Source organism: Colobus angolensis, unplaced genomic scaffold (genome assembly GCF_000951035.1).
Source record: "Colobus angolensis palliatus isolate OR3802 unplaced genomic scaffold, Cang.pa_1.0 Scaffold15, whole genome shotgun sequence".
In the NCBI taxonomy this organism is placed as follows: Eukaryota; Metazoa; Chordata; class Mammalia; order Primates; family Cercopithecidae; genus Colobus; species Colobus angolensis.
The window spans coordinates 9635446-9707534 of NW_012114599.1; the positions used below are offsets into that span (position 1 = coordinate 9635446).

At 39.2% G+C, this 72089-nt stretch overlaps 2 protein-coding genes across 3 annotated transcripts in view; one reads left to right on the forward strand and one right to left on the reverse strand.

The window, feature by feature from the left end:
* The first annotated feature begins 11538 nt into the window (after window positions 1–11538).
* On the forward strand, window positions 11539–52838 carry THUMPD2 (THUMP domain containing 2). Its single transcript, XM_011935928.1, has 10 exons — window positions 11539–11695; window positions 19425–19557; window positions 20942–21351; window positions 22556–22633; window positions 24613–24665; window positions 29342–29429; window positions 35829–35900; window positions 36383–36497; window positions 47450–47558; window positions 52083–52838. Exons 1-10 carry the CDS (start codon window positions 11570–11572, stop codon window positions 52405–52407), a joined length of 1509 nt encoding a protein of 502 aa, XP_011791318.1. The 5' UTR covers window positions 11539–11569; the 3' UTR covers window positions 52408–52838.
* Window positions 52839–71552: 18714 nt separating this feature from the next.
* Window positions 71553–72089, reverse strand: part of TMEM178A (transmembrane protein 178A) — a 30048-nt gene continuing 29511 nt past the window's right edge. For both annotated transcript variants that reach the window (XM_011935932.1, XM_011935933.1), the window contains exon 4: window positions 71553–72089. This exon is cut by the window's right edge and continues 430 nt beyond it. The gene's annotated coding sequence lies outside the window, so the exon portion shown is untranslated.

The following is a 72089-nucleotide window of genomic DNA, read 5'->3' on the forward strand; positions in this document are numbered from 1 at the left end:
TTTTCAGGGAACAAGAGAGATGACTATGAGGTCTGACTGCTTGCGGGGCTGGGCAGAATAGAGCCATATTTCTCTACTTGCAGAAAGCGAATAGGAGAAATATCACTGAATTCTTTTCCCAGCAAGGAATAACCATGGGAAAGGAATGCATTCCCAGGTGGAGTTCTCTAAAATGGCCGCTATGGGAGTGTCTGTCTTATGTGGTTGAAGATAAGGGATGAAATACTCCCTGATCTCCTGCAGGGCCCTCAGGCTTGCTAAGATTAGGAAATTCCAGCCTGGCGAATTCTAGTCAGACCAGTTGTCTGCTCTCAAAACCTGTTTCCTGTTAAGATGTTTACCAATGAAAATGCATGCCCAGCGGGACATGGAACCTCATCAGCAATTCTAATTTCGCCCTGGCCTTGTGATCTTGCTCTGCCTCTCTGCCCTTGTGATCTTTTATTACCCTTTCAAGCATATGATCTTTGTGACTTACTCCCTGTTCGTATCCCCCTCCCCTTTTGAAATCCCTAATAAAAACTTGCTGGTTTTGCAGCTCAAGGGGCATCACAGAACCTGCCAACATGTGATGTCACCCCCGGAGGCCCAGCTGTAAAATTTCTTTGTACTCTTTCTCTTTATTTCTCAGACCAGCCAACACTACAGAACTGTACACTTAAAAATGGTGAAGACAGGCCAGGCATGGTGGCTCATGCCTGTAATCCCAGCACTTTGGGAGGCCAAGGCAGGTGGATTACCTGAGGTCAGGAGTTTGAAACCAGTCTAGCCAGCATGGTGAAACCCTGCCTCTACTAAAAAAATTCAAAAATTAGCCTGGCGTGGTGGTGGGCGCCTGTAATCCCAGCTACTCAGGAGGCTGAGGCAGGAGAATCACTTGAACCCAGGAGGGAGAGGTTGCACAAGCCAATATCACACCACTGTGCCACTGCGCTCCAGCCTGGGCAAAAGAGCAAGACTTTGTCTCAAAAAAAAAAAAAAAAAAAAAAAGATTAAGATAACTTTCATGTAATGTATTTTTTTACCTAATTTATAAAACAAAACAAAAAACTAATATGCTAGGTCCTAATCAAGGACTAAGACTAAAGAGCCTATGGGAGAACAGAGGATAGTTTTCATTTATTGAAATCTTTGGAAGCAGATAATTGCCCAGCTTATCAGTAACTAACTGTCTTTGTTCTTTAGTTTAACCCTTTATGACCTAATCTGGGGACACTTACCTTGCTTAGACTGTGATAAACAAATAGTAAACAAGCAGTTACTTCACTCTGGAACACCCAGATGACACCTTCATGGGAATGAAATCAGCAGACCAGACAGCCAGAAAGAGACCTTGGAACTTAGAAGGTTTAAAAAAGCTTTGAGGGATTGAGCCTGAACCTTTCTTCCCATCCTCTTTGTAAACAGGCTAACAAATCTATTCTTAAAATTGAATACATTTAAGGCTTTTCTTAGCCTTCATTTCAGCAAGCTAAACAATCTCACCTCCTTTAATCTTTCATGTAAGATTTATTTTCTTGAGTTATTTTTTTTCCTTGAACTTCTCTAATTTCATATTCATGTTAAAAATGAAATTATTGGCTCGGTGCGGTGGCTCATGCCTGTAATCCCAGCACTTTGGGAGGCCAAGTCAGGCGGATCACCTGAGGTCGGGAGTTCAAGACTAGCCTGACCAACATGGAGAAACCCCGTCTCTACTAAAAATATAAAATTAGCTGGATATGGTGGTGCATGACTGTAATCCCAGCTACTCAGGAGGCTGAGGCAGGAGAATCACTTGAACCCAGGAGGCAGAGATTGCATGAGCTGAGATTGTGCCATTGCACTCCAGCCTGGGCAACAAGAGCAAAACTCCATCTTAAACAATAAGTAAGTAAATAAATAAATAAATAAATAAATAAAATGATTATAATAAATGCCAGAAAAAATATTATGTTAAATAACAGCTAACAAATGTGCAATTTGTGATCAGTTCGTGGCCCACTCTTAGTGTTTAGGGTTATAACAGCTAAATTGGGATTAATCTTGCGCCTAACCAGTCTTTCCCTTGCATTCGCCCCTATCAGATTTATCTTATTATTGATAATTTTTTTCTCAAGTTTTTGAATATCACTTTGACGGTGTTTGGGTAGAAGGCCAACTATAACTTGAAGAAGAAGAGCAAGAGATTTCCAAATCAAGTTATCATCTAGCACAGTTTTCAATAATGTACATAACATTTTAAAATAAGATGTTTTCCCAGCTTGAAAAAGCAAATACATTCATGCATCACTTAATGAAGAGAATACACTCTGATAAATGTGTCATTAGGCTATTTCATAGTTTTGCAAACATCATAGAGTATACTAACACAAATCTAAATAGTATAACCTACTACAGACCTAGGCTATATGGTATAGCCTATTGCTTCTAGGCTACAAACCTGTGTAGCATGTTATTATACTGAATCCTTTAAGCAGTTGTAACACAATAGTGACTATTTATGTATCTGAACATGAAAAAAGTATAGTAAAAGTACTGTATTAAAAATGAAAAATGGTACCTGTATAGGGCACTTATCATGAATGGTGCTTGCAAAACTGGAAGTTGTTCTGGGTGAGTCAGTGAGTGAGTGGTGAGTAAGTGTGAAGGCCTAGGATATTACTGTACACTGCTATAGATTTTATAAACATTGTACACTTAGGATACCCTAAATTTATATAGAAAATTTTTCAGTAATAAAGTAATCTTAGCATAACTTTTTTACTTTATCAACTTTTTAAATTTGTCTTACTTTTCAACCCTTTCGTGATAACACTGAGCTTGAACACAAACACATTATACAGCTATACAAAAATATTTTATTTATATCATTGTATCCTTATAATCTATAAGTTTTTTCCATTTTTTAAATTATTTATTTTAGTTTTTAAACTTTTTTGTTAAAATCTAAGACACAATCACACACATCAGCCTAGACCTACACAGAGTCAGGATTATCAACATCACTGTCTTTCATCTCCTTTCCTCATCCTACTGGGAGGTCTTCAGGGGCAATAACACACATGGAGCAGTCATCTTCTATGATAATCTCTTCTTCTAGAACACCTGCTAAAGGACCCATCTGAGGCTATTTTACAGTTAACTTTTTCTTTATAAGTAGAAGCAGTATAGTCTAAAATAATGATTTAAAAATACAGCATAATAAATACATAAACCAGTAACATAGTCATTTATTATCATTATCAAATATTATGCACTCTACATAATTGTATGGGCTATACTTCTTTATGACTGACAATGCAGTCTGTGTAGATTTGTTTATACCTGCATCATAATATCATAGCACAACACGTTACTCATGTTTGCAACATGTTGTAACAAACATATGAGCAACATGTTGTGCTATGAAGTTATGACAGCTATGATGTCATTAGGCAATAGGGATTTTTCAGCTCCATAATGATCTCACAGTACCACCATCATATATGCAGTTGATCGTTGACCAAAATGTCTTTATGCAGTACATGACTCTGCTTGACATAACTGGGCTATACATTTAAAACATACGGATGTCAAATATATCTGAGATTGTTTGGATTAACAATAATTTCCAATATTTGTTATAGACTTCTGTGTCTTAGAACTCTATTTACTAGATAATGCTCAGTACCAAAGTCGTCTTCCAGGAAATCCATCTTTCCAAAACTGTAGCGGGTGTGCTCAGCCCACAGACAAGAAGCTTTGGGGTTTTGTAACAGCACTTCTCTCCTCCCCATCCACACACTCTTTCACAACTTTAGGAAGTCGTTATTTAAAGAAGCTCACCACCACTGTTAAAAAGAAAGCTGCCAACTTAGAGTATGTGTGCCCAGCCCAAAAACTCTGGAAAATCTACACTATCATCAGCATCTAATATAGACAGCCAATACATCATTCGATGCAATCTACGTACAGTGTCCAGGTAACAGATTCAATCAATTCTGATTAACATGATGAATCAATGTGCTGGTACAAAGTTAGTACTTTTTTTTTTTTTTTTTAGATGAAGTCTCGGTCTGTTGCCCAGGCTGGAGTGCAATGGAGAGCTCTCGGCTCACTGTAACCTCCACCTCCCGGGTTCAAGCAATTCTCCTGTTTCAGCCTCACTAGTAGCTGGGATTACAGGCATGCACTACCACGCCCCACTAATTTTTATATTTTTAGTAGAGATGAGGTTTCACCATGTTGGCCAGGCTAGTCTCAAACTCCTGACCTCACGTGATCCACCTGCCTTGGCCTCCCAAAGTGCTAGAAAACCTATAGGAAATTATAAAATATAAAATTGAGAATATAAGGCCCAATCCCTGATTATAATTAATCTGCCCCGAGTTGGCCCAAGATTGCATTGTCCACACCTATCAACAATAAGTAGTAAGCACTTAAGCATTAGATTTATCTAATAAATGAATAAATAATTTAAAAAATGGAAAAAACTTATAGATTATAAGGATACAATGATATAAATAAAATATTTTTGTATAGCTGTATAATGTGTTTGTGTTCAAGCTCAGTGTTATCGCGAAAGGGTTGAAAAGTAAGACAAATTTAAAAAGTTGATAAAGTAAAAAAGTTATGCTAAGATAAATAGATTTATTAGAAAATAGATTTATAGAAAATCTATTGTCCGTGAGGAATAAATTCAGCCAAACTCGGATTCAGCTGGATTATCTTGATTTGAAATTGGCTTGCACCCCCATCCTATGGCAATGATGACCCAGCACCCCTCTCTGTGCATTCCCTGATGACAGACCACGTGCCTAAGTGCCCCTTACCAGCCTGTACACTGACTTCCTGCTTCTGCTGAATGTACTGCATTGAAAGACCTCCACAACCCATGTGGAGGATGCAACTCCTTTTCCTCATCACAGCACCTTACTTCGAGTGCATCACCCTGGTACTTTCACTCCTACTATTTGAGGCAAATGGCTGTGTTTTGTTTGTTTATTTTACTGAAAGTCTGGATCACTAAAGATGGTTTAACCTGGCAGTGCCAGAAACAAATTTGAGCACTGAACATCCTTCTTAGAAGTTCTCAGCCAACACCCCACAGGGAATCTCCTACTGCCAGCTCATCCTCACTGGTATCAGCTTTGCACAATGCTGTTCCGCATGTTCCCCATTATCTGATCTTTCTCCCAGGTAGGGTATTTCCTACCTCTTTTTGACTTCTTATGCAGAACAGTTTAATTATCTCTACATTTCTCTGTTTATGACTTCAGAGCCTCACTAAACTCCATCAAAAAAATTTCTTAAACAGACTATTTTGTACCTAAGATGAATTCCAGGACCAGATATTAAAATTATTTTTCTGAACCTGGCTACGTTTCGATTTCGAAGTTTATGAGACAGAAGTTCCATATCATCTAAATTTATCAGAGAGACAGAGCAGCACCAAAGCCATACATAGTGATTGAAGGTGCAAATATTATTACCTGTCTGTGATCTGAAAGCTCAACTGGCATCAAATAATTTCAGGCATTATGTCTTATTTCAAAGATGTTTTATGAGAGAACGAAATGATTGCCTAAGTCAGTGCTTCAGGTTGTATGCTTTTTTTGTATCTATATTATTTTTCTGTTTAGCCAAGTAGTTCATATTCATCACAAAAATTGTAACATTAAATATGAATATAAATAGTAATTTTTAATTATTAGATTTCAGACTTTTTAAAAGAAAATCATTAGAGGATAAGCCTGATTATGTGTGGATATGAAAGAGAACACTTTTTCAATGGTGCTAAAATCCATTTTTCAAAATAGTGCAAGATATCCATGGGCAGCAAGTAATTATCACTCTTCAACAAAAAGAAAAAATAACAAACAAATATGTAATAAGTAAGTCTGCTTGTTCCATAGTCTACTTTCCCTTCATGTCAATGACATTAGCAATGTTGACTGAATAAAACCAATGTTCTAATAAACTCTTCAGATTCTATTCTGCCAAATAACGTTCATAATAAAGTAAGGTGCTCTATTTGTGTTTTTGAGAAAATAAAAGCTAACCCTTGGTTGTTTTTATTTGCAGATCACATCTGTTTGAGTTTTGAGGTAATTACTTTTTTCAATTACTACTAACAAAACACACAAAATAAATGACCATCTACTAAAATGGAATAAGACACAGAGGAAAATGAAAAGGATAAATATCAAAACATAGGTATCCTAGCTAGTGTTGGACATTTCTGGGGCATTCTTTGCACTAAGAAATAGAAAAAGTTAGGTAATAGCAAACCTCTAAGGAAAATAATTCATAGTCAATATTATCATAAATGCAGCAAGAGAAAAGGAATATTAAAACAATAGTCTGAGGGAGGTGAACATAACTGCAAAAAGAAAATGGCTTTATTTAGTCACTATAGCTGATTCAAGTAAATTGAAGAAAATTGCAGATTTAGTCATTCATTCATTCAACATATATATCCAAGAAATAATGTCCACACTGTCTTCCAACTGGGGCATCATAAGGTCTATATTTTGAGTTTTATGAGCTCAAAATATATTTAAACAAAATCACATCAAACAGCCTCATGTCTTGAAATATGCATTAAATACATGCCACACTTTTCAGAAAAGACATTGGAAATAGTCAACTGTATTTGTATATCAAAGTAATTTCATGCACTATAGATCTGAACCAAAGATAACATATAAAAAAAGAATTATCTCTCTAGATCAGAGCGTAAAGATTGTATCTTTTGAATTTTGATTCTACATTAAAACTAGTGCTGTAAACACTAATTAGCAAATACTGTTTTAAGGACAGTATTTACACATACCATGCAATGTTCTGCTGAATTTTCTCCTTTTTGATTGTATGTTCAAAGAAGCACCATTCAAGATGATTATTTTGTGTACGTAAGTGGTTTAAAGGATCAGTATGTGACCAATAGTTTTTTCCTAAATGGTTTGCATTTGCCATGAAAATATGTAGATTCTCTTTTTCACAATCGATACTGATTTGGTTGGAATGTGTCTGTCTGACAGATTCGTGTGTCTGTATCTGTGGTTTTACCACAATGCCATAATACAATGGAATTCCATAAAATATATAAAATCCTACTCTTTCCAAGTTACTCCGTGGGGCTGCGTGGCAGGAGTTCATCATACCGCCACAGTGCAATGCTCACAAATGAATGGCGGAAGAGACTAGGCTAATACAAATCACAGGGAGAGAAGCAAACCAAGTTAGCTGCTCCTGCCTAGGAAGAGAGGGTGCCTGTATCAATCAAGATTCCTTGTTGCAAGAAATGGATGCTAACTTTAACTGATTAAGCAAAGTAAAGCATGTGTGTGTGCGTGCGTGCATGCGTGTGTGTCTGTGACTCATTTGTTGGGCAGTCTGGAAAACCAATCTGGAAGCTAAGCTTTCAGAAACTGGCCTGACCAGAAAACTAACTGCTGCCCCTACTAACACCACCCCAGCAGTTCCTCTTCTGCCTCGGGAACTCAATGCTATTCATGAGGCTGTTCCTGAAGGTCAGACACCCCAACAGTATCCCCAGGGAAGTAAAATGAATTGTGGAAAGAGCATTTTCCCCTACATGGCTCATTTCTGAGTCATAGGAGGTTGATTGGTAATGTCTAGATCACATGACTATGCCCTGGTTAGCAAAGAGGCTCCACCAGCAGGAATTGGGTGGGGCTCATCAGAAGGATGATGCCCCAGACTTGGCAGAGACATGGTTTGGATTTGTGTCCCCACCCAAATCTCATGTCGAATTATAATCCCTAATGTTGGAGGAGGGGCCTGGTGGGAGGTGATTGGATCATGGGGGCGGAGTTCCCCCTTGCTGTTCTCATGACAGTGAGTGAGATCTCACGAGATCTGGTTATTTAAAAGTGTGGAGCACTTCCCTATCCTGTCTCTTCCTCCTGCTCCAGCCATCTAAGAGAAGCCTGCTTCCTCTGTCCCCATGAATGTAAGTTTCCTGAGGCCTCCCCAGCCATACTTCCTGTTGAGCCTGCAGAACATTGGGCCAATTAAACTTCTTTTCTTTATAAAGTACCCAGTCTCAGGCATTTCTTTATAGCAGTACAAGAATAGACTAATATGGTGTTCAAAGGAAGATAAGAAACCAAAAATATGACAAAGGCTTACTCAGCTTCAGAATAAGCTGGTTTATTCAACTTCACTAAGTGGCTACCATTGCTGGGCCCAGTTGCTTTCCTTTTATTCCCATATACGACACTGTATTGTCATCCTTTATGTGCCCCCTCAGCAATTCAGCCCTGTCACCATTACCTCCCATTGATTTGAAAGTTTCTCAAAGGCTGGAACATTTAACTGGCACATTTGCCACAAACTCAACAAGCATTTATGAATGAATAAACAAATGATAAAAGTATAAAATATTGCATAAGCAAAAGCGTACAAGAAAGGCAGGAAAGCGCACCATAGAAAATGTGGCATTCTAGCCTATCCTCAAAGAAAAATAAAGGAAGAGAAGAGCGCTCTAGCCAAAGGGAACCGTGTAAGCAATGGCCTGGGAGAAGGGAAGTAGTGGGCATTTTGAAGAAGTCAGCACTTGAATTGCTTGGCATCTAGCAACAGTTCTTTATCTCATGGAGAGAAGACGCCAAGGCTTGTCACCAACCCTACTCAACTGTACCAGAATACAGGAGAGTGAGGTGGCAAGCTTGACACTGATGACTTCTCAGGTAATTCTGAGGAGTATTTCTGGATAAGAAACATTATTTATAAAGTGTAGAGGGAGGAAGAGAAGATAATGAGGAAGAGAGGAAGTAGCAAGCAAAGTTTTGAAGAAGTTTATTTTGGGGGTCCTCCTATCCCCTTCATGCCCTCACTTCTCTACTTCATTGGCCTCACTACCTTGCCTTTATTCTGGTATCCTGCTTGCAAAGGCCCCTGCTGATAGGGCAGTTACAGCAATTCTCCTGAGAGGGACCTCCTTAGTTGCCCTTCCATTTAGTTACTTTTTATTGGCATACATTTGAGAGGCCACCACTGGCAAGCCAGTGTTCTCGCTACAGATGCCCAGATGAAGTCATCTCACCCTCAAGGATTTCACAATCTATAGCACTTTCATTTTAATATATAAGAATATACATCATACACCTTTAAGAACTAAGAATTGTCAATGGCACCAAAATAGGGAGCTATCTCAAAGCAAATAGTCTTGTCCTAAATTCTTAAAACACCTCCACTTAAAAGTCTGTCCATTCTAAAACTGTTCCTGCCAACTTCCAGTTTCCTACATGTTGAAATATGTAATATTCAAACAGCAAATTGCAGCTGGATATGCTAAATTTGTCTACAGGGATCCATAGTTTTCAGAAGATACTTTTTTAAATGATAAGAGATAATGGAGAAAAGAGTATCTGAGTAATGGGGGAGAGAATTCCAGGCAACTCTCTTAGCAGAAAGTGAATTAATTTCTTCCTAAAGAGGCAGAACTCCCCCTATTCCATCACATTGCAAGCATTTTGTGAAGCGCATTGGTACAGCTGACGTGCTGCAGCACAGTTCAAAAGGAACAAATGCATATGACCCTCACATCTGAAACAAGAGTAGCCCCTGACCTTGCTAACCAAAGGCTCCTGGAGGGGAAAAGTCATCAGAAGAAAGAGCAGAATGTAAGGGGGAAGATTGATTGGCTCTGCAAGACTGCAGCCTCAGCTCAGCTGTGGTTTCACCCAGGTGAGCACACTGCTGGTCGGTGCTGGGCTGAATAGGTCATTTTATTTTTTCAGCTGCCTTTGCTTGTACTGACATAACTGGGCCCCCACTCACGGCTCTACCACATCTCTATCAACTCCACTCATACTTTATGCTCTAATAACACCTAACCTCTATCATGGCCTTCCTGTTCGCCACCTCCCACACACTGTCTCAGACATTTTCATCTGCCGCTTCTCCCTCTTACACATCCTTCAATGCTGGACTCAAGAGCGATTTTGTCCAGGAAGCCCTCTCTGCCTCCTCTTTGTCGGTGCCGTGATATCTTCCTGGGTATGTCCTCAGTAAGTCATTCAACTTCACCATCCTCTAAGCCCTTGAAGTCCAAACCCTTGCTTACCCATCTTTGAATCCTCAAGACAGGGTGGTAACCGGCAGAGAGTAGGTGTTCGGTATTTGTTGAACTGAATGGAATGCATCCTATCTGCATACTTAACATCTTGGGCACAGAATGTAGAGAGAACTAAACAGGGTTCCTGTCCTCCCCAGATAGACTTGACAGAACCCCAAAGTATACAGAAGTTGGAATGAGCTATGGCAGTAGCCCAGAAAAGGAGAACATACGTCTGAAGGCAAGAAAAGAATTCATCAAAATGGTAGTGTATGAGGGCCAGGTGCTTGTAATCCCAGCACTTTGGGAGGCCCAGGCAGGCGGATCGCTTAAGCTCAGGAGTTCGAGACCAGCCTGGCCAACATGGTGAAACCCCGTCTCTACAAAAAATACAAAAATTAGCCTGGTGTGGTGGGGCTCGCCTGTGGTCCCACCTACTGGTGAGGCTGAGGTGGGAGGATCGCTTGAGTTCAGGAGGTGGAGGTTGCAGTGAGCCAAGATCACGTCACTGCACTACAGCTTCGGCGACAGAGGGAGACCTGTCTCAAAAAATGAAAACTAAAAAGAAGCGTCTGAGAAGTCTTAGGATTGAAACTTGGAAAAGCTCATGTGATGTGACTCCATGAAGAATTTTTACTGTAGGGCCCAGTAGAGCATGAGCTGGGGGTGGGTGCGGGGGGCTGGGAGTGTCCCGGGAGGTGAGGGAGTATCAGTTCTTCACCTTAGCATCCCATTCTGAAGCACAAGAGAGCCCCTTGTCACAGACAGACATGCATTTATCATTTCTGTATAACTGACTCAATGCACAGCTACGGAGCTAATTTCACGCTGTTTATCTTGTAACATGGATTCTGTCTATGCTTCCCAAGTAATATTTTCATTTTCATTTTAAAATTCAGAGTTTAGAAAAAGGCCCTCAAATACTGTTAGGATGGCACATTCATTCATCTATGGTCGGATGGTTAATAAGCAGTGCAAGAAATGAGCTGTTTCAGAACGCAGACATTTGTTAGAGAACAGGAACTTCTGCTCTCCGTCCTGGAGATTCATAGGTTTGGTCCAATTCTTTGTGAAAACAGACCAGGGCTCCTTCTATGAGAAGAGTAGAAGAAAGGAATGAAGGACAGGAAGAGGACGGAGTTGGGAGGAACGGAGAAAAAGGCATTATGTTACATAGGGAGAAATCTAGGCTCCAGCCTCAGCTGTGCTGCTAACTTGCTGTCTCTTGACCTCTCTGGGCATTAATTTCCTCAATCTACAAAATAAGGCAACAGGACTGAATTATCAATTCTAGCCCTTCTACCTGTGATTCTAACCCATTCCGGTGCGCCTAATGAAGGAGGGGACATATGGTCAACCAGGAAGACCCATAGGGGCCACGGCGGGCTGATACGACCCTCCCGGGCTCTCCCTCCCCGCCTCGCCTTTGGCACCACCCGCCCCTGCGCGCCGCCTCCGGGAGCGAGCCGCGCGCGCCCGAGGCCACGTGACCTGAAGCCGCGGGGGCGCGCCCCAGCCGCCATGTTGGAGGCGCATGGAGAGCCGGGGTCGGGAACTGGGGCCGGCGCCAGATTCTTCTGCACCGCGGGTCGCGGCCTGGAGCCGTTCCTGATGCGTGAGGTGCGGGCGCGGCTGGCGGCCACGGAGGTGAGTCGGCCTAGCTGCGCGCCTGGGAAGGTGGGCGGACCTGTCCCTGCCCCGTTGCCCACCCGAGGCCAGTCGTGGACGCGGGAAAGCGACGCCGGCGCCCTTCTCTGTTCCACGCGACGGTCGCCGCCCCCCGAGGTTGACTGGCAGGCGCTTCCGCTACGGCCGAGGGAAGCCACCATTCCTTTCTTTCCTTGCATAGCAAATCCAGTTCCTCATTTCTCAGGGCTCAAATTTTTAAGAGATGTTGAGGCAAGTTATTTCCTGCGTTCTTTAAAGTACTTAGTAGTGCCTGTAATTAGAATCTGGCCTGTCAGAGTTAGAACCCTTCGTTCTTGAAATGCGAAGATGATCTCCAAGTTCAGTTACCTGACTTTTTGTTAGTTTCTTGACTGATCGTATTCTACTTCATAGGATTGTTGTGAGGATTAAATGATATAGCGTATGCAAAGTACACTTTAAACAGGCAGTAAATAGCAGCCAGAAAAATAATATACTCTTGCGGACCTCATGGTTATCTGTTGTTGATTTCCATGAAATGAACACATTTGTTAATGTGTAGTAATTTAGGTTTTAGAACGTTGAAAACTGGTTTCTTGAAAGTAGAGGATGAAGGTATAATAGAAAAGGTATCTTGATGGGCTCTGTGGGGCAGTGTGAGTGATGTGCTCTTGAAAAAGGAGAGCTTGCTAAATGAAATGAACCCCTCCACCCTGGCAGCTCCTACAGTGGGGGAAGCCCACAAAAGGAGTTTCTGCAGTGAAGAGTTGGAGTCATGAAGAATTATGTCAGTTTTATTAGACTGCCTGCCACCTGTGTTTTGGGTCACAGAATTTAATAGAGTATCGAATGTAGCTAATCTAAAAAAGCAACAATATATAGTAACTACTGACATTTACTGAACATTTAATATGTGTCAGGCATGTGTTCTTAGATCTTTACCCTACATTTATTTATTTGCGTACTTTTCACAACAGCCCTATAAGGTAGGTGTTCCACATTTAACAGCTGAGAAAAATGAAGCACAGGTAAGTCCAATAATTTATTCAAATCACGCAACTAGAAAATCGCAAAGATGGGATTCAAACCTGAGCTGGGAAATCAAGAATGAGTATATATAATCATGTTCAAACCAGGCCCATGACATAGGGCTGCACTGGCTTGTTTTTTCAAATGCTAACTTAGAGTGCTTGGTGTGAAAGAGAGATGGCTTGGCCCAATTGAATATGTAGGTTTATTAGAAAAAGGAAAGACTCTCTGCTTGTTCTCCATCTTCTCTAAAGACAAATGAAATTGGGAAAACTTTATTACCAGGAAGAAAATTCAATTAAATATAGGGAAAACTTTTTGACAGTGAGAGTAATTGAATGACAGTAGACTTGGGAATTTCCATATTCTGCTCTTGTATGTTTGAAGGATAGATAGGTCTGGAAATGGGATCTGAACAAATAATCTCTGAAATTCCACCTCAGTTGCTCTGATACAAAGTGAACTCTCAAAGTTAAGGCAATCCTGAAATAACAGTAATGAAAACTAACATTTATTAAGCACTTAAAATGTTAGACAAGTTATGTGCATGTTATGATTTAATCCTCAAAAGACTCCTATGTGATAGACTTTTACCTCCATATTTTACAAAAAAAGAGAACATTGGGACTTGCATCTGAGCCTTTCTAGTTTTAAAGCCTGTGTGCTTTACCACTAGGCTAAATTACCGTGGGAATCTGCCCTGGAACATTGGATGTAGTTTATTTCTGTAACACCATGGTAGAGTATGTATGGGCTTTAGAATCAAAAGACCTGTGTGCAGATCTTATATATTTCTGTAGTAGATATGTAACTTTGGGCAAATTACTCAAATTTCTGAGCCTCAATTGTCTTGGATGTAAAATAGAGATGATAGCTACTTTAAAGGATTAATGCAATCACTGAAACACAAATAGCACAGGTAGCATGGTGCCTAGCAAATAGTTGGTGCTCAATAAATTTTAGTTCCCATACAATGAGTTGTATAGTAATACTTAAAACATTCTTTTAGTGACAAGAGAGTGTTAGAAACTTTGGATCACGTCAAGGAAATGAATATTCTAAAATCTAAATTTACAAAACAGATTAATTCAAGAATGATTGTTTAAGAAAGTAATCACTTCATTTTAATCAGTGTTTTTCCAATTTTGGTGAACATAAGAATCACTGGGGAAGCTAGTTGAAAATGAGTATTTCTGGGTGCCAGCCCCAAAAGGTTTTCTTTTAGCAGGACCGCTGGTAAGCCCAGGTGCTACCATTTTAACATGAAAACATGCTGCCCTCCCAGGTAACTCCAACACACAACTTGCAGTGGAAAATTTGCTGTGTATTCTTTTTAGCTTTCTATCATGGAGAATTTCAGAAATATACAAAAGTAAACAAAATAGTATGCTAAATCTAGCCTGGTGCGGTGACGCATGCCTGTAATCCCAGCACTTTGGGAGGCCAAAGTGGGCGGATTACCTGAGGTCAGGAGTTCAAGACCAGCCTGGCCAACATGGTGAAACCCTGTCTCTTCTAAAAATACAAAAAGTTAGCCAGATGTGGTGGTGCACACCTGTAGTCCAGGCTATTCAAGAGGCTGAGGCAGGAGAATTGCTTGAACCTTGGAGGCGGAGGTTGCAGTGAGCCAAGATCACGCCACTGCACTCCAGCCTGGGTGACAGAGCAAGACTCCATCTCAAAAAAAAAAGAAAAAAAATAGTATGCTGAGTCTCCATGGTGTAGTTGAACATGTTCCTCTATCCTCTGTATTTCCTACAAGTTGAAATCGTGTAAGTTGTATCTAGAACTTGGTCAGATTCAGGTTTGATGTTTTTTTCTCCCCTCTGATTGTATGGCAAATTTCTTCCTAAGTCCCTGGATGATGTTGAATATTTAATTTACGTATCTACAAACACGTATCACTTAGACTACTTTGAAGAAATTAATATATTGAGAAAAATTAAGCTTTACTTTATAATGATGTTTAATGTATTAAGTACTGCTATTTATTGTAAGACTAATAGTAGGAACAGTTATTTTAAGATAAAATTGAATGTTGTAGAGATGTCTCTAATGTCAGTTCACCAGAAAAGTCCTGTCAGTTGATTCATTGGTCTTTGTAAACTCACATATCAAACGCTATTAGCACAGGTCCTGATTAGGCCACGTAAATTTTTGTTTTTTAATGGTGTCATCACAGTCGAGGGTAGTGGGGTCGAGTTAAGCAGAAAGTCAAGTTATTTCATAGTTATTTTCATTTAATGGAATAATTGCATAAGATTGCCTTAAAGATTCTCTGCATTCGCTTTAAATTGAATGCCTTTTTTTTTTTTTTTTTTTGACGGAGTCTTACTCTGTCGCCCAGGCTGGAGTACAGTGGCGTGATCTTGGCTCACTGCAACCTCCACCTCCCAGATTCAAGCAGTTCTCCTGCCTCAGCCTCCCAAGTAGCTGGGATTACAGGTGCCTAGCTAATTTTTGTATCTTTAGTAGAGACAGGGTTTCTCCTAAACATATTGTCCAGGCTGGTCTTGAACTCCTGACTTCAAGTGATCCGCCCACCTTGGCCTCCCAAAGTGCTGGGATTACAGGCATTAGCCACCATGCCCAGCTGAATGTCCTTTTTACAAATTAAGTGAAACATATTTTTGAATTCCTTCTTCTAAAATAAACCGAAACAAACTCAACACCACATTAACTCATCACTTAGCACTTTCAAATTAGTTCTGAAACTGGCCTCTGTAGAATTAGGAGACCTTTGGTACCTCCCTGTATCATGATATGTTTTTGCATAGATTTAAACTTTTTAAAAAAAATTGTCACAGGATCAGGCTCTGTCACTCAGGCTAGAGAACAGTGGCATGATCACAGATCACTGCAACCTTGATTTCCCCGGCTCAGGCAATCCTCCCACCTTACCCTTCCAAGTAGCCTCTTGGACTACAAGCACGTGCCACCATGCCCAACTCATTTACTTTTTGTACAGACAGGGTCTCACTGTATTGTCCAGACTGGTCTCAAACTCCTGGGCTCAAGCAGTCCTCCCACTTGGGCCTCCCAAAGCACTGGAATTATAGGCGTGAGCTACCACATTCACCCTAGATTTAAACTTTTAATCTTGGTGTTAAATTTGAATCCATGAATTTTAAAAGACAGGAAAAATAATGCTTAGATAATCTAGTAGAAAATAGAGCTGTTATTACTTAATAAAGGCTGTTATTTCATCTTCAGAAGTGTTATACATAAAACCAGGTGTTTTTAGACACTTGGTTATGATTTAATTCTAGATAGAAAAAAACAGATCGTATATATAAATAAATTTTCAGGTGAGAAACATGAGAACGAAATATTCCAAATGCCTTATTTCTCCCTGAGTGTTGTAATTAAATATGAATAGTTACAAGAAAGAAACTAAAGAAAAAGAGAATTAGTAGCTTCAGCAGTTCTTGAAACCATAAGCACCAAAATTAATTCTCCCTACTGTTTTAAGATATAATACCTATCTTCACAAAGAGTGAACTGTTTAAGTGCATTCACAGATAGGATTATTTGATTCTCACAGTTACTACTATTTTACAATTTATTAAACTACAGTAAGTCTTCTTTTAATGTCATCAGTAGGTTCCTGGAAACTGTGACTTCAAGCAAAAGGATGTGTAATTAAATCATTTTTTACCATAGGCTAATTGAAATAAACAAGAGTTCCTACAGTATATTTCTGGTCACAAAAATTTCACAAACTTCTAAGTAAAGGGGTTATTTAGAACACTTCTAATAGTAAATGCTGAAATAACTCTTCTAATATTAAACATTGAAATAAGTTATACATACATTTAAGAAAGATTGATAAAAAGAAGTAGGATAATTATTTATCCATCTATTCCAGTTCAGTTATTCCATGGTTGTCACTGGCCAGAGCCTATCCTGGCAGCTCAGGGCACAAGGTGGGAACCAGCCCTGCATAGGATGCCATCCCATTGCCCGGTGCATTCACACGCACCCACATTTACTTGCACTGGGACCATGTAAACATACCAGTGACCTAATAGGCGCACTCTGGGATGTCAGAGGAAACTGGGGTACTCAGGGAAAACCCATGCAGACATGGTTCACCTGTACAGTAGCCCTGGCTGGGAGTTGGTATTTTTTCTTATCAATATCATGATGAAACAATGTTGAACAAAACAGTGTTACTCAAGGACCTGCTGTACTTCTGATAACATGCTTATTCTAAAAGAAATGTAGGCCTTATGATAATTCGTAGAATAATGTTGCTGCTTTTGGTTTTGAGAATGTATAATTCTTAGAATAATGTTGCAGTTTTGGGTTTCAAGAATGTATTTGGCATTTTACTGCACTAACATATACTATTCTTATGATCTGATGTTCTAAATAAACTTTTTGGGTCCTCTTAATTAACTTAATAGTCATGTTCTTTTTGGAAACCACTGGCCTCGGGGGGAAATATATATATATTTAAATGTAAATATACATTTTTAAAATATAAATATATTATATATATATACATATGTTAGAGAAAGCTCATCAGATAAAATGCTTCCCTTGATATTTGAATAAGAAAAGAAGATCTTCGTACAATTAAGTAACTATAACACCTAGATCACTGGCTACCTAGGTTAAAGTCACTGGTCTAGATCTTTGCATCATTTTACTTGTTTACAGAATTTGAAACTTAAAACCGTACATTTTCTGTAAAATATTTAGTTCTGTTCCCCCAGAATCTTGGCAAAGTATTTCATCAGTTAAATTGTTCTGTGATGGCTTTAGTATCAACTGTATTCTTATGTCAGCTAACTTATGAATTTTTGATAATTTACTTTTTAAAACTTTGTTTTCAAGTTTCTAAGCATTTTGAAGTATATACTTTAGTTTTGGGGAAATGTCACCTATGTAATAAGAAAGAAGTAAATTCTAGAAACCAGAAGTTCTGGTTTTGGTTACTTCACTATCCCGTTATATATTGATTCCTAAATGTTCTTTTCATTCCCTGCTTCCTCCCATAGTGTCATTGTCTGTTCCTCCATCTATTTTGGTCAGCTGCATTGCTGTAAGCTATTTGAGTTTTAATTGGTGCCAATCTAGGGCTTCTTCGGGAGAGATTCTCTTTCATCAGCCTGGAGTAGCGACCCCAGAAATTACCATTCCAAGAGTTTAATTAGGTCTTGTCAGATCCAAAACAAGCAAAAACCCTTGGAGTTCAAGTACCCATGGATGGTAGCTGCCTTAACACACAAGAAACCCAGCAGTCCCTGGTGTCCGAGTTCTAGGAGATTACTTAGAACCGTGCTATTCAATTGTTGGCCGCTGCTAAAAAGAGAGCTCCAAGAGAGCCCACATCCGTCCTGGACTTAAGAGGGTTGGGTTGACCCTAAAAGAGTTAAGATTCCATTGGTATTGAGCACCATTTTTTTTTTTTTTTTTTTGAGACGGAGTCTCGCTCTGTCGCCCAGGCTGGAGTGCAGTGGCCGGATCTCAGCTCACTGCAAGCTCCGCCTCCCGGGTTTACGCCAGTCTCCTGCCTCAGCCTCCCAAGTAGCTGGGACCACAGGCGCCCGCCACCTCGCCCGGCTAGATTTTTATATTTTTTAGTAGAGGCGGGGTTTCACCGTGTTAGCCAGGATGGTCTCGATCTCCTGACCTCGTGATCCGCCCGTCTCGGCCTCCCAAAGTGCTGGGATTACAGGCTTGAGCCACTGCGCCCGGCCTTTGAGCACCATTTGTCACAGCATATTAGGCTTCCTGTGAGTCAGTGCTCTTTTCATTTTCCTTCTCTTGCCACGTATCCATCCTTTCTCCAAAACCTGTTTCTGTTTGATGCATATATCTTGCTTCTATTCATTATCCAGTTTCTGCAGCCAAGTATCTTGTCATTTCTACCTCAGTAACTTCCTTCTCCCTCTAGCATCACATTCTACACTCAGTCCTTTATGCCTCTTGTAAAGTAATTTTTTCTGTCAGCTAATTCAGTGCTGTCACAGTTTTCATCAAAAGTCTGTAATGGTTGACCATTACCATTCGTGGTACTCAAAATTTCATGACCATTTGTCAAGCTGGCCTAAACTACATCATCCATCCACCTGACACTATCAATCAGCATAATACAGCAAATGCTGCTTACAGTTTACTTCAGCCAGGTTTTCATTCCCACTTCTGCATCTGCCCCTTGTTCTTTTATTAGAATCCTTCTTCCCAAACCTTACAGGATTCTTTCCGAGGACTCTTCGTAATGTCAGCTTTCATATTCATTTCTACTTAGTGTACTTACAACTTGTCAATGCATTATAATGTTAAAACTTTTTAGTTTTCTTCTGGGTTTAATTCAAGTTATTGTCTTATAAATCTTATGTTTTAATGTGTATGTCAGTGTGTGTCTATTATTCAAAATATGTTTTATGCTTCCTGGTAGCCTACAGGTAAGTTTTCAATAAATGTCCACCTTGGGCTAGACACCTAATTTGTCTAGTACATTATACCTTTGTCTACTTTTGGTGGTGATAGGATCTACCTTAGAGGGTTGTTACAAGGGTGAGGAGGAAAATACTTATTCAGAGTTCCTAGTACAGAGCCTGACAAATAGTAGATAGTTCAGAAATGGTTATTTTTATTTTTAATTTAAATGCTGTACCTTAAGAGGGGAAAAAAATATCATTTTTACACTGATACTGGACTACATTGAAAGCTGTTTTTTTATTTCTAGGTTGAATATATTTCAGGAAAGGTTTTTTTCACCACCTGTTCTGATTTGAATATGTTGAAGAAATTAAAATCTGCGGAAAGATTATTTTTGCTGATTAAAAAGCAGTTTCCACTTATTTCTTCTGTAAGTAAAGGTATGGTATATCCATATGTGTGTTGCTTTTACCCACATGACACATTGTACCCCAACATTTTCTGCTTGATAATTAATATGTAGCCATTTTACACTTTAATGTTCATTGACATGTGTGGGATCATTAGTTGTGTATTTTTCTGTATTTCCTAAATATTATCACCTGATTGTAGTAGAACATTTCTTCTCTTTGCAACCTGCGTGCTGCCTTTTTTATGAGATTTTAATGTCCTAAGCCACATTTCTTTGAGAATTATGATCAGGTACCTTCTCTAGGGATATATATGGTCACTTGCATTTATTTGGATTTAGAAACATGCAATAATCCAAAATGCATTATTTTAATAGTAAATCAGTGAAAATCATCATATTGTAAATTTTAACTGTGTGATATAATTGGAAAAATACTGCATAGTAAAAATTTCTATTTCTGGGACCTTAAATGTTTTTGATAAACTTATGCACACTTATCAAGCATTAGAGGTAAAGGGGGCATAAGAGATTTCTTGTCCACTCTCTAAATTTTATAAATATGCTACTAAAACAACATATGGATCTTGATAAAAACAACAAAACATGGTCAGACACTGCAGGTTTAAACGCTGCCTTAAACTTCAATTTGAATTACATAAGAGATCATGTATTTATAGCCTATAATAAACTATTTTAAGAAAGATGCAAATGGCAAGAAATCAAGACCAAGCAGAAAAAATTGTTTTAAAGCAAATCCCAAAGTATTATACTGTGGGGTAAATATAATTCCTCCCAGTACTCTACACACATTCATCTTTAAGGAACTGCAGTAATTTTTGGATCATCTTGATGACCCTGGTTCATCAAGAGAAGATTAAACTTTGCTGAGCATACTGGCAGTATGCTAAGCTGTGAATGGATTGTGAGTTATTTTATGGAAACACACTATAATATACTTATTAATATGGTGTGGACTAAAATGTAACAGGCCCAAGATTCAGCTCCTCTGTTTCTGAGCTGAGTTTTTCAATTTATTCTTTTCTTATAAAAACTTAATTTTTATAGGCAAGATCACCATTATTTCAAAGATTGATATACACTCTAGGTCTATGTATATGTGGGAGAGATACATATATTACCATAGCACAAATAATCTTTCTAGGTTATTATATGGTAATTCTATAGGAATTTTAACACAATGTGGATGCTATATATGCAATATAAGAATGAACTTTATTCTGCACAATATTCTTATGGTAAATGGAATATAAACTCCAAATGAAAGTGAAGTTATTCATGTAGCAATTTAATAAAAATTCAAAGAAATAAAGGTAATGGAATTTGGGGGTGATGATTGTAATAGATGGTCTTTAAAGCTTCAATATAGGATCAACAAGATTTTTCTTATTTAGGAAAACTATTTAACGAAATGCAAAGACTTATAAATGAAGATCCAGGAAGTTGGTTGAATGCCATTTCAATCTGGAAAAATCTTCTTGAACTTGATGCAAAAAAGGAAAAACTTTCTCAGAGAGATGATAACCAACTAAAAAGAAAAGTGGGAGAAAATGAAATCATCATTGCAAAGAAATTAAAAATAGAACAAATGCAAAAGATAGAAGAGAATAGGGACTGCCAGCTGGAAAAACAAATAGAAGAAGAAACTCTGGAGCAAAGAGATGTTACCACTAAAAGCAAAAACTTTCAAGAAGAATTTCAGAATGACATAGAGAAAGCAGTTGATACTCATAATCAGAAGGACTTGACTTTCAGAGTATCTTGTCGCTGCAGTGGAACTATTAGAAAGGCCTTCACTGCACAGGTATGCTTGCATCCCAAAGTGGAGTCTGTCGCCCAGGCTGGAATACAGTGGCATGATCTGGCTCACTGCAACCTCCGCCTCCCAGGTTCAGGTGATTCCCTTGCCTCAGCCTCCTGAGTAGCTGGGATCACAGGTGTGCGCCACTACACCCAGCTAATTTTTGTATTTTTAGTAGAGAGAGGGTTTCACATTGGTCAGGCTGGTCTTGAACTCCTGACCTCAAGTGATCCACCCACCTCAGCCTCCCAAAGTGCTGGGATTACAGGCAGGAGCCACCGCACCTGGCCTGCGGGTCCCATTTTTTTTAAAGAATTACTTACTCTTTAGATTGAAAATGAGATGCAAACCTCCCACAGAACGAATAACTAGGCCCAGACAATTAGTTCTTATGGAATTAAGTATCTTTAAAACTACATTTTCCTTTTAATTTTCCCTCAGATGTTTAAGAGGAATGGTATGCCATTCCAAGTAATTACTTCCTTATCCTTTGTGCCTAAAAATTTCCTTAAATCTACAGATGTCCTTTGTATTTGGAAGTCCTGATACCATAGTCCTCAGCTTTTGGGGTTTCTCTTCAGTTCAGCTTTGTGCTTATTCAGTGGCTACTCTGCACAGGTCCTGTACATGGGATTGTCACCAGGACCTAGACTGCAAATGCACGTGAGGTCTCAGCAATATAGAGAAGAGCGAACACCACAAACTGGCCATCACCAAACCTCATCAGTTGGCCCTTACAAAGTTCAGTGATGTTAAAGGCCATTGGTCTGAATACTTTATCAACCTTAAAATCAGTCAGACCCTAAAGGGTGAGTCTAATGATACTAATCTGGTAATTTTTAAACACATAGGCTTATAGTAGCTGAAATAGTTATCTTTCAGCTTGCATCTGTTTCCTGAAACCCAGAATGATCATATTTATCAGGTTATAATCTAGTTATTTCATATGCCTAAAATTACAAGAATAGAGATTATGCATGAGTAGATGTTAATACCATGGAGTGTACTGGGGGCTAGGGCAGGTAAAATACAGCCTTACTGCCTGGAATAGAAAATGCTTTCATGTACGATTTTAATATCAGAACTCTAAATTAATGTCAGATAGCCTGACTTGATTTTCTTATAGGCTACTCTGTTAGTTTTGCTTACATTTAAACTTAAAATTTTCATTTTTAGTATTCTTTTCTTTAACTTGCTACTTTTCCAGGAGTTAGGAAAAGTAATTGGAATTGCTATTATGAAACACTTCGGATGGAAAGCAGATTTGAAGAATCCAAAATTAGAGGTAATGAGTATTTGTTTTATTTTATATACTTGTAACCTAATTCTTTAAAGACAGTGTCCTGTATTCTTATCATACCTTTCCATTTTATTTTGCAGTTGTAAAAAGTATATCCACAGGGATCCAGCAGTCCATTTTATCTTTAGTAGTAGAATAGTACAGATAGTTTTGCTAGCAGTTTTCACTGTGAAAATGTCTTATCCAAACTCCAAGAAAAGATTTTTTGGAATGAAGTTATCTGGTCACAGTTGAAGAAAAAACGTTTATTAATATGAGGTTACAGCGATGTTCTCTATAGCCCCTATAATACACACAATCTATGATTTAAAAAACTTTAGCTAATGTTAAAAAATGGATAACAACAAAAGTCCTGCACAAAATTCAATAGTATGTTAATAGTGGCTTTGTTATGGATATGGGATTATGTTTTTATTTTCCAAAATTAATTTAATAAGGTTACACTATTTTTAATTGGAACAACTATTTGTATGGGGAAACAAAAAATATTTGCTGTTTTTTGAAAGCCATCTTATAAAGTTGACATGTAACCAATAATTTTCATGATTAATTCATAAATTTATTTATCACTTGTTATGTAGGTTTAAATGGAGTAATAACTGGACAAATCAGAACATTGTTGTTTTATTTTTAGATTTGCTTTTGTCTGACATTTTTCACTTTAAAAAAAATACCTGGTATATATTTTTTATTGTTTGTCATACTAAATATTTTGATCCCAAGAATGTTTTGACATACAAGTATCTTTCTCTTACCTGCCCCTTTCCAATTCTTAATCATCTCCTCTCTGTGGCTTTCTTGTCCCCATCTCCCTGAGTCTATCTTATTGTCTCAGAATCGTTTTCTCATAGATTATCTCATGAATAAATATAGCAAATTCAATTTCTATCAGCCATTTAATGCAATTAATAGCTATTATGGATAGAAATAATTAACACAAAATTGGAAACACAAAAATCACATGTAGTAAAGTTTATGACTAAAAAATTGACAGAAGAATCAAATCTCAACAAATTTCCTTCTACAAAATTGATAGGAAAACATTTATAGTGGGGGAGGCTATTCTTAATAACATTCAATATGTAAACATGTCATATCTTTAGAATAAATTGTCAATAGAAAATAATTCTAATTTGCTAAAATGCATAATGTATAAAATTGGGAAGTTTAGCTGTATCAGTTAATCAAGTAATTAAATTGACCAAATGGAATCACTCCAGGTAAGCCTTTTCTAGATGAAAGTAATCAATTTTGGAATAATTCTGATTAAGCTGCTAATATTTAAAGTTATCTTGGAATGAGACTATCAAGGACCAGATATTCTTGAGATTCAAAACAGCATTTAAAATATTCTGTAAACCTTATCAGACTACAAAAGAAAGATTCTAGCTTTTAAAATTTGTGTTGACTACTAATTATAATGTGGGGCACTTAAACACTCTTCTGGACCTAACAGAAGAAAGAAAATAAAGAGAGACAGAAACTTACCTATAGAGAAAAGAGCACCCTTGCTGCCATATATTTGTCCTAAACAAAGTTTTCTGTTACCCTGAAAGTATTTGCAGCCTCTGATAGCCCTGTGTGGCCTCACATCCTATTTGAGGTTAGAATTAGGGTGGATTTAGAAAATCTTCTCTAACGCAAAATACTGAAGTCTGGTCCAGTTATGATAATTCCGAGAATCTCTAGGAAGAAAGTTGGTTTTGAGTTGTTTGTAACGTGACTCTCCTGTATAACAAATTGACCTCTGAATTTTTCTATGAAATGTACTTAAAATTTAGTTTCCTTCTGCTTAAGAAAAAAAAAAGATTATAGAACATTTTTTTTCTAGATAGGATGAATAAGGCCTTGGAGTTTCTTTTTAAAACATAGGTCATGTAAGTTTAAAATGGAAATTTCAAATTGTCAATACTTTGGTAATGGTGTTTCTTATTCCATTCTAACTTCTGTGTTTATTCTTTCAGATCTTTATACATCTAAATGACGTTTACTCTGTGGTGGGAATTCCTGTGTTCAGGTAGATATTCTAAGCTTCAAGTTTGTCCCATAGGACAGATTGTTAAATTGAGGACTTATGTTTTTTATTTATAGCATGAATGAAGCATTGATAAAACAGAGAAGGCTAAAGGCAAAGCATTTGAATTCTTTGCTTAAGACAATAAAATATTTTCATGGAACTTAGTGGATGTGATTTGAACTGACCAGTTAGAGCTGGGAAATATTTGATCATGATAATCTACTGATTACATGATTAATACTGAAAATTATATCTAGTTCTATTATTAAATGATTTTCACAGCCCCATAACTATACCTAAAAGGCTTCTAGGCTACCCTACTCCAGCGCCTTTAATTTAACAATTTTGCCTATCTGGCTTTTTAAAATTCTATGACAATTTTAAAGACAGGGTGGGGAAAACTAAAAGATGGACATATTTCAGCAATTATAATAATAAGTATAATTATTGATGGTCACCAAGATGAAAGTAGGAAACACTAGCAAAACCAGCAAAATATAAAATATGTGCATTTTTAAATTTATAAAGTAGTTAATTTTTTAAAATATTTTGACTCCCAAAAAGTGAGCCTAAGTGTCTAAAAAATTTACTTAGATACCAGGCGCAGTGGCTCACGCCTGTAATCCCAGCTCTTTGGGAGGCTGAGGCAGGTAGATCACGAGGTCAGAAGTTTGAGACCAGCCTGACCAATGTGGTGAAATGCTGTCTCTACTAAAAATACAAAAATTAGCTGGGTGTGGTGGTGGGTGCCTGTAATCCCAGCTACTCAGGAGGCTGAGGCAGGAGAATCACTTGAACCCGGGAGGCAGAGGTGGCTGTGAGCCAAAATTGCGCCACTGTACTCCAGCCTAGGTGACAGCGAGACTCCGTCTCAAAAAAACAAAAAAATTTAGGAAGACTATCTCACCCCTAGCAGTGCTGAGTGTGGTATTAATTAGATTCTTACCACCAAATAAAATAGCTCATTTTAAAATTATTATATATAAAAGTGCTAAATTTTGTGCTCTTTATTTAACTAGTATAACCTTAATGTTTTTAAAAGGTATTTGATTATTTAAAATTATTTTAATGCTTGCTAGAAACATTCAAGACGTCATGCCATGGCATTTCAAATAATAATTGATAATGTACCTTAAAGTTTACAAATAAAAGATGATGTATCTGAAAATTCAGACTCAGACCTTGAGTGAGCACTGGTTGAAAATGAGGTTACAATAGATGCTCTGTGTTTAGTCAGTTTGACTACCTCAGTGTAGGAAGGAAGCAGTCTCAGTGATGAGTGTTGGCTAAAAAGAACAATTTGCTGGGACATGGAAAGGGAGACATGAAGACTTGCACAACAGATAGCACTGGACAAGAGAAGTGACAGTGGATATCAGAAACTGCAACCTGGTGACCCTAACAACAGAAGAAAGTCAGAAATGATGAAACAAAGTAAAGAGCAGCCATGAAGTTAGAGGATCACATAAAAATTTGTCCCGAGTTCCTAAAGACGTTGTTCATATTTTGAGCTTTACTTTCTTTAAAGAAAAAAACCATTTGGATGTCAATAGCCCCATGAAGCATTAACAGTTATATAGCTGGTGCCACGCTATACGCATCACCTACTACAGTATAGCATAGCAGATAAGAACTGTGGACTTGAATTCTGTCTTCACAAATTATTATAACTCTGCAAATTTAGACAAATTATCATATTTCTCTGCTATAGAATCAGGAAAATAATAGTACCTACTTTATAGCTTCATCCTTGGAATTAGATAACCCACATGAAAATCTTTGCTACTGTTTCTAGGATACAGTAAGCATTGAATAAATTTCAACTTTTTTATTTTTGAAACAGTTCAGCAAGTAGGAGGGGAGGGGAGAGGCATTTACTGGAGTAAGATGAGTTCAATTAATTTTAGTTGAAGCGTCAGTTGTACACTTACTGTATGCAAAAAATTGTGCTAGATGCCCAAAGACGAAAAAGGATGAGTATTAATTTCAAGGAATTCAATCCAGTGGTAGCACAGATCTGTGATAAATGCTTGACTAGAGTTAGGAAAGAGAACCTAACTCTAATTGAGGACCTGTGAGCAAAAAGATAAAATTTTGATTGTCCCTAAGAGGAGACTTGCCAGCAATAAGAAAGGGTATATCATGTGGGCAAGAGAAGGAAAGGATATTACAGGCAAGGAATCTCTGTGCAAAGGCACAAGGTGTAAGGAAGCTGGATTTACCTGGGGGATGGCAGGTAGTTTCAGTGTAAATGGGACATAGAGAAAGTGGTAGAAAATTAGAAACAAGCCATGAAGTGCCTTGTAAGTGTGTTAAACAGCTTGGATGTTATCCTAAAAGCAATAAGAATTTGAGGCAGAAGAGTGAAGTGATCATATTTCTGATTTCAAAAATATTACCAAGAAAACTATATTTTTGAATGAAAGAGAAATAAAAAGAGAGAATGAGAGGATTTAAACTCTTGGAGGTAGCAAAAAGGCCATGAAATCAAAAAATAGTTAAGGGGTCTAGAATAATTTCAGATTTCTGATTTGAACAATTAGTAAATACTGGTATTAGTCGCTGAGATACAAAATGTAACAAAAGAAAACAGTGTATTCATTGAAAAATGTTCCAGTAGATATTTGAAGTTACAGATCTAGAGTTCAGGTGACAAGTCTAGACTGAAGAGGTAGATTATGGTACCCAATATATGGATAGTAAGTGGCACAAGAAAATGAAGAAACATATCAATATATGAAATCCAGGAGAGTGTATTCAGTTTATACCTGTTGACTTTGTACTACTTATCTTCCACATAAAAATGTTCAAGTACATATTTGAAGATAAAGATCTGGGGGGTTCAGGTAACAAGTCTAGGCTAGAGATATAGATTAGAACGTCTTTGTCTTGGTGGTACAAGGTGTACAAGAAAATAAAAAAGAAATGCACACATGCAGAGAAGATCAAAAACCACATTTATTTTTGAACCGTGTACATTAGCTAGATTCTGTGAAAGTAGAGCATTATTTTTATTTTTAAGGAGTTTATTTCTGAACATGCCTTCTTCTGAATAATTGTATTATGCTGATATAATGGGGCCCTTTTGTTGAAGTAATGAGATAATTTTGCCCAGGTTTAAGCAAAATGTGAACATTCACTTTAGTCAAATATTGACAGAATTCTGTCCCATAAAAACTTCTATTAGCAAAAATATATACATAGTTGTTGAAACTTTGAAAGGTTCCATATAAATTCCTGCTGCTTATAAGAGCATTTTTTTTTCATATATATGGACAAAGCTGGTTTTCCATACTGCATCTCCCTTTTTGGTATCTAGAATGCAAACTCTGTTTTATAGTTTTGGCATCTAGAATGTAAACTGTGTATTATAGCATTGGTATCTAGCATGCAAACTGTGTTTTATAGCAAGATAATTGCTAAGTTCACCCTGCAGAAGCAAAATTCACTGGCCAAAATATTTTATAGTGTTTCTACCTGCCAGTTTACATCCCTGATTCCAAATGTATATATACAATACTGTTTACAGTGTGAATTATTTCTTGAGAAAACCTTATTAAAAAGCCAAACTCCCATGGGTTTGCCACATAGAACTTCCTCATTATAATAGTAAGTATACAATTATACTTCTATTTTAAAGGGATATGTCATTTAGTTCTAAGATTTTAAGAGGCTTGCAACAAATACAAAAACAGAATAAGTTAAAGTCAAAGAAAAATGAGAAACAAAATTATGAAAGAAATAAATGTTTAACATTCACATGCCTAGAATTCTGTTGAACAACTTTAAGGAGGGTTTGAAGAACATCGTGGCTTTCCGTAAAGTTCGTAGAAGACCTCTCTTGGTGGCTTTGGAACAAGCCTACCCCAAAACAAACCAGCACACATTCTTGACATCATGTCTTCATACCTTACCAACAAATTGTAGAAGTGAACTAGAAAAGCCTGGAAAGTTGAAATTTCCAAGGAGATTCTGCTTGTTCATTACATTGGAAAGATAGAAATGATAGATGACATTTTGAAAATTTCTGTCAAATCTGGAAACATGGATGTGATGGTGGCATTGATGAGGTGGAGGATAAAGCGTGAAGCGATGCTTGTTGGAGACCAGTGAACTGATTTGGGAGATGTCTGGTTTGGCCCATCATCCAGTAAATTATTTTAGACAGTGCAATGTCATGTTTCATTTCATCTTTTGGGGAAGATGCAAATAACCAAAAAACAGACCTACAAAAGGGACTTTTTATAGAAAACAGATTTTAAGGATTAGCATCCCTTCAGTTCTACTTCCCATACTACATTTATATCACAAAACAGTACATTCCCATTCATGACTTCAGACAGCAAAAAAAGGTCTACTCTGTATGGGAAGACAGGGAAGTATAAGAAAGATTTTCCTCATGTGTAATTACATTTTTATACATGAAATACATGAGAGTGTAAATTTCAGTTGTCTAAAAATTTAACTTTCTGGGATTCCACACTAGCTGGGTAGACAAGGTGCCCATTAGAGAAGGAGTTTTTGTAATAAGATTGAAACATTCTCTAACTTAGGGAATACTTTAGTGTATGTTGGATGAATATATTTAAATGATTCTCAGATTTGGACAAGTAAATCGTTTTTATATCTTGTTGTTCAGTGTGTAATAATATATAATCAGATTCTTTTCTTTGTAGGGTTCCTCTAGCCAGCAGAGCTTACATCAAGACAGCTGGACTGCGATCTACCATAGCGTGGGCAATGGCATCTCTCGCTGACATTAAGGTAAGAAAAATGTTTTCCTTCCTGTTAATAGCAGAGTTATTTTCATAATTAACTTATACAGTGTCTTACTGATGAATATTTGTATTACTTGCTTTCTCTTTTCTTAACGCTTTTTATTTAACTTCTTTTCTTTTTGCCATTATACTTACAAACTGCTGCAGTAATGCTTTTATATGTTGTTGAACTTCTGAGAGTATTTTGGCTCTGAAAAGTCTGAGTCAGAAGTTAGCTACATTTCATTATTTCTAATGTTTTGTGTCACAGTTAGAAAATGGGGCCTGAAGCCGGGCGCGGTGGCTCAAGCCTGTAATCCCAGCACTTTGGGAGGCCGAGACGGGCGGATCACGAGGTCAGGAGTTCGAGACCATGCTGGCTAACACGGTGAAACCCCGTCTCTACTAAAAAATACAAAAAGCTAGCCGGGCGAGGTGGCTGGCGCCTGTAGTCCCAGCTCGGGAGGCTGAGGCAGGAGAATGGCGTAAACCCGGGAGGCGGAGCTTGCAGTGAGCTGTGATCCAGCCACTGCACTCCAGCCTGGGTGACAGAGCAAGACTCCGTCTCAAAAAAAAAAAAAAAAAAAAAAGAAAATGGGGCCTGTGAAACCTCTGATTCTTAAATTTTAAGTTTTTTTCTGTGACCAAGATCTTGGTCAATTTTTGTAAATGTTCTATGGACATAAGATGATTTTATCTTCTAGTGAAGAAATGTTCTCCATTATTTGTACTTACCGTGTGTTTCTCTGCTCCATTTTGAAAGAAGTTTTTGAAATCTCATTATATTGTATTTTTTTAAGTTTTTGCATTTTTACGAGTCGTTGAATTATTCATCTGCTGTGTGACTTGGTATATGCATGTTTGTGACTGTCAGTATATCATTGTGAAGTGTGCCTTGTTACTTAAGTCCTGTTTATCTTGTTTAAGTTTAAATTTAAGTCTCACTGTCTTACTAATATTTTCACTCCTTTTTGTTTGCATCAGCCTAATATTTCTTTGCCACTGCTTTTTTTTTCAGCTTTACGTATTTTCTTACAAACACACAGCTATTTTTACCCCACTCTGATGGTGTTTCAGTGAGAGAATTCAGTAAATGTTGTGGCAGATAGACTTGATTATATTCTTCCTATTTTTATTCTATTCCTAACTTCTCACACTTTGTTTCCTTCTCTTATTTTTGCTAGTTTGATCAAGTTACTTGCTAATCATTTGTCTTGCCCTGTTTGAGGCTTCTGCTCTGGTTTACTTGTTGCTTGGGTAAAGTCTTATCTTAGGTATTTTTCTCAAATGTGGTATTTAGTGATATACTGTCAGAATTTCTTTGTATCTTCAAATTTCTTCCTGTTTTCTGGGTATATCTATCTTGGCTGGGTATAGGATTCCTGAATTGCAGTTCTTTTCTCTCAAAGGTCTATAGATGCTATTTCATTGTCATTTAGCTTCCGGTGGCACAGGTGAGCAGACCATGCCAGTGGGATTTTTCTCTTCTTTTCGTTTGTAACTACGTGGTTCCTTGTTTTTGGAAACTTGTAAGGTGTTTGTCTTTAACCTTAAAGCCCAGGAATGTCACCAGAACATGCTTATGTGTATGTGTTTTCTATTTAGCCCAGACCTTGGTGAGTCTTAGATTCTGGCCACCACTTACTGGCTGGGAAGCTTTGGGCAGGATACTTAACATCTTTGTGCCTCAGTTTCTCATTTGCAAAATGAAAAGAGGAGTAATATCTCATGGGATCATGACAAGATTAAATGAATTAGCATTAATAAAGTGATCAGAACAGTGCCTAACATTTGGAAAGTGTCTAAGTATTAGCTGCCATTTTGGTAATAATAAATATAACTATAATTATTAATACTAAAATTATAGTTAATAACTAGAACTATAATTACTATTTGGAATATATAATAATTATAAAAATTATTTATTTTTACTTCTCCGGCCTGAGCACTTTTTCTTCCATTAATTAATTATTGCCTCGACTATTTAGTGAATTTAACTTTAAACTAGTCTCTTTTTCCTACTTCTGAAATTCCTATTATGAACGTGTTAAGCTTCCCGGTTCTATCCTCCAAGTCTCCTATCCTTTTGACATGATTTCCATCTCTTTATATTTGCATTTTGAGTTATTCTTGAGCATTATCTTCCAAATTACAACAAGAGTCACAGAGACATGCTGTATTTTATTTATATTTTTAGATTAAAAATATCATGGCTTTTTAGCTTCATAAAGGTATGTGTGTCACATTTGAATATCTCTGAAAGCTCTTCTTTTATTCAAATATTGATCTGTGTCCTCCAGTAATTAGTAATTCTATTTTACTAGGTGTGTGTTCTGATTATTCTGCGTATTTACTCTAAAACTACTGAGGGACCTCTTCCTTTTTTTTCAGATGTACCGTTGGTTTTTGTTTGTTTGTGTGTTTTGTTTTAGCTTGCTGGGGCTAAAATGTGACTGTTAAGTATTTTAAATGGCCAGAATCCTATAAATGGTAAAAGGTAAATGGATCTCTGGCACCCCAGGCTCAGCAGTGTAAGGAGAATCTGTCAGTCCTGCTGAGATACCTGGAAGAAACTTCTCTAGTCACTGACCTCTCTTTGGGTCCATAGATCTCTGAAGACCACGCTCTTCCCTAGTTCCACTGATTCTCCCCTCGGGATTCCACTGCTGTTCTCTAATCACTACACAACCACATTCCTTTTTCTGGGACTGTGATGGAACCTCAGGCTTCTCTTAGCACTAGTTGCCTCTAGGTCTGAGCATCACTTGGCTCAGCAGAAGTAGAAAGCTTAAAGTTGAGAGTGGAAGAGGGAGCCTCTTTCAGATTACCAGGTACCCAGAACCCATGATTTTCTTTGTTTGTTTGGTTTAAATCTTTAGTTCAGATTTTTTTAGTATAAAGAAAGAGGTATGGTTAATTTTTTCCCAAACTGCCAGTGGTTTCACCAGTTGGTATTTAAATATAAATTTACATAATCACCTACACATTTGAAATGCTACCTTTGTTTTAATATAAACATGTTTTTCAGAAAAGTCAAAAGTAAATGATCAAAAATATCCAAAGATAATGCTTGATAAAACTTTTCCTTACTGTGAATTTTCCCTGGGACTACAAAAAGTAAGAAATGTGTCTCTCAGTGTGACCACAGGCCAAGGAGGTCTGTTAAAGAACCTGGGAAATGGCATAGTAGAGTTCTTTTGGAGGGAATGTGGTAGTGACCCACAGTCTGAGTGACCCCAGTATCCAACCTGATCCATTTCCCTCCTTGGAGCTTAGTACCCAGAGCAGTACACAGACAGCTCAGTCTTGGGTAGGCCAGTGCCACTAAAAATGAAATTTAAAAATAGGATGTTCGTGATTTATCATGTGTACTATAAACTGTTCTCCTTCCTACATATCATAACAAAGGAAATCAAGTTCTATAAATCTTAATTGTTGTTATAAGTATGCAGAAATACTTCTCTACCTCAGCCTGTGTCTACAAGTGTCATGGCAAGAAAAAGTCCTAAGGTAAAATAAAGCCGTTTAAAGATACTTTAGGTCAGATTATATCATTGAACACAAACCATGGGAGAGAAGGAGCATAGTGTATGGCACATTTGAGATCCTAATAAGGATGGGTTCTCATACTATTAACAATTTAACAACAAAATTTACATTTAAATTTTTCCTTCTGCTCCTTACTGCCCCTTCATGGGGGATTTGTATGATACCCTCTTTAAAATTTAGTACCAGGGAAGGCTTCTGTCTCCTGAAGAACATTTTGTTTCTTTCCATTAGGTACCATATGGCTGTGGCTGAAACCTGGCTGTCCACTCAGGACTCTGCTTCCTCTGTAGACATATCAAGTGGTGAATGTTTTTTCTGCCCTATCTCGAGCACCACTGGGCCTGACAGTGGGGTACGTTCCTGCTTGCTCCTTCTTGCCCCTTCTAGACAATTATTTCCTTCCTTCTGCCAAGAACCTCACAGTGCCTTTGAAGCACATGCCATCAGATCACCCCAGTCAGAGCTCTCTCCCTCTTATTCCTGTAAGAGTACAGGCCATTATTGCATCATGATTCTTTGGTCTCTGTAACCATTCAGTAATCTTACTCTTCATTTCTTGGCTTCCCTATTCATCTGTTGTAGTCACATCCTAGACCTTGTCATACCCAGAAGGGTATCTTTTCCAGAAATCTCAGTTTCAGGAATCTTGTTCTTAACCACCTCCTCTTTCCTATTTACTTCCTCTGCTACCCGAACACAAATCTTTTACCCCACAGGGCCCTCTAGTCATTTGACCCAACCCCTGTTCTTACCACCTGTGCTCATCCCTCCTTCACAGCTTGGATTTTAAAAAGTTCGAACATTATAGTCATTAGTCATTTCCTTGCCCATACTTTTAACTCTCTTCTTTCTTTTTATCCCTTTTTTTTTTTTTTTGAGACAGAGTCTCGCTCTATCGCCCAAGCTGGACTGCAGTGGTGCGATCTCTGCTCACTGCAAGCTCCGCCTCCCAGGTTCACGCCATTCTCAAGCTCCCTTCCTTCTTATTTGACTTAAATAATAGAATCAGAACAGAACTTCTACATGTTCTCCTCACCAAATCTACCAACATACCAGAATCTATGCCTAAATACTCTGCCTTATTGTCGTTACAATAAGGGAACTGTCCTTGTTCCATGCTAATACTTGTGTGCCGGATTCCATTCCCTCTTATAGACTTAGAAATTTTTTCTTCTACTGGGTCATCCCCATCAGCATGTACACCTGCTGAAATACCTTTCAACTTAAAAGAATGAAAACCCTCCGCTGAAGCCATACATCCCTTCAGCCACCACCCCCTTTTCTGCTTCCCTTTACAGAAAAAGTCTTTAAAATAATTATCTACATTGGCTGTCTCTACCTCCTTTCTTCCCATTCTCTCATATAGCAGCCTCCATGGGGCTTTCATCACCAACACTCCACTGAAACTGCTCGTCTCACTTACCCACCTGTCACTGCGACACTGATCACTCTCCTTCTTGAAGCAGTTTCTTCACTTTGTTTCAGGACCACTACTCCAGGTTCTGCTCCTATTATCGGAATGAGGTGCTTCTCAGTGTGTGTGGCTGATCTTCCTCTTCCAAACATCTGAACTTGAGAGATCACCAGGGGCCAATTCATAGACTTCTCTTGTTAAACTTCTCTTGCTTTCTAGATGATCACATCCAGTTCTGATGCTTTAAATATCATTTATAAGCTGACTGGCTCTGACTGTTCCCAAATTCCTATCTGTAGCCTGAACCTCTCCCTTGAACTGTAGACTCATGTGCAGTGACTCACTTGACATTCACACTTGGAGGTCTAAGAGGTATCTCAAAATTAACAAGGCCAGAACTATACTCTTGTCTCCCGCAAAGTGTCTTCTCCCCAACTCTTCCCATGTCAGTAACAGGCAACTCTATTCTTCCAGTTGCTCAGCTCAAAAATTTTAGGCATTCCAGACTGTTGTCTTTCATTAACATTCCACATCCCGTCCATTTTTGGCTCCACCTTTTAAAATATGTCTAGAATCCAACCATTTCTTACCACATCCACCAATTCCACTCTTAACTCAAGCCACCATCATCTCTTGACTGGACTCTAGCACTCTTACCCTTCTATGGTCTGTCCTCTGCAGAATAGCCAAAATGATCCCTCTGAAATGTAATGTCATAGGACTCCTGTCCTCAGACCCTCCAATAGTTTCCCATCCTTCAGAATAGAACCAGAATCCTTACACCACCTACGAGATCTGGCATGCTGTGATTTTCAGAGTGAGAGTAAGTCGTTTTTTCTCCCAATTTCCTGTTTTCCTCCCAGGTACAGATAGGATTATACTTTCCTGGCCCCTTGACACTGTGTGCCATGTGACTAACATGCTTTAGCCAGTTAAATGCTGGTGGAAGTGATGTGCATCGCTTTCAGGTGGCACCTTTCTGAGCCAGTGGACAATTTGTCATGCTTTCTTTCCCTCTGCCACAGTGATGGCAGCACTCAAGATGATGATTGCTCGTCAGTTTGGGTTCCAGAGTGAGGAGCAGAGGCCCCAGGTGCCCTAATATGGGCATACAGTGTGAGCTACTTGTTTTAAACCTCTAGGATTTGGGGGTTGTTACAACATGCAGCATAACCCAGCCCATCTTCACAGAATCCCCTTGCTCCCTCTCTGGGGCTTGCACTACCTTTTCCTCCTTACTCACTGGGCTTTGGCCAGAATGGCCTTCTTCCTAATTTATAAACCTGCCAAACACACTCGTGCATTAGGGCTTTAACTACCTGAAATTCTTAAGTGTAAAAAGTAACCTTTCTTCTTGAAATATTGATTCCTCAAGTTTAGGTTTCTTTTATAATACCTCCTATGGTAGTCTTAATAATACCAAATTAATATTTCTGTCTGCAGGCTGGTGCATTTGTTTTAGATCCAATGTGTGGACTTGGAACAATACTTTTGGAAGCTGCTAAAGAATGGCCAGTAAGTTCTGAAGTTTGGTAAAGCAAGTAATTTATCTACTTTAGTCAGTCTATATAGTATAATCACCAATTATTTACAAGTAGAGTGTCTATTTTGGGATTATTCTTTTTAATTATATGAGTTATTCACTATACTCAGATTGTGAAGGATTGATTAAATTGCTCTGTTATTTATTTAAATACTATGAATTTAGGAAAATATGACAGAATTCTAATCATTAGTCATGACCTAGGTTATACTAATCCTCAAATTCTCTACACATTTGTCATTGTAAAATATTCACAATTTTTTAAAATTTTAACAAAAACTTTACATTTTTTGATATTATCATTTTAAAAGAATACCCTAAATGTGTTTTGACCTTAATTTAAAATCTACTAATTTCACTTCCATCATTTGAGAAAATGCAGGTTGATTTTCTGAACTACATAAAATGTGTAATAATTTTATTTATGCTTAAAATTTTCTTTCTTTCCCCACAGGATGTGTATTATGTGGGTGCTGATGTCAGCGCCTCACAGTTACTAGGTACTTGGGACAATCTGAAAGCTGCAGGCCTTGAGGATAAAATCGAATTACTTAAAGGCTCTGTTATAGGTAAGCTACTAAAAATGCAAAACAATTGAGAAAATGAACAATGTAAATATATTTAGAATCATACAAAACAAGACTCACTATGTAAAGGTTGGTTTTACCCTGTAATATATCTGTGGGACTAATACTCAGTTTACTTCTAATAGTGTAACTGTTTTATTTTCTAAGGGTTCATAATTGGGAAGCAAAACAATAAGCATGTAAAGCATGACTTAAAATGTGTTTGTTAAAAAAAAGAAAAAAAAAGTATTTATTGCATCTGAACCATTTCTCATATCAGAACCAGTGATCAATTAAGATAGCCATAAAATAAGCAGTGTAATAATTCTTTGAATTTCTTTTGAATAAACTATATGAAATACTATTGTCTCACATTAGACAGTATCCCTGAGATACATAGGAGTAAGCTAACTACCCATCCCAATTTGCTAAACCAGGACTTTCAGTGCTAAAATGAGCAAAGTCTGGAGTAAACCAAGACAGTTGGTCACCCTGTGAAGTAGAGGGAAAGTATTACCCCCTGTTTAATGAAGAGTCGTCAGCAGTGACACACGTGACTAGGAATCAAGTCTACTGAGGCCAATCAAAATAGTATTTTCAGCCAGGTGCAGTGGCTCACACCTGTAATCCCAGCACTTTGGGAGGCCAAGGTGGGCGAATCACAAGGTCAGGAAATCTAGACCATCCTGGCTAACACGGTGAAACCCCATCTGTACTAAAAATACAAAAAATTAGCTGGGCGTGGTGGCGGGCGCCTGTAGTCCCAGCTACTTGGGAGGCTGAGGCAGGAGAATAGCATGAACCTGGGAGGCAGAGCTTGCAGTGAGCTGAGATCGTGCCACCATATTCCAGCCTGGGCGACAGAGCAAGACTCCATCTCAAAAAATAATAATAATAATAATAATATCTTCCTGAGGTCCATGGTATTTAGACTATTTTTAAAAACTATTCCTTGTTTTATTCCCTGTTCCCCAAGTATATATCTCTCCCTTAAATCATGAGTGCATTTAATCCCCAGTTAAGAACATTGTATTCTGTTGACAGTGATAGGTAGTAGATAGTTCTCAATATCAAACCTATAATCAGGAGGAATATAATATTACTTTAAAAATTTTGTTGTAGTGGAAACGTAGTAAAGATGAGTATCAACAGAAGAAAATACTAGGATAACTTGCATAAAATCACAGTAAAGCATCCCCAAAGAAGAAATTGTCTTGTTGATTGAGATCTCATAGTTGTTTACTGTTCTGCTAAGGTTTTTAATAGGACTCTGTGCGGGAGACACAAGTTTCTAGAGCAAACTAAGGGGTGACTAGACTGCAGGCTTTCATGATCCCTAATTTCTTTAAGAATGCTATTTCTTTGAAACCTTTAAGAAAACTGAAATTGCTTCATAAGTTGTTCCAGAGCAGTGAGTTTTCAATCCCTTTACATTCTCCAAAGCACCTTGTAGGCATGAGGGAGGGAGTACTGAGTTTGCCATCGGACCGCTGTTGCACTCCCAGCTCCACTTTATGTATTTTCACTTTAGGGGGCATTTTCTATAAGATTTCATTTAAAAAATGGAAGTGCTCCACTGTTTGTGTATGTGTTTTAAAGGTTCTCTGTGGCACCAGGTAACTGCATAAATCTTCGTTTTTGAAAGGATTCCTCTTAGACTTTAGTGAGGGAAGGATGGAAACAAAGAGACTAGTTAGGATACTGTTGCAACTCTAGTTATAATCCAGGTAAGAAATGACAGTGGCCTGGTCCAAGGTGGTATTCAAGGAGATGTTGAGAGAAGGTCAGATATATATTTGGCAGACAGAGCCAACAGGATTTGTTGTCGGATTGGATGTGGAGTATGAGAGAACATTCTAGGCTTTCTGGCTTGAGCAGCTAGAGGATGGAGTTGTCATTATGGTGGGGAAGACGGATGGTGGATCAAGTTAGAGTTTAAGACCTGTTAAATTTCACACAATTATTAGACTCTAAATGAAGATGTCAAGTTAGTACCTCAGTATCCAAATCTGGAGTTTAGGGGAGAGGTTGAGCATCACCGGTATAGAGAACATTTAGTTTCATGAGATCTAGGGAGTGAGTTTAAGTAGAGAAGGGAAAGGGGACTGAATCTTGGAGTACTCAGATGCTTGGACTTCGGGAAGGTGAGTGTCTGGTAAAGGAACAGCCAGTGATGTAAGAGTGTAAGAATCCGGGGAAGAAAGATAGATCAGCTGTGTCAGCTGCTTCTCAGTGCTGAAGTACGATGAGGCCTGATGACTGCAGAAGTCAAGGGCAGCTTCCCTGGAGGGGCTCTTGAGAGAATGGGAGGAGAGAACTTGAAGACAACTAGTTGAGAGCCTTCTGTTGAGCAGTTTGGCTAATAAGGAGAGCATAGAAATGGGGCGGTAACTGAAAGAAAGGATATTGAGGATCAAGCAGGGAATTTTTTGAAGATAGAAATTAGAATTTTTTTGTATGTAGAATGTTTGATCTCACTAACAAGAAAAATCAAATGAAAAGGAGAAATTTGGCATGACGGAGGAGAGAGGAGAATCACTTGTCTGCTATATCCAGGCCCTAAGAAAGGATGGGATCCAGTGCCTGAGCGGTTGAGCATGCACTTCTAGGAGCAGGGGAAGGCAGAGGGAGGAGAAGGGACCTTAAAACAGGTCACACATGATAATTTTTATTACAGTTTTTTCAACTCTACACATTTGATAGGTTTGTTTAAATGTACCTTTCTTTACTACTGAGAGAAAGTTTTTCATATTACGTCATTTGTAGATGATTCTTCTGTGAATTGTTTTTAGGATAACTTTCTGAAGGAAAGAATAAAACATCTGTTTCAGGTTATTTCATCATCACCACCTCTTTAAGTTTCAGTCTAGGAGGAACTATATGTCTTGCTAATACAGGAGCCAATTTTAACGAATAATTAGCCCTTTATTGCACCTACTTTAGAGGTAGACATTCAGGCTAGATAAAAGCATTTATTTTCTTCATTAATTTGGTTATTAAGAGCTCTAATTATAAATACAATTTAGAGTGTTGAGATATACGAATCCCTTAAGGGATCTCATGCCTTTTTACTGTAGGAGTTAAGAACACTTACTGACTTTAAGAGTCACACCAAGTATAAATCCTGGCTCCACCATCATTTTTCCACTGTGTGGCCTTCAGCAGAAAAACCGGACCTCTCTTTATTTTCTCATCTGTGATATGAAGATTATAATGCCACTCCATAAAGCTGTGATGAGGATTTATTACGTAAACACACAGAGTACAGTCTCTAACACACAGCATGAATTAGTAAGACATCTGTAAGCATTGATATGTTGGTATATCTAGGAAGTTAGTAATATTCATTCCCATTATGACTTACATTTCTGCAAAATCACAGTCTTCAGCTTCTGTGTGCTTTAATGACTTTATTTTTTCTACCTTTTTAATAAGCATTCACTTTGTTTTATAACCCTCAACTAATATAAAAAGAAATGATCTTAGCCGGGTGCAGGGGCTTTATGCCTGTAATCCCAACACTTTGGAAGACTGAGGCAGGTGGATCAGTTGAGCTCACGAGTTTGAGACCAGCCTGCCCAACATGGTGAAACCCTGTCTCTACTAAAAATACAGAAACAAAAAAAAATTAGCCAGGCTTGGTGGCTGTAGTCCCACCTACTCGGGAGGGTGAGGCAGAAGAATCGCAGAATCGCTTGAACTGACCCTAGATTGTGCCGCTGCACTTCAGCCTAGGTGACATGGTGTGACTTTTTTTTTTTTTTTTGAGACAATCTTTCAACATGAAGAAATCGTATGTATTTATTCCTAAGTTTTAATCATTATGAAAATTTGGAATCAAATGAATATTATAAGTTATCTTAGGAAATAGCAATTAGTCATTAGGCTTTTTTAAATCTGCAGATATGTATACATTCTCAGTATAAGATAGAAACTATAACATAAACATATTTGAGCAAAAGAAACACATTTATGATTAATTAAAATGGCAAAATTATAGCTAACAGGAAATATTTTCTTTCCTTCCCGTTAGGCATTCTGTAGCCTGTCACACATCACTTAAGTGTAGATTTATAACAAGGTTATTGGCAACAGTTGTGCTTTGTTCTCAAGTGTTTCCATTCTTGTAGTAAGATGGCATGCTTTTTTCAGGACACCCATAAGCACCCCATAATGTGGTGTTTGCATTTTCTCTCATACTGGTGTGTTTTCTCCTCTGCTGCCTGTCCTGCCTCTGCTGGCTTGGCCTTGGTGTTCTAGCCAGGTGTCTTATGGCCCATGTTGTATACTGCAAGATTCATGAAGCTGCCAGGCTGCCCATTTGGGAAATCAGAGGGAAATGTGGAAAGTGATGGGGTAGGTGTATATGAAATATGTGTAGAAAATAGGGGATAAGTTCAACATAGAGAGTAGTTCACATGTTCTTGCTGCAAAAGCTTTATCATTTATTATATGGTATAAGTCCTTTCGTTTGGTAACACTTCCATTTTATAACAAACTCAGAAGCAATAAGGTTTTAAAAATGCATTTTTAATGAAAAAGTAAGTGTTGAGTTTCTATTTCTTAAGACAGCTGATGAACATACAATTGAGTCAATATTTGTTGATATTTACAGTCCTACTGTGAAGACCATGGCAATATCACTGACCAAATGAAACAAGTCTGTTTATAGAGGCATCAAGCATTTACCTTAAAACTCAGTAGCTCTTAAACAAATTTTTTGTTGTTGTTTTTTGAGACAGTCTTGCCCTGTCACCCAGGCTGGAGTGCAGTGTGCAATCTCGGCTCACTGTAACCTCCGCCTCCCAGGTTCAAGCAATTCTCCTGCCTCAGCCTCCCAAGTAGCTGGGATTACAGGCACACGCCATCACCCCCAGCTAATTTTTGTATTTTTAGTAAAGACAGGGTTTCACCTTGTTACCCAGGCTGGTCTCAAACTCCTGAGCTCAGGCACTCCACCCACCTTGGCCTAACAAATTTACAAGAAAAAAGCAACCCCATTAAAAAGTGAGCAAAAGACATGAGCAGACACTTCTCAAAAGAAGACATTCATGCGGCCAACTAACATACTAAGAAAAGCTCAGCATCACTGATCATTAGAGAAATACGAATCAAAACCACAATGAGATACCATGTCATGCCAGTCAGAATGGCGGTTATTAAAAAGTCCAGAAACAGATGGTGGTGAGGTTGTGGATAAAAGGGAATGCCTTTACACTGTTGGTGGGAGTATAAATGAGTTCAACCATTGGGAAGACAGTGTGGTGATTCCTCAAAGATCTGGAGGCAGAAATACCATTTGACCCAGCAATTCCATTACAGTGTATATATCCAAAGGAATATAAATCATTCTGTTATAAAGATACGTGCACACGTATGTTCACTTGAGCACTATTCACGATAGCAAAGACATGGAATCAATTCAAATGCCCATCAATGGTAGACTGGATAAAGAAAATGTAGTACATATATACCATGAAATACTATGTAAACATAAAAAGGAACAAAATATTGTCCTTTGCAGGGACATGGATGGCTCTTGAAGCTGTTATTCTCAGCAAACTAACGCAGAAACAGAAAACCAAACACTGCATATTCTCACTTATAAGTGGGAGCTGAACGATGAGAACACATGGACACATGGGTGGGGGACAACACACACAGGGGTCTGTCAGGGGGAGGCCGGAGGGGAGGGAGAGCATTAGGAAGATTAGCTAATGGATGCTGGGCTTATTACCAAGGTGATGGGTTGATCTGTAGCAAACTCATGCACCCTGCACATATACCCTGGTACTTAAAAGTTGAAGGAAAAAAATACAAACTTAGTAATTCTAAGAATGCTAGGCCCAAAGCCAACTATTTATCACATGCAACTGAAGAAAATGCACTTAAAATATCACTCTGTGAAGTATGACTTTCCTTTTAGATCAAATGGCTATTCTTGTAAATTTATTTTGCTCACATTCAATTGTGAGTTTTGTTATGTACCTGAGCAAAATGAAGCTGGTACGGTTAGTGTGCTGGCTTCATTCGCAGAAGATCTTTGCAGACAGTTAAGTGTTGCCAGTTTTGTATCAATATCATCACATGATTTAGAAAGATAATCAGTTAAGTCAATTCCAGTAGTAGCTTTGTTTCCTTTTTACCCTAATTCTTAGAAATTTCATAGGGTTTTTTTCTGTCAGATGTAACTTCTTTGTGAATGCTACTGTAAATTCAGTTTGGCATTGCCCATCCGTGTGTTTATGCATTACTGTGGTGGGCCACAACATCATGCTAAAAATTAATATTCTTACTAAAACCTATGGAGCAGAAAGGCACTTGAAATTTAATGTTACACCTGTATAAATCATAATTATCTCCCAACAGGCTGCAGTGTCCATTGAAATAGACATTTGTCAAAATAATTGAATTTTGTTTTTTTTTTAAGACAGGGACTTGCTCTGTCACCCACTAGAGTGCAGTGGTCTGATTATAGCTTACTACAGCCTTGAACGAACTCTTGGGCTCAGGCAGTCCTCCCATCTCAGCTTCCCAAGTAGCTGGAACTGTAGGAAGCGCTTACCACCATGCCTGGCTAATGATCTTTTTTTAAAAAATAGAGATGGGGTCTCAGTGTATTGCCCAAGTTGGTCTTAATTGATCCTCCCAGCTCAGCCTCCCAGAGTGCTGAGATTACAGGTGTGAGCCACCCCATACCTGGCCACTGAGATGGACTCTCACTCTATCGCCAGACTGGAGTACAGTGGTGCTATCTCAGCTCACTGAAACCTTCACCTCCTGGCTTCAAGCAATTCTCCCACCTCAGCCACCCGAGTAGCTGGGACTACAGGCGCATGCCACCACGCCCAACTAATTTTTGTATTTTTAGTAGAGACAGGGTTTCACCATGTTGGCCAGGATGGTCTTGATCTCTTGACCTCATGATCCACCTGCCTTGGCCTCCCAAAGTGCTGGGATTACAGGCGTGAACCACTGCACCCGGCCTTCTTTTTAAAATATACACAGAATAGCTGAACTGCAAACTATTTGTGATGAAGATGACTGAATGCAAAACAATACTTCTGCATAGCAGTACACTTTTCTTTGCTTGTCCATCAGTTGGATTTTAAAGTGTTCAAAGAATTGCTCTGTAAATCAGCCAAAGTGTCCTAGGATAGTGCTGTAAACTTTACCAAAAAAAAGTTGCCTAATTTTGATGGCATTTTATTCAGAATATACTAGAAATCTATAATCAAAGGATTCAACAAATGAAGTGTCAAAATACATTAGGTTTGAATTTTTTGGTGAATTACAGTTGTTAAAAACAAAGCTGGCAGCAGGAAGACATTGATCATCTTTTCCTAAAAACCCAAAGGAAGAAATGAACAAATTATTGAAAGCTCAACAATGCACAAGACTTAATTATGAAATTCTGTAAATTTACTTTGGATATGATATGGAAAGAATCTCCTGATGACTTTCCTTATTGTAATTGGGTAAATTTGTAGTCTAGAATGGAATGGAATGAAATTGTGAAGGCCTTAACTTTGTATCATCTAAATTTGGTAAAACAATTAAAAGAATAATAGAGGTAATTTGCGTTTTGTATTGTGAAAAAACAATTAAAAGAATAATAGAGGTAATTTGCGTTTTGTATTGTGAACCTATTTGTCAAAGGCACTGTCAGTGGAGGGACTGAACTGGAGGGCTGAAATATTTGCCCTTCCCTTATGAAAAAATTGAACTGAAAGTATACTTCATTTACCAGAACTTGTTCAGATATTAGCACTGTAGGCAAATTATTTTTTCTCAAAAAAAATAGTCTTTTGTTAAACTTAAAAATTTCATTTTGCACAGATGTTTTTAGGGCCACCATAATAAGCCAGTTTATTGGATAGTAAATATTTCAAATATTTCCAGCATAGGATTTTCATATAAAACAGCATAGTTATTTCTAGCATTCGCTTCTCAGAAATGTTCATTTGGTCTGTAAATTGTATGGTGACCCAATCCAGATGCCAGACTACATTTTGCATGTTTAAGACTAATGTTTATGGACTTCTTAAGACAGCGGATCGAAATTTCATTGAAAGCTTTACGCCCTCTTGTACTTACTGAAATGAGAAAAAGAATAGTAATCATCAAAAAAACAAATTCAACAACCAAACAAGAGAAGGTCATGATCTAATGCAATAAACCTCAAAATATATTTTGGCCACAATGGAAAGAAAATGTTACAGAGCATTTGACAATAGAAGAGTGGTTATTTACAAAGTTACCGAAGCAAAGTGTGACCCAAAAATATTATGCCTAACCAAAACATCATCTTAAAGCCAAACATTTTGAAATATGAAAAAGTTCAGACAACATTTCACAACTAAGCCCTTATGGGGAATAGTATTTAAACCAGGGATTAAGAGATTCATCAGCTGAGAAATGGAGAAAATAAAGGCAAAATGATTAGTGATAAGGATGAAATTAACTGTAGAACTAAGTTTAAACAATTATGGGAATTACTGCTAGGAGACAGAATATGAATATATTATAAACCTGGACAATAGAAAGAATAAACAGCAGAAAGAACAAGAAACAAAAATAGGAAGAAGGATATGCTCAATTTTATAAAAGTGCTCAGTGAACCTGGTCTTTAGTTTAAATATATGCATGAAAAGACATCTTGAAGGCCCATAAATCCCTTTGGAAGAAAGTATCTTGGGGCCATAATCTTGAGTTTTAGGGAATTTTTACCCATTTTTCTCCTGGAAGTAGGAAAAATAGGGCAGGTTTTTTTTCTTCAAAACAACTGGTATTTTAAAACTAAATTTTTTTTCATGTTCTTGAATCATCCTGCAGAGATGTAAAAAAGAGATGATTTTCACTTGTTTTGAGCTATGTTTCTATTTCAGAATCTTAGCTCATTAGTTACAAGCAAATTTTTTGTTCACGAGCAGTATTCAGATCATCTAATAATTTAAAAGATTTTACTGTATGTTGAGTCATATGGGTCAGGTGCTCACGGTTCTAGGAGTATCTGCATCTACACCTATGGACATGGGAACAACAATCTGTTTTATAAAGACCTTTCAGTTGATTCTAATACGCACTAAGTTGTACTTTCCAGATGATACTGATGCTGCTGCCGTGGGGACCACATTTTGAGAACCACTGCTAGAGGAGAGGAGAGTAGGAGAGAGGCCCACCTGGAAGTAGTTGCCTTACCTCAACCTTGGATGCCCAAGAATGAGAGAGAAGGGAATACTGTGTTCTGCAAAGCTTTTTTGAAGGATGGTGCACTGGTTTCCACCTGGCTGTCATCTCCCATTGACATCAGAGAGGGACATTATAAATAATGACCACAAAGCAGCTAACAGTTACTGAGTGCTCACTTTGTGCCAGGCCCTGTTACATGTCTTCCATATATTACCTCTTTTATTGACTGCTGAGGTACATATTCTTATTCCATTTTACAGATGAAGAAATTGAAGCAGTAATTTCCCAAAGTCCCAGAGCTCGTGAGCAGCAGAGCCAAATGCAAGCTGTCTGACACCAGAGCTTATGCTCTCAACCACATCAACAAAAGCTTTATTTTATGCTCTATTGGAAGATGACACAACTTAGTTCTGGAGATTTTTTTTTTCAATTATTCTCTTCTATCTATATGAAGTTTATGTATTCAACTTCTAAAATTATTTAAAGCAGTTTAGCGTATTATATAATATAGAGCAGCAAAGTTCCCAATAAAAATGGAGACTCAGAAGAAAAAAATTAGTGTTACTAAACCTGGACATAATGGACAGCTAACTCATATGTAGGTACTGTATTTCTGTGTAGTATAAGGCAAAAGACAGACTTGGGATTAAATTCAAAAGTAAATTACTACATGCTTCCTCATAAATAAAACATTTGAAAACGATGGTTGCCTTCATTGTCCATATATGTCTTTAGTCATTTTGTAAATGGATGTGTACTATATCAACACCCTAAAACCATTGGTTAAAACATAACTTGGAAAAAAGGAATTCCTGTCTCAGCTTAAAAGAATATTATCCTCTTACTTTTTTTTGAACGATCTACTCTTCTTCTGTTAACCCCACATACGGGTTAGAACTAGGTAAGATCTAGCAAGTAGTCATTAGACTTTCCCAGATTACAAAGCATTTTTTATTGAATTTCCTACCAACAGAAACTTTTTATATAAATTTAGTGAAGATTATTTAAATTTCATTACATTTCTGCAAAATTAGGTACTATTCAAAATGAAAACTGGGACATCCGTCTTATGAGTATTTAACTTAATTTAGGAGATGGATGAGAAGTAAAATAAGTAAAAAGTGGAAAGTACATCCAGAAGATGTGGATGTTAGGATAGAGTCTTTGTAACCTTCTGATAATGTAACTTCTGAGAAGAAAACATTAAGATAATAAAACAGAATAATCAGACACTATAATTTTTAGTGATAATCATTGTGTTGATTATTGATTATATAGCCTTTAGTCTTAGGACTTAATAGATATTCTTAACCTTCCAAGTTCTCCTTTAAAAATACAATCATAGCTATGGATCGTCTCTCTCAAAAACAAGTAGATCTAAATGTACAGTTTTAAAACAGGACATGAAAGTTGTAGAATATAATTTTGTAGAAGATTTTTCTAGGCAACTTAGTGGAGCTAGCAGCTTTCTATACAAGCTGTATATTTAGAGAATTGAGTTTTCTGGTGAATTTAAAATTCTGCTTAACTTACATTTTATTGTATCTGAAAAACCAATTTTTGACGAACAGACTACAATAACTGTATCATTTATCATTAGTGATTGTGAAAGCATTTTGGGATCTTGTAATTACTTTAAAACAATATTAGCAACCCTAAATTTTATTATGCAAAAATAATCCTGTGTACTTCAGTTTTCTCATTATTTAGGTTGTAAATATTTGACCTTACTGTAATAGGATTCTCTGATTTCTGTATTTCAGAATTGCCATTGCCTTCAGAAAGTGTTGATATTATTATTTCTGACATTCCATTTGGGAAAAAGTTTAAGTTAGGAAAAGACATCAAAAGCATTCTACAAGAAATGGAAAGGTAAGTTGTTGAATTTATTTTCATAATTTTTTTAGCTACTGGGCATTTAACCGAAATACATCATAGCTCTTCAGTGAAGGTCTGATTGCCTTGTAGTCATTTCCCAGAGTTTCTGTAGCTTAATTTTCTAAGGGTTTTAAGGCAGAAGTTTATAATTGAAATAAATGTTATCCATATCATCTTATAAATTTTATTCAGAAAAAATACTAATTTTCTATTATGTACTGAGATTTGAATGTATGAAATAGTGACCTATATTTCAGTGGTCTGAAGCAAAATTTTATGTATTTGCTTCCATCTCTCACCAAAAAAAAAAAAAAAAAACAAAAAAAAAACCTGCCTTCTGTGTGTTAATCCACCACATGTAACAGATGAGAATCTGGGGCACAGAAAGATTAACTTTCTTATGATCACTCAGCTACTAAACAACAGAACAAAATTCTGTTACATAAGGAACCTTCCATAACATAGAATGGGCAACACCTTTATTATTTATTGTTGTCTTTGTCCATTTTCTGTTGCTATGAAGGAGTACTGGACGCTGGACAGTTTGTAAAGAAAACAGGTTTACTTGGCTCATGATTCTGCAGTCTGTAAAAGAAGCACAATGCCAGCATCTGCTCAGTTTGTGATGAGGGCCTGAGGCTGCTTCCACTCATGTCAGAAGGCAAGCCCAGTGTGCAGAGATCACGTGACGCAAGAGGGAGAAGGGGGAGGTGCCAGGCTCTTTTTAACAACCAGCTTTCCCTAGAACTAATAGAGTAAGAACTCACTCATCGCCCCTCACAGGGAGGGCATTACTCTATTCATGAGATATCTGCCCACGTAACCCAGACACTTCCCATTAGGCCCCATCTCCAACACTGGGGGTCAGATTTCAACATGAGGTAGAGTGGGACAAACGTCCAAACTATAGCAGCTGTGAAATGAAAATGTGAAAGTATTCATCTTATGGTTTCTAATGACGTAAGGGAATGTAATTCAATGGAAGCATTTCTTTGAGAGGTTGAAACAATGAGGCATGGATATGCATTTTTCTGATCGTCTAAATTGGTAAAGAAGAGAACCAAGAATGCATACAGTTATGAATGAACATGAATATAAGAGTTCAGTTGATATTAAATTGTTTAGCTGGGCATTTGATAACATAAATGTCAAGAGCCTGCTGTGTAAATAATGGGTCACCAACTTAAAATATGAGCCATGTGTTTTAGATAGAGAAAATTCTAGGCATCTTGCAATGTATATGTGTACAAAAAGATACATGTTTTCTACTCCACATAAATAAGATTATCCTTAACTTACTATACTGTAACATTGCTGTTTTTCTACTCAGCAGTGTCATGAATCTCCTTTCTGATCCGTTGTTATATACATTATAATTTTCAGTGGTTGCCACATTATATGTATGTACCATTATGCAACCAGTGCTTATGGATTAATATTTAGATAATCCTCAATTTTTTATTTTAATAAAAAACTATTCTTTGAACATCCTTGCATGGTTTTTCAAACTTAACTGTATGACCAAGCACCACAGTACCACAGTTTCATCTGCAAAATGACAATGCTATAGAACATACTTAGAAAGATAATTCTGAAGGTTAAATGATATATAATACAGAGCATTTCCAACTGACTGGCACATACTAAATCCTCAATAAATATTAGCTATATCACCATTATTATCGCTATTATTCTACTACCACTTCTACTATTATGTCTTCTTAGGATAATTTCCTAGAAGTGAGATTGCTGGGTCAAAGGTTATGCACATTTCATATTTTTGATACATTATTGCTAAACTGTTGCCCCAAAAAGTTATTTCAGTTGATGTCTTCAGGAGTACTCATTTTCCCATCCACTTCCTCCTTGCTCAGTAGAAGAGGTTTCCCTCTTCCTGCGAGGGTTTATCCTCTCAGTTCCTTCCTCCAAGGATCACACTCTGCCCACTTCTCATTTTTAAAAATCATCTGCCTACTCATCTGGTTCTTTCCAGGCGATTCATTTATCCCTTCCCCAGACACGTTTGGAAGTCTTTGCATCTCCTATGCACTTCCATGTACTTGGCCCTGCGGATTACAGCAGTGAATAGGACGGGCAAGGTCTCTGCCCATTCATTGTGAGAAGACAGATGGTTAATCAGTAAACAAACTGGATAATATCAAATCATGACTGGTACTGTGATGGACATAAAACAAAATGTTTTGCTTTAGAGTGAGAGAAAAGTAGTGGTTACCCTAGCTGGGTAGTCAAGAAAGGCCTCTCTGGGAAAGTGATATTTGACTGTGGGACGTGAATGATGAGCATGAGTGATAAATGCGGGGTGAACAGCAAGTCCAAATGTCCTACGGTGAGAAGCAGCTTGGTGAGTTTGAGCAGCTGAAGGAGGTCAGTAAGCAAAGAAAGCAGGCTGTGACATCAGAAAGGTAGGTGAGGGTCAGATTGTGTAGGAACCTTGGTTGCCAGAGTGAGGGGGTTAGAATGTATTTGAAGTACAGTGAGAGCAACTGAGGAGTTAGCAGAGAATTTACATTTGTCTTCTGTGTGGAAATGGAAGACAGAGTGGGAGGGGTGACAAGAATGGAAACAAGACCTGTCTACCAGATTGTTGCTGTGGTCCCGGCAAACTGTGAATGAAGTAGACAAATATGTGATACAATTTAGAGACAGAATTGTGTAGCTTTGCTGATGGATTAGACTAGGGAATGCTACCTAAGCTTCTTAGATTTTTGCTGGGCATGAGGCAGATTCCACTTAACTCTTGGTCCTTTAGCTGCCACTCTGTTTCTTCTCCTGTACAGCTGAACTTCTTGAAATAATAGTCTATACTTGACACCTCTGCTTCCTCACTTTCCAGTCCCACTCCACCCTGGCAGATGAGCATCTGCTCCTGCCTTCAGCTAGGATTGCTGTCCCTGGGGTCACTGATGATTTCTCATAATCCTGATCACCTATTAGTCCTATAGCATTTGTTATTTTATTGTATTTATATATTTTTTATTTTATTTTAAAGACAGAGTCTCTGTTGCCCAGAGTGCAGTGGTGCAGTCTCAGCTCACTGCAACCTCTGCCCCCCTGGGCTCAAGCAGTCCTCCCATCCCAGCCTCCCAAGTAGCTGGGACTACAGGCACACGCCACCACACCTCGCTGATTTTTGTGTTTTTTTTTAGTAGAGACATGTTTTGCCATGTTGCCCAGACTGGTCTCAAACTCCTGGGCTCAAGTGATCCTCCTGCCTCAGCCTCCCAAAATGTTGGGATTACAAGCATGAGCCACCATGCCGGCCCTATAGCATTTAACACTGTTGAAACTGTTTCCTTCTTGAAACTGTACTTCTTTGGCTTCCTTGACATCACTGTTGTCCAGATTTTCTCTGAGGGTGTCTATTTCATGGGTCTTCTCCTCTGTCACTTTTAAAACATGAAATCTCTGCTCCTTGTCCCATTTTCTCTTCTCAACCTGTACTGCCACCCCAGATGATCCCATCCACCATTATGGCTTTAGCTACCATTTACTATATCTTTACCTCAAGGCCTGGTCTTTTCCATTACTCCAGGCTTCCAGGCTGTGTATCCAGCTGTCTGGTGGAATCCACACTTCTGTGTTCCTTAGGTACATCAGCAAATTCCAAGCTGAACTCCTTACTCCCCTCCTCCCTCCACCTCCCACCCGCTCTGACTCACCCACCCACTGAGCTGCTTTCAGAGCTGCCTCCTCTCCACTTCCTCCCATCTTTGCTGCTTTTTCTGCTTCCAGCATCCTCCCTTGCTGCACCCGCTTGCCGTCGCTTTGCCTGGCTCATTCCTGCTTATCTTTTAACTCACAGCACAGGTATCTTCCTCTGGGAAATGCTCCCCTTTCTCCCATGCCCGGGTTTGGGACCCACCTCATGTTCCCAAGCCCCTCGTGCCTGCCTTGATTGTAGCATTTCACTCCCTTTAGTTGCCTCTCTCTTCCAAAGACATGTTCAGTGATCTCTTAGCAACTTCCAGGGCTGTGTGCGGGACACAGGCAAGTGTTTTCATCACTTTTTCCACTTAAGTGCTACACAGACTTTGATAATTGAGTAAATGCATTCTCCTCAAAAAGCTGACATTTCAAGATCTGCCCTTCTTTTTCTGATTTTTCCTTTGCCATTTCTTTGTTCGTGTCCTAACTCTTTCCTGTTAACTTTCTTCTGCTGTCAGCCTACTGCTTTTAATATATGCAGTCTTTCAGATTCTGTCATTCGCCTTTTCCTTTGTACAATCATTTATTAGACTGTGACTACAAATTACTTTGAGGCTTGCCTTTTAAGTGGAGTAAAAATAGATAATTAAAGCAGATTTGTACTAGGGATTTCATAATTACTATAATGAATATACATTATAGAAGATACTACCTAATTATCAAAAATCCTTATATTTAAATGGATAAAATTAAATTTCAAATTAAAAACACGAAATATTTTAAATGAAATGGGATTGTTTGTTGTCTAGAAAGGGAGAAAGATAGCAATTACCATTTTTTTTTTTGTCACAGAGTGCTTCATGTTGGCGGAACCATTGTACTGTTGCTTAGTGAAGATCACCACAGGCACCTTACAGATTGTAAAGGGAGCAGCATCCCTTTCAATTCCAAGGACAGTCACACAGATGAACCTGGAGTTAAAAAGTGCTTGAATCCTGAAGAAAAAACTGGTGCATCCAAGGCAGTGTCAACTTCATTCGAAGCCAGGAACCACGAGTTCTTAGACAGAATGTCACCATTTGGCTCCTTGGTACCAGTGGAATGCTACAAAGTTAGCCTTGGAAAGACAGATGCGTTCATATGTAAATATAAGAAGTCGCACTCTTCTGGACTATAGCAGGCTTGCTGCCATCAGCGAGGTTCAGGCCCTTGTAAGTTAGCTGTACAGCAGAAGTTTGCTGTCTCTAGGATTCATATAGTACCCACAGAGCTCCAGGTAACCAAATTCCCCCAAAGACAGGAGGTGTGGCTGTTGGGTACACGTACTTGGTAAGAGTTTCTGCTTTATATTCTAAAGTGCCTAATGTTTTTGACAAAAAAGTTACCAAATATTTTTTAGACTTAAGTTTTATATTCTGTCAGAATGTGAAAAGTTCTGCCCAGTTTCTGAGCAAAAACTTCAGTTTCAAAATAAAAGTTTTCAGGGGTTCACCTAAGTGTATCACAATCAATACCAGACTGGGGATATTTAACTATCAGATTTTCAGAAATGTAAAAACCTTTATATGTAACTTCTTTTGATATTAAAATTGATTTTTGAGCCTGTAATTTTCTTCTCCATTGGAATGAAAATAATTTGTATTTGCAATACATTTTATATGTTTATTATGTAAACCAACAGTGAGAATAATAACTGAATTAAAATTAAGCCAGTATCCTTCAAAACATGATGGAAAATGAAATTTGCTTTTTTTCTAAAAGCATTCATAGATTGTCACCTCACCCTTATTTGTAGAAATTCAGTTTGTTTCTTATGTTCACTACCTGAGAAAAAGAAACAGTAAGTTAAGGAGAATATATGCTCTGGTTTAATTTTTTTCAGTAGTCTGATACAATTGTTCAACTTATTGGCAGCTTTAGTGGTATTTGAACAACTTTCCTATGTTTGGGAAATTTTCCACCCTGTGAATCACCTCTCCAAAGCAGAAGTCATAAAATCTGTTTTCCAGCTAGGGTGTGGAAACCTGGGCCCCTGGTATCAGGTGCACCCATGTACAAGCTATGGCATTTGTACCCAGTGGCAGCACAAAGTGGTCTTCACCAGGACATTCCTCTCCTGAGGTTTCAGCACTGCTCTTGGCTGTGTAGCCACCACTCAGCTTCTCTCTCTCTCGCCTTCCTAGGAAATTCTGAGAGCCACCTACTAATCTTGAATGCATTTCATTTGTGCTAAAACTAAGTAAATTTCGTTGTGTTGTTAACAGCTGGGACTCTGATAATGGTGACTGATACTCTGAGGGGTTTCAAGCAAGAGGCCCCCAATAATGTGAATTCGTTATTCGTTATCTGGCCTGGTTGGGTTAAAGGCAGTGAGGATACAGCTAGTGTTACAGAAAGTGAATGGCATGTGATGGTGAAACAGTTCATAATGCCTGTGCTTACCTGACGCTCTGGGAAACACCAAAAACCTGAGGAATACAAGCACTATGGGGTGGGCTGTCTGCTTTTGGTAGAACTTCACAACTCAAAGAACAAGCAAGATTCCTGTAGTCCTTACTCCTTGGGTTAAAGCAAGGGTCTCAGTCAGGGGCGACTTTTGGTCACATATGGTAACGTCTGCAGACATTTTTGATTACCACAACTTGAGAGAGAAGAGAGATACTCCTGGCATCTAGTGGATACAGCAGACAGAGGATGAGAGATTAGGTTAACAAGGTAATGAATGGCAAGTAGAGGTGGTATATTAAATCAGATGGGGCCTTGAAGACTATTTTAAGGGCTTTAGCTTTTACTCAAAACCACTGAAAGAGTTTTGAATAGGTGATGTCACCTATGTTTAAATGATACTGTAGCTGCCATATTACAAATTGATTGTAGTAAGAGAAGGGTGAAAGTAAAGAGATCAGTTGGGAGTTTTTTGCAGTAATTCAGGCAAAAGAAAATGGTAGCTTGCCCCGGGATGGTAACAGTAGTGTTGGTAGGATGCACGTGGATTCTGGATGTATTTTGAAAGTAGAACCAGAAGGATCTGCTGATGTGTTAGATGTGAGGTGTGATAAATGGAGAGGAGACAGGAATGACAGAAGACTTTTAGCCAAGAACTTGGAACAATAGCATTTTCATCAGCTAAGAGAGGAAAGGCTGCAGAGGGTGCAGGTTTGGTGAGAAATATCAGAAGTTCTGTTTTGGACTTGTTAGTCTAGACAGTCTAATTTAGACTAGTCTAGACAGTCCAAACTAGCAGATCTTGTTGAGACTTGCTTGCTAGACAGTTTTAGACTTGCTAATTTTGAAATATGCATTAAACAAAGTGGAGATGTTGATTAGGCAATTGAATATGTGAGTCTGCAGTTTAAGAAAAAAGGTCTGCTCTGGAGATACATTATGGGGATTTTCAGTATTTAGGTGGCATGAAACTGGATCGGATCACCAGAGGATTGGAAATAGAAGAAAAAGACCAGGGCTGAGCCCTGAATTCCTCCAATACTGAGAGGTTGGGAGGAGAAGAGGAATCTCCAAAGAAAACTGAGATGGAACAACCAGTGAAATAGAAAACCTAGTGTGGTTGCCTGGAAAACATGAACAAAGGGTATAGAGGAGGAGTATTTAACCCTATAAATGCTGCTAACTGACCAAGTAAGATAACTGAAAATTGACCATTGGCTTTAGCAGTGAGGGGGTCCTTCATGACCTTGACCCTGGGGCTTTCGGTGGAATGGAAGGGGGGCAAAACCAGACTGCAAAACCAGGCAGGTCCTCACCATGTCATCCTTATGAGTGTCAGTTTAGATGGATGGTCAGGGACATGAAAGAAGGTCTTGGGAAGAGGAATGTGGATGGACATCTTATACTAAGAGAAAATAGGAAAAGAGCTGTAGATAGTGAGCATAGACAGTTCTTACAACTAGTTTTGTAGAACAGGTAAGCAAAGAAATAGGAGTAGTAGATTGGTAAGGAACATGGAAGCAAGAGAAAGATTTGTTGGGAGAAGTAGCTTTTTTTTTATGTTACAGAGAATTCCAGGAAAGATGAAAAGATGATGAAATAGGAAAAAAGGGATAAGTGCTAGAGCAGTGTTCTTGAATAAGAGGATAAAATGCAGTCCACAATTGGAGGAATTAACTTTAGACAGGAACATGATAATTTGTTCACGATTACAGGTAGGAAGACAGCATACAGACATTTCAGCTATAGTGTGATAAATATGCTCCTAAAAATTTTTTCATTCTCAAATTTATGCACTAAAAATAACAGAATTTATGAAAAAAACAAATTCTGGTTAGGGCAAACCACTGCAAACATCCAGTTTTGCAACCTGAACACTAACAGAAACACCAATCTTAGTAAAAATATTGGCACAGTTAAGACATTTTATTTCTAAGAAATGTGTAAGTAAATAAGGACTTCACCTTTTCAAGAAAAGGGCAGTGTCACCTTGATAGACTTAGGCATGAAGAAGGGTAAGGAGATGCTGAGTTACACAACGGGCACTGTCTGCCTGGCCAAGGCAGAACCTGCAGCCAAGATGAACCAGAAAAAGCCTGTGAACCAGAACAAGTGCCTTATTCCACACCTCGTTCGTTCAACTCATTCCATTGGCATCCTTCGCATTCAACTGCTCCTGTCTGGTGACACAAAGCTTTAACATGCTAAAGAAAAAAAATCATGTATGAACCAACCCAGTTTCCACATTAGAGTGACATCATCTCCTTACTTAGCAATATTCGATGTAATGCCCATTACAGAAACACGTGTTGTAAGAGAACAGATTATAAGTGGGAGCAGATGCTGGAAGGTGGGCGGATGTGGTGGTGGTAGACTGTGGAAGTTCTCTTTCAACTACTTCAACTTTCTCAGTGAAAAACCATCCAGTAACTTACCCAGTGTCTGAGTCTGTAGCTGGAATAGCTACCCTCAGCAGTTGCGGAATACCCATAATGGCTTTCTGACCCATGGAGTAAGGGTATAGATTTTTGGAAGGGCTGCTTCACACTCCTTAGGTTCCCCTTCCGACCAAAATAGGCAAAGGCGATACCATATATTTGTAGGAGCTGCAGATGTTAGTGCCACCACTGAGAAAGGCACAGATGTTGATGGAACTCTCTGGCATCTGAAGGCAGACTACATAAGCTTTGGATTTGCTGCTCTGACTCTTTTACTATTAATTGTGGCCTGGGCAAGAGATGGCTCTCCAGTTGGACCAGCCCTACTGTAAGCAGCTCCCAAATGCCCTTAGAGACCCAGGAGATCTGATGGTGCTCAGAGCAACGGGGGCCGACCTGGAAGGTGTCTGGAGCCTGCAGCAAATCCCAGTAGAGGAAGCACAGCTGCAGCCTCTTAGCTTTTGGAGCAAAGCCAAACTCTTATGCAAGTAATTATTCTCCTTTTGGAAATAACTCTTGACTTGCTATTGGGACTTGCTTCTGAGGGCTTGACCATGGGAGACTAGGTGACCATGTGACCTAAGCTGCCCATCTTGAAGTAATGACACACCAAGCCAAAAGTCGCATGGACCCCACCCAGCAGCACATCCTCATTAGATGGGAGTGGTATATGTCAGCACTGAGTTCCACATGGCTGACTGCACTCGTGAGCTGCAGGGGCAGTCAGTGCTTTTTCCTCTCAGTGTGCCTCCTGCCACACTCACCCTTCCCTCATAGCCGTGGTCTCATGGGGAATCTCCAGTGCGCAGTTCACCAAGGATAAAAAAGTCAAATATGGCTTACAGATGACTGCAAGTTTTAATGGCACCTGTGGGAATTTAATTGCAGCCCCACTCAGGGAAAGACAGTGGGGAAAGGATATCCTCCCAGGGAGCAGGACTTGGAGTGGTCCACATTATGTACTTTTCCTGGAAGGAGAGAGGGCCTCAGAGGCAGATCCTCACCATGTCATCCTCATGAGTGTCAGTTTAGATGGATGGTCAGGGACATGAAAGAAGGTCTTGGGAAGAGGAATGTGGATGGACATCTTATACTAAACCCCAATATAGGTGAATATGTGTGTCCTACTGGAATAGTCTCAAGAGGCCATAATGTGTAGGAGGTTCTAAATATGTAGTTGGAAGATTGCCTGCCCAGTGCCCTACCTTTTCCCCAGCCATTCTGGTGCTTGCTCAGTGGCCCCATAGACAATGGTTGCAGAGACAGAAACAATGCACTGGCCCAACAAGGACTTCTCGCCAAGATGTGGCTACTGCCACTACTGATTAATTTCCAGCAGCAGTGACCAACCCTGAGACTTAATGTAACACTACTGCTGTGGTTTGAGTTTGTCCTCCTGGAAGCTCACATTGAAATTTGATCCCCAACATGATGGTTTTGGGAGGTTGGACCTAGTAGGGGTATTTGGGTCACGTCAATAGATTCCCTCACGAATGGATCAATGCCCTCTTGAAGGAGCTAGTTCATTCTCACTCTCCCAGGACTAGATTAGTTACCAGAGATTGACTGTTGTAAAAGCAAGTTCTGCTTCCTAGACATTCTCTTGCTCTCTTTGCACCTACCCACTGACTTTTCTGCTTCTCTGCCATATTTTGAGCCAGCACATGGCCCTCACCAGAAACTGACCAGATGTGGCACTATGCTTTTGAATTTTTCAGCCTGCAGAATCATGGGCTCAATAAACAACTTTTCTTTATCAGTTACCCAGTGTCAAGTAATCTATTATAGCAACACTAAATGAACTAAAACAACTACAAACAGGAGGGGAATTATATTGAAGACCCTCCCCTTGTGAAGAGGGCAATTAGTCCTCACTGGAATAACTATTTACTCTGTGGATACCAACAACACCTCCCATGAAGTTAACAAATTGCCTTATTCACTATCATTCGTTTCCATGTAACAGTGCTTCTCACTAAAGAGCTCATTTTACAGGGATGACAGTGAGACAAGAGACTGAGGCTCATGGGATTTCTTGTCTTACCATGTGTTCCATAACCTGAAGCACAAGGCCTTATGGCATGATGGAATGGCTTACTGAACACCCAGTTATTGTGCCAGCAGGAAGATAACTCCTTAAGAAGTTGAGGTGCCTCCAAACAGGATACTCTGTGTGCTATGAACCAACAGCCAATAGATGGTGCTATTTCTCCCGTAGTCAGAATGAAGAGCCCAAGAGCTGGAAGTGAGAGTGGTACCTGTTACTATATCACTCCTAATTACCCTATTAAAATGTTTGCATCTTATCACTAGAGCATCTGGGCTCCCTGGCTTAGAGGTCTCAATGCCTCTTGTTCCAGGTGGGAACCTTCAGTGCTGTCTCCTATTGCATGAAAAGTCAAGACATATTCCATACCATCCACTGGTCTCTCCATCTCTTGGAAAGATCAGTTACATTAGAACAAATGACCACACCACCACCACCGCTACTGCCACCAGCCTGTGGGTCTCCTTTCTTACAGGGCAACCGTGAGAAAGGGGAATGCATAAGCTTCTTGATGCCAGGCAGTCTGGATTTGATCCATCAGCTCTTTACAGGAATTGTCTGGAAAGCCAGCTGCCCTGCACCTGGGAAACTTGAAGGACCTAGTGATCTTAGGGACACATGATATGTTACAGTCTCCCTGCCAGGGAGAGGCAAGGGGAAAACCACCAGTTGTATGAGAATCTGAGCTTGAATGTAGTCAGCCCCTTTTTCTGAGAAAAGAGGTGCCCCCAAATTCCCAGCTGCCATTGTCCATTTAATCCACTCTGAGCACCCAGGGTCATTCGTGGAAACCCTACTGCTTTCAAAATCGTCCCCAAGAAAGGATTTCTTCTGTCAGCAAACACAACAAGAAGCCATTGAATTAAGAGGTAAGACTGCCACCCAATTATTTTGGGTTATTGATTCCACTGGACAGAAACACACAAACAGGTTGAACTATGTGGTCTGCAGTGTTTGCTCCTAGTAATCAGAGAGAGGTATGTCTAGAACCCAATGTTAACCTAGGTTCTTACCAAGACCCGAGTTGAGACAAACGTTTTCTTGGAGATAATTTATTCTGGGAGCTGGCTATTGGAAGGAGTAAAAGAGAAATAGGGAAAAAGGTAATCCAAGGATGCACTGTTGAGCAGATCACCACAGTGAGAAGCTGGGATCTGATCCTGTAGGACCCCTCTGAAGAGCTGTGTAGGATGCAAGCCAGAATTGTCTGCTTAAGGAGCAAAAGAAGAGAATATCCACCAGCTCCTGTCTCCCACTGGTCAAGAGTAGGATGACTTTCAACTCCCAATTTAAGAGTTCCATCCCACAATGTAAACCCTAACTTACGGAATGTCAGATGGAATTAGAGGAGGATTGGAAGCCACCCAGAAATCATGTTCTTGACATGGATGTGTTACCCTTGTCAGAAGGCGAGAAGATGAGCAGATTTTTGTGTCAAGTATAATTGCATATTTTACATGCAAATATTCGTTATTTGGAGGAAGTTTAAATATCAAATTAAGAACAGATACTGACGTTGGGCATCCAAAGGGTGCATCAAAGTGGTAAATTATCATATTTTCCAATGTTTGAGTCCCGCCTCTCCAAGGCAGAAACCAGAACACCAGCTTTTCCAACCTATGTTATAGGTAGAATGGAGGCCAGACACTGACATATGATCATTGGATTCAGATGTAAGCTATGCGGAGGAACCAGGCACCATGGAATCCACTTTCTGGGGGACAGGCAGCAGAGCATCTGGCCTCGGGGGCTAGCTGGGGTAGAGGACAGCTTTCAGGGTTCAATATCCATGGTGCAAGCTATCATGTGGCTACCCGGCAGGGGTGGCAGGGGATCTTTGAAACTACCATCTTGTTATATGGTTTGGATGGTGTTCCTGGTTGTGTAGTCCCCTAGATTAATTTTCTGGCCCTCTTGAGCATTCTAATTTTTTTTTTAATGAATTCCTCTTCTGCCGAACAACCTAGAGTTATTCTGTTGATTGCAACTGGGGGCCCTGTGCCACACACCAAGGTTACTGAAGCACTCTCCTGCCCTGCAGGCTCTGCACATCTCATTCTCAGTGGAGTCCCTCTTTTACCATATTTTCTAGGTGTCTATTTTATCAGTATTTGGCACTCCCTCCCCAAAATCATTTTTAATGTTTTGGCCTCCCAAAGATTTTGAATAATACAGTCTTTGTCATCGTCTGCCTAAACCTTACATACATCTTTAGGAGAAAAGAAGAAACGTGTAGGGGTGGACTGTGTGACCGAAATGTAACAAACAACGGATTAAAAAAAATTCATTTCTTGACTTGGAGTGACAGTGATGTAAATCATAAGAGGTAGCAGTACTAATGATCTCCGTGTACTTTGCAGAATTAAATAATGATTTTAGTTTCTGCTAAAATATCCTTATTAAATGCACACAACTATAAAGCTTTTTGAAAATTTATAAAAATTTGAGGATATCAAATAAATGGAGTACTATTTTATAGCATTTTTTCCTCCTCCAGAATAGAGTACAGGGTGTGGCCCAGACAAGAACAATTAATACTTTTTGAACTCAATTGAACTAGCTCCTGGTAGGAGGAAATAAATAAATGCCTGTAGATCTGAGAACAGTGAATCAAAGGGACACTCGGAAACCATTCAAGGGCAGACAGCTCTCCAGGGAGACACCAACTTCCTATATAACCTAGAAAGCTAAGTCTCAGAGAAATGCAAATCAAACCCACAATGAGATACCATCTCACACCAGTTAGAGTGGCAATCATTAAAGTCAGGAAACAACAGATGCTGGAGAAGATGTGGAGAAATAGGAATGCTTTTACACTGTTGGTGAGAGTGTAAATTGGTTCAACCATTGTGGAAGGCAGTGTGGTGATTCCTCAAAGATCTAGAACTAGAAATACCATTTTACCCAGCAATCCCATTACTGGGAATATACCCAAAGATTACAAATCATGCTAGTATAAAAGCACATGCACACATATGTTTATTGCGGCACTGTTCACAATAGCAAAGAGTTAGAACCAACCCACATGTCCCTCAATGATAGACTGGATTAAGAAAATGTGGCACATATATACCATGGAATACTATGCAGCCATAAAAATGATGAGTTCATGTCCTTTGCAGGGACATGGAGGAAGCTGGAAACCATCATTCTCACCGAACTATCACAAGGCCAGAAAACCAAACACCACATGTTCTCATTCAGGTGGGAAATGAACAATTAGATCACTTGGACACAGGGCGGGGAACATCACACACTGGGGCCTGTCGAGGGGTGGGGGGCTGAGGGAGGGGTAGCATTAGGAGAATTACCTAATGTAAATGATGAGTTGATGGGTACAGCACACCAACATGGCACATGTATACCTATGTATCAAACCTGCACGTTGTGCACATGTACCCTGGAACTTAAAGTATTATTAAAAAAATCAAAAAGCTAAGGCTCATTAGGCATTCAAAATATACTGAAGTTTGAGAAGAAATGCTCACTTAGATATTAAATAAATACTCTGTTCAGAGAGCTATGCAAGAAAGCCCTTGGACTAAAATTAGGTGAGATGCAGTCTTAGCAAAATCTTAATTAAGAAATCCAGGTGAGTTTTTTTAATGCATGCTCATATTTTCCCATAGTGTTTGTAGCCTTCTCAAATCTTTTATTTATTCATTTATTCATTTGCTTCTTTATTTACTTAGCTAGCAGGCAGTGAGTACTCGCTACATGTCAGGTTCTAGAAATGCTCCTTGGTAAACTGGCCCTGCCTGAATGGCTGCTGTGACAGCTCTCTGAAAGGGATGTGAGCAGGAGCGAGAGGATGCCAGCCAGAAGTCCAGGCTTATGAGATAGAGGAATATCCTTGACCTTTGGAAATGGAGGGACGAAACCACTCTCTGGAACACCTCGGCAGAGAGAGAAAAATGAGCTGAGTCCAGGAAAACATTTGAGAGAAATTTATGGATTGTTGGAAATGTAAAGAAACAACTCAAAACGTGCATGAAGAGCTCAGCTTTTTATCTTAAATTCCATGAATTTATTATGTTCCAGAGAGTCAGGAGATTTGAAGTGTAATTTTGCCATCTGAATGCCACAATCATTTAATATTGTCAGTTTTCATTAAGTTTCTTCAGTGAGTTACTGCCTGCTCAAGATGAAACAAATGACAGCAATTACTCCAGGGCCCTTCCTTACCCACCCCCAACCCTTACACATTATTTCTACCATTTTTTGGTCACCCTGCTAGCTGCCTTTTTGTGACTCTTGCCCTTGGTATCTCTACACTATGTGAGATTGACTTCACCTTGGACGAGTGGGCACATTAACCGTGTATTTTGCCAGAGAGACCCAAACACCCAGTACTGGCCTCTGAGTATTAACATGGGAACCAATTAACATGGGACAATTTGTTCGCTGGGCCAAAGGTTTTTTGTCTATTTTTCTGTACGTCAGATTACATCACTCTTATGTTTGAAATCCTCCAGTGACTTTTCATTTTACTCAGAATGAAACCCGAAGTCTTGGGTTTTATTGGAAAGGTGTTCAAAGGGTGCCGGGTAGCCTGGTTTCCCTCTTAACTTCATCTCCACACTCCCTTTCATTCTACCTTTTGCTGACCCTGCCATATGCAAAGCTTGTTCCCATCGCAGGCCTCTGTACCTGCTGTCTACTCTTCCTGGATATTCCTCAAGTCACCTGCATTGCTCAGGCTCTCTGCGCAAGTGTTTTCTTATCAGAGAAGCCAACGCTGGCTTCCCTAAACTGGCCATCCCCTCACCCTTAGCACTCTATTCTCCTAGCCACTTCATTTTTCGTTCATAGCACATATCACCACCACCTACTGCATAAGCCATGTTTTATTACTGTCTGTCTCTCTGAGACAGACACAAAGGAAAAAAGAACAAATGGTCTTTCCCGGAAGGAAGATTTTTTTTCTTTTTTCCTTTGTCACCTTATAATGGCAGCTTCTTGAAGGCAGCAGCTTTGATTTATTCACTATGTATTCCCTGCACTTGAATCAGTCTCTGGCACATACTGGGCCTCTGTAGTAGGATATGACAAATGAAAGAACATGTGAATGAGCAAGTGAACACAACTGGTCATTCATTTGACCACATGTGTCTTTGTTCCACAGTATTGAGATGTCCCTGTTTTCGCTGAGGCCCCAGAACCATTTTGCCACTGTGGACCTGCTCCTAAAGAGACCACAAAGAGTTTGAGTCTACAATAGTAAGCAAAGCCTGAGAACAACAAAAGAAAAGTAATGTTGAGAAATAGAGGCTGTGAGGCAGCAAGTCGGCTTCACGGACCAGGGATCACCGTCTTGGTGATGTGTCATTCATTTATTCCCTCATTCCTTCAGCACACATTTACTGGCATTTCCTCCACACCCACTGACATCCCAAACAAGTTGCTTTTCATGGTCGTCTGCCAACCAAGTGAACAGAGCCAGAAAGGTTCAGAATGCTGAACCAAGTTTCCCTCGCATTGGCCAAATCCATGCATTCCAGTGTCACAAAGGAAACAAGAACAAATTGTCTTTCCCTGAAGGAAGATTTTCTTTTTCCTGTATGATATTGGAATGTATGGAATCGTGCAACACAGAAGCAGCTCCTCAATTGTTACTAGGTAAAAGATTGACATTTTCTGACACCTTTCTTGATTATGTAGGCGATCACAGGGCCTACAGACCCACAGGCTGATTGCTTTAAAAAATAATGAAATTGTACTGAATTTCCTCTTAACTTATTGTATTCTTACTCATCTGGCTCCTCAAAGGAACTGGTTTTGGGGGGCTTTGGAAAGGATTCTGAGAAGAGGGCCACTCACCCGTCCCACCCCGCATGGCTCCAACAAGGCTCTCCCTCTAGCTCACCCTCGGTCTTTCCTCATCTTCATTTCACTTCTCTTGAAAACCATTCCCTTACTCCTGTGAACACTCTTTAAAACGTTACTTTATTTGGAGAATTCTTTAAGAACTGGTTCATCTCTTGGGTCAATACTGCACTAATCACATGCATTATCTCCCCCAGATTACCTTTCACAATTGGTTCAGTTTCAATTCCCAAGTCCATTTTATTTGAGAAATATGTTGGCATGATAGCGATTTACCGTTGTCACCACAGAGGTCTGTAAAGTAGAGGCTCCTCGACGTGTTTGTAGAAATACAGATACTTACTTGGACAGGCTGACCTCAAAATCTACTTGGCTTTCTTGCTGGGGAGGTGAACCTTCTGCCAGAGACTGGCTGAGAGATCTCGGGTTAGTGCTCTGAGTCTCTGTTCCTCTGCTGTCAAAGAGGGATGACCATCATAGTTTCCATATGCCTCCATGGCTGTCTTGAGGTTTGTTTTGGTTTGGTTATGGGGTGTTTTCTAAGTCACTGCACGGTGACCAGTCTCTCAAAGGGAAAATACGAAATGAAGTACTGTACTTTCCTTGAGATATAATAAAAAACTTGGAAGGTTTCCTTGTTTTGACTCAACATCAGATGGTTTTATTTTATTGTTAGTGTAACTTAATATGTTATGTCTTTTAAATTAGTTCACATTCAACTTGGATAAAGGAAATCAAAGTTTGTAGAGGTGTTCAAAGTGTTTTTCAGGCTTCTTAAGTGTGTGGTTATTACCACCATTCTTGGAAATCACATTAGTTCATGGATGTCTCCAGAGAGACTGAGAGAGATGACTGACTTGCAGGGCCACACATCAAGACAGTCAGGGAGCAAGGACGGAAATTCATGAGTCTTTGAGTTGCTATCCTACCTCTAACTGTACCTACCTCTAACCGTACCTACCTCTAACCGTAAGGCTAGATAGCCTCTTTTTTTTTTTTTAAATAATTACTTCCATCTAATAATTTAAAAATTGCCATCAGGGATGCTGTCACAGGACAAAGCAAGGAGGACATACCCACTTAAATATAAATCTTTGAGCAGCCCTACTGACATAGGAATTTCTCATAATGTTCTGTGAGGGAAGTGCCAAGAAGGTAATTAAAATTGCTATCATACCTTTAGGCTACTGCAAACTGCCGGGTCTCTTGAAGGTCAGTCATGTAAGGAGAGGTTCTGTGCTTACAAAAATAGGTCTGGCATTCTTTACAGAATTACAAAGTGCAGTGTGCACTCTGGCTTAGAAATGTAGAAGCTCGATTAAAAACTATAGAGCAGTAACTTCCAAAGGGACGCTTGGAAAATGCAGGGGAATGTGAACCTAGCTAGATGTATAAGATGTTGACAGTAGGCTCAGATACAGTTAGAAACGCACTATGGAAATGCTGCTGGGTCTTGAGTAGTTGACGTGGATGCTGTGCAGGAAGGTGGAAGGACTTTGGAGTGAGCAAGCTCGAAACCAAATCTTGGCTAGTATCTTAGGGAAGATTACTTAACCTCTGTGAGCCTTGGCTTCTCTACCCACAAAGTAGGGGAAAATAATAACAAGATATGGTATATAAAGGACGCAGCCTGACACAGTCACTGAGGACATACTGAGGCAGTCCCTGACTCAGGGACTCAGTCTCATCAATGCCAAGAAACAGCGCTGGAATAGCTTTTGAGAATCTGAGCTTTCTTTGCCACTTCTTATTTATGTCTAATCTTTACAAGAATGAAGGAGACCTAAAAGTTGACAATAATATGGCTCCACTGCCATCCTCTTAGAATTAATTAATTAAGTGCTTTATTTACTTACATATCTATTTATTCTTTGAGCAACCAACAGAGTCCAGAACAAATGGCAAATCAGGGCTTACAGGAGAAATGAGAAAACTTCAACAATTTATTCGGGTCTTTAGGTTCATTCTAAACTCCTGTGATTAACAGATTCAACCAATATGATAAGTGCAATGTGTTTTACCTGTGGGGAATGAATTTGAAGCCCACTGAAGCCACAGCTGGGTGAAGTTCAGTTCAGGCGTGGCCAAGTTTCTAAAGCAAGTATTTGTGTGTTCATCACAATCAACCTGACTGACAGGCAAAGTTATGAGGATGGACATAAAAGGTGTTTCATGATTCAAGAGTGAAATGCCCTGAGCTGTGATTGTGTTCTGGGAACAAGTCAAGGGAGCCCAGACCCTTTGTGTAGGATCCAGCGGAGCCTCAGTGCACCCTTGCTATAGCAAGGTTTCCATGCCCTTTCCAGGATCCCCAGAGGATGCCGCTTCATAGTTAGCCAGATATTAAGGGAATTTACCCCTAAGGTCCTGATTTAGAACACTTCCTGATGAGCATAAAGGTACAGTTCATCCATCCTCATACCCACACTCAAGGCAGTGGCCTGGTCAGACTCTGGGCCAACCAGGATGAGCACTTCACTAGGACAATGGTCTGTGCTTTAGGAACATCAGCCCTAAGATGTGGCAGTTTATTCTCAGAATTTCTCAGTGAGTTCCAAAAAAGGGAAATGCTTACCTGAAGCAGAACAATAGTCTATCTGCTGTGATTGAAACTGGGGATGGCCAGTATGTGACATCTGCCTTTCCCTTTCATTCACAAATGCTACATCTTTCCCCCTTGTGCCTGGACTGAAATCTTCCCAGCCACTACTAATTGATCAAGCTCACACTTAAACTGAATCCTATTTTCAGGTCTGAGATGCACAACTTCTGGAAAACAACTGGAAATCAGAGAGGAATCAGCTGGCAGCTGTGTCAAATAGCAAGCAGGCGCATGTGGGCCATTGAACTATTTTCTCAACTACAATTTCCAATTCCAGTCTCCATTAAATAAACGCTATCCTATATGACACTGAGTTAACCATAAAACTTAGCAATTTTTCCCCTTTTCCCAAATTATTTTATCTCCTTTTTGATACAAGAAGCAGTTTCCTTAGTAATTAACCTAACTCTACAAATTCTTTAGGTGTCATCCTTGATAACTTCCCTCTTTCCCCACCTCCATGTAACTTACCAGCAAATCAATTCCATCTCTAAAATATGTCCACCTACTCCTCTGCATTTTCATCACCACCCTCTCCATCCAGGCACAATTTTGTCTCCAGGGTTCCTGTGCAACATCCTCCTTCCTAACTGGGTTTTTCACCTCTAGTTGTGCCCCTTTAAATCCATTCTCTATCCAGCAGCAGTGGAAACAATGAATTTTTTTTTTTTTTTTTTTTTTTTTTTTTTTTTTTTTTTGAGACTAGTCTCACTGTGTTACCCAGGCTGGAGTGCAGCGCAGTGGTGTGATAATAGCTCAACAGCTTCTAGACTCAAGCAATCCTCCTGCCCCAGCCTGCCGAGTAGCTAAGCCTACAGGCATGTATCACCACACTCAGCTGATTTTAAAAATGTTTTTATAGAGACAGGATTGCACTATTTGCCTAGCCTAGTCTTGAACACCTGGACTCAAGAGATCCTCCAGCCTCAGCCTTCCAAAACACTAGACTTACAGGTGTGATCCACCACACCTGGCCAACTGATAGTCCCAAAGTGGAAATCAGATCACATCATTATCCTTTTTTAGGCCATTTGTTTTCTATTACCAGAGTAAGCGGCTTTTCTAGGAGTGGGAGGGCAATAGGCAGGGCACGGGCGTGTCGGGGGCGTTCCGCAGGTGCGACCAGGTAAATCTTGGTCTCTTTGGATTGACGTCACCTGGTGCATGCCCAGTTGGTCTGCACCTTCCCGGGTCACCAGCTGCATTTTCGCGCGCGCGGGAAAAGTTGGGAGGGGGGGGATGAAGAACCCGGAAGTGCACCATCTTGCCTCCGTTCGTCCAAACAAAACCCAGACTCTTTACTGTGGCCAGCAAGCCTCTGCCTATCTTGGCAACTTCACCTGCACCACTGTTCCCTTGTTCTTTCTGCTCTAGACTCATGGTCCTGTCTCCTTCCTCTCTGCAAAACATTCACTTAGAGACCTGAGAGAAACCAAGCATAGCCAGACCTTATAGTAGCAGGCGATATTTTACAGTGAAGGCTGAAGGGGAGAAAAAATGGGAAATAAAAACAGAAAAAATGGTATCTTATTTTATAGCCAGCCAATCTGTTTTCCTCTTACAAGGGCTCCAGGCAGACATATTCTAATGTTTTAGGACAATTAGAAATCTTGCTTTGATGCCTGGCAAAATACAGGTTGCATATTAAGAGGAGCATGTATTGCATGGCCAAGTTGCCAGTGTGCATTTGATTGCCCTGAGCATCTTCAAGCATTTGTGTTTGTCCTGCATGCAGCACAGAAAACTTCCTCTTCTTCCAGTCAAAGGGCAAGGCCCCAGAGAAATTCATATGTGATTTAAGTGTGTTCTTGGTCAGGATAGCTATTTGCATTCAAAGGAAGTCATTTCTGAAGCATTCCTTTCAGAATTCCAATTAGAGATTTAAAACACACGCACGTAAATGAGAACGCTTTAAAATGAGGTGTAGAACCATATTGAGGTTACTAACTTAATAATGTTTGAGCCATCAAATAAATGTTCCATAGTAGTTCATAACACATTTTAAGTTATGTCTAGGTTGGTTTGGGTTAATAGTCCCTTTAATTATTCTAATGAGGCTTCCTTGCTTGCCAAGCTATATTCTCTTTCCATTTAGCCTCATCACACTACTGTATGTTTTTTATGGGCTCCCTAAAATTGGTGCTAAGGGAGTCAGCTGTGTCCAGGAAAGAAAAGAGTTTATCTGTGACTCTGAATCAATGTATTGATTCCACAAAGATTGAAGAGCACCTATGGTGTACCAGGCACTGGGTGGGCTGTGCACCAGGACAAGGCACAGATTCCTCCTTGTAAGAGTCTATGATCTGGCTAGGGGTTACCAGGCAATTTGCATGCAGAGCGTAACTGATCAGGAAAGGGGTTGAAGCAGTGCAGCATGTTTCAGGAAGGTGTCCGGGAGTGTTGTGTAGAAGCTGAGACACAAGGAAAAGTCAGAATAAGCCAGGCAGAGGAGTGAGTGTCCCCAGCAGAGGAAAGAGCCTGAGCAAAGACCCGGAGGGGGTGGGTGCCCAGGCAGCGTGAGCATCCCAGCTGCACCAGCCTCCATCAGGTGTTCTATTTTGAGCTCGTGGGCCCCCATTCACCTGAGTCGCAGGTTCCCAGATTTTTATTCCCTCTAGCTCACCTGTGGGGCACACTTTTGTCATTCTCAGACTTCAATTTCGAATAAGAAATCTTTAAGAGGCATCCCCCAGCCCCCACCCCCAACCCCCACAAAAAAAGTATTTTTTATCTTGCCAGGGCTAGATTCAAATAATGAGAATGTTGTGAAGTACGAAATGCACAGCCAATGGGAATGTAATTTAAAAGAAACTTATTTTAATAACAATAACCCTGGACTTATAAAACAATTTAGGGCCAAAAAGAGTAACCTTAATTTTTTTCACTTGTCCTTCACTGCATTTTTCTAGAACATAAGCTTTACCAGGGCAAGAACCTTTGTTTTGCTTCACTAATGTTTCCCAACTGCTAGAATGTAAGCACATAATAGTCATTCAGTAAATATTTGTTGACTATATAAGAAACGTTATGGGGGCTATTATGTTCTATGGAGGTTTCCCATATCCTGGGAAATCTTGATTATCAAGGACCATGGTGGTCCTTGAAAGATGAAGGAGGGTTTCCCCAGAATGGACAACAGCGGTTCTAATACGGCAAATAAACCAAGGACAAGGCTGTTAAAAAAGAGGGGTGTGTGGACAGAGAGAACATAGAACAAAGGATCTCAATACATTATTCTGTCCCACACAGTACTGTGCAGTCATTTCAATCATTCTTCATTCACAAGCCAGTTAAGAAAAAACTCCTAAGAGAAGCCCAAGGACTCAGGGCCAAATGCCCAGCACTGGCAACATTTGCCCACACTTCGTGACAGTAAGTAGAAAGCAAGGAACCTTGGCCTGGCACGTTGGTTGCTTCAAGCTCACTTTGGCTGGAAGGCAGGGAGCCTCAGTCCTTGCCAGCACTGGTTTGAATCCTAAGCAAACTCCCCTGGCTTCGGGCCAAATCTTTCTGGTGTGTGAACCCTTCAACCTCCTGCCACCGCAAGGCTTTCTTCTCCTCTCACCTCAAACCCCTAGGAAACTTCTCTGAAACTTCAAAAGTTACTCACTCAGACACTGCTTCGTTGGTTGGAATATAAATGTCCAAGAGTCTTGACATCTTCTATGGGGATCTTTAAAGAAGACTTCAAAGAAAGAGCTCTCCTGCTTTGAGAATTTCCCACATAATAAGTGAAAATAATTGCCCGTTTCTATACGTCGCTTTTCTCATCCAGAGGGACTGGTATATTAAAAGGCCTGAGAGCGCGCCAGTGAATATACTCACGAGCCTGTGCTGTGCCTTGGAGCCACGGAGCCAGAGATGGTGTGGTCGCCGGCATCCTCCAGCCCCTTTCGGCCCTTACGTAACAATATGTGGACACTGTCACTTGGAAATCAGACTCTATTCTTTGGGAGTAGATGATCATTTTCCTTTTATGAGGACGAAATCAGTTTTTATAAAGAAGAAAGAAAAATCTTTCATGAAATTAAAAGCTGAAACAGCATCTTACTTCTGGACATGGCGTCTTCTATTTTACAGGCCATGTTTATGCTACATTGTGTGTAAAATCGGGGATAAGGGTTGGAGTTAAAAGGAAAAACTTAGAAGTCGGCGAGTGCCCACCCCTCCACTGAAAGATAAGAGAACGGAAGAATTTTAACTGTTGTCCCAAAACCCACACAGAGGAAAAAGGATTGAGAAAAAATTAAGCAAATGTTTTGAGTCTGATCCTCAGCTTATGAGTAATGTAAAATAACAGCACTTACCTCATAGAGCTTTGGAGAGGATTAAGGGAAATGACACCACAGCCCCGTTACTGGCACAAAGTAACTCCTAAATAAGCGAGTTCACTTGGTTAGTAGCTAAGGAGATAACCACAGCTCTGGCCCAAACGAGTGGCTCTCAATCGCAGCTGTGGATCAGAATCATCTGGGATGTTTTTTCAAAAATGCTCAAGCCTAGGCGCAGCTGTGGACATTCTGAGTTAATTGCTCTGGGGTGAGGCCCAGTTTAGGTACAGCTGACCCCACCAGGTGATTCTGGGCAGCCGAGGTTGAAAATCACTGCTGTAGGAGGTCCAAGAACAAAAACGAAGACCATGTACCCTTATGACTGGATACATACCAGGCAGATGGTAAACAGGGAAGGAAGAGGGAGAGAAAGGGGGAAAAAGGAAGAACAACAGAATGAGAGAAGAAAATTTTAAATAGTATAGTAAGGTTTAAAAACAAGTTTGAAAATGACATCTTTTGTCAATAGCAAGTGTGTGGTTGCTACAAAAGATAATAATGCCCAACCTAATTGAAATGAAGCAATTACTAAGTCTTAATAAGAGTCTTATTAAAACAACAGAGTTTTCATCTGTCCTTGTGGCTAGGGAGACCTGTTGACACAGCTAAAAGACATAGGAAAACACACCCAGATTAACAAGGGGGCAGTCATTTAATGCAGAAATCCAGTTAACATAAAGAGACGGAGGTTGAACAACAGGTCTTCAAACAATACTGCATAGTGTCACGAGTTAGCTCTTAAGCACGTTTGATCTGTTTATCTTATGATTTCGATTCCAGTACAAAGACGGAGAGGAGACTTCAATTAAAAAAAAATAAAAAATAAAAAATAAGGCAACAGAAGAAGAATCTTCCTGTGACAAGGAACACCCACAAATAATGCACAAATATTTGGTGCTGACACAATAAGACACCATCAGGACAAGTTCTGAAGATGCTGCATTAAAATTTAACAAGCATGATACAATGACAAGAAAATTATACTCGCTTTGTTATGAATCCTTTTGCAAATAGAAATGACTCTCAGGTAATTGTTATATACAAACTTTCTGAAATAAATGGAAATCATACAAATTTTTCCATTGCAGTTTCTTCTTTCTCTACACCCAGAAATGTCCCATGGCACTGCTCCCTATTCTCACAGTCAAAGCATAAATAGTCATTAAAGCA

Coding starts and splice junctions, on each gene's coding strand:
- THUMPD2 (XM_011935928.1), top strand. CDS start 11,570: ATGTTGGAGGCGCATGGAGAGCCGGGGTCGGGAACTGGGGCCGGCGCC. Junction 22,634..24,612: donor TGAAGAATCCAAAATTAGAG/GTAATGAGTATT, acceptor TTATTCTTTCAG/ATCTTTATACATCTAAATGA. Junction 35,901..36,382: donor AAGCTGCTAAAGAATGGCCA/GTAAGTTCTGAA, acceptor CTTTCCCCACAG/GATGTGTATTATGTGGGTGC.